Source organism: Durio zibethinus, chromosome 6 (genome assembly GCF_047325235.1).
Source record: "Durio zibethinus cultivar Kanyao isolate XHJ-2024 chromosome 6, ASM4732523v1, whole genome shotgun sequence".
NCBI classification, from domain to species: Eukaryota; Viridiplantae; Streptophyta; class Magnoliopsida; order Malvales; family Malvaceae; genus Durio; species Durio zibethinus.
The window spans coordinates 13794718-13866806 of NC_143167.1; the positions used below are offsets into that span (position 1 = coordinate 13794718).

Consider the following 72089-nt stretch of genomic DNA (forward strand, 5'->3'; position numbering starts at 1 on the left):
ATTGACAATAGAGCTTTTTCAAGTAAACAATGAGTTTTATCTTGAATACTATTGAGATGAGAAAATTTTCTTTTTGATGAAAGCTTTACGAATTTTTTTCAATATTTTAAATATTAAAATTAATAAAAAAAATATTTTTGATTAAGGCTTAAATAAGATAGCATGTAACTAACTTGGTATCAATTTTGGGCCTAATGTGGTGCTAACAACTTTCTTATACATAATCAACTCCTGAACTTAGTTTTGTTAATGTAGACTAGAACTTATTTTTTTAGGGACTCTTAATTTAAACTTAAGATCACCTTAATAAAGATATATTAATATAGGTGCTCAATCACACTTAGATAAAAAGATTGATGGCAACTTCATATTTTTGTATATAATGAGTAGGTTCTTGGACTTTAACATTATGACGCCATCAATTTTACAATTAACATGGCATCACATTATTGGCCCAAATAGTTTATTTACAAGCTGTGTGGGACCCAATCAAATTATAGCTTTGTAAATTTTTAATTGTTTTTTTTCAATACCAGATAAGAATACCAAGCACATTTTCAATATTTTCATTTTCAAAAATTATATTACTTTTTCATTTACCTAATACATTTTCAATGAAAAAAGAAATCAAAATGAAAATTTTATTTTAGAAAATGAAAATGAAATATATTTTTTAAAACCAAACACACAAACACACACATATTTCTTGGCATTCCCAACTATAAACTGACTTTGAAAAAAGGGTTATGTCAGAATGCTATTACATAATATAAATCAAATCCTTGGTTTGTGCAATTGAACTAGGCTTATTGTTATACATCTTACTAGAAATATCATTAAAGGCAGAATCATAAGTGGTAGTAACATAGGTGAGAAAGTATGTATTTTCAAAATTACTATGACAATAAAAGATCAAAGTGGCCATTTGTTCTAAAGTGGAAGTAATTTCCCATCAAGCTGTCATACGCAATGACTATTAACAAAAGTCAAGGATAAATTTTAGACTTTGTAGGACTTTACTTATTAAAGCCGATCTTCAACCATTGTTAACTTTTTGTAGCAATATCAAAAATGGTTTCTTTCAAAAATTTTAAAATTTTAATAAAGCATCAATATGAATGCAACAGAAATAAAAAAAAATGTTATTTACCATTAAATTTTTAAAATTTTTGTTATAGGTACAATTTTTTTGTTTTTAAATATAGTTATTTACTATTCTTATTATATTCTCATTATTTAAAACTATTCGTAATGAATGTACATGAATTGAAAAAAAAATTAGTTTGAAATATTTATTATTGAATTACTACTTTAAATCCACAAATCTTTTTCTTTTATCGAGGGAACTAGAAGTCTAATCCAAGTTTGAACTACTACTTTAAATCAATGAGGTATGCTAAGCTATTGTTACAAAAAAAAAAAAAAAACATATTTACTTTGAAAATACTAAAACACATAAGAAAATAATTTAGGTTTGAACAATAATGGCATTCTTATTGCTATCTAAACTCAATACCAAAAAAAAAAAAAAACATATTTACTTTGAAAATACTAAAACACATAAGAAAATAATTTAAGTTTGAACAATAATGCATTCTTATTGCTATCTAAACTCAACACCAAAAGCCACAAGGCATTCCTATTGTTATCTAAACTCAACACCAAAAGCCACAAAAGTACTGTTGAAGTCAAGATATTGAGGATATGGAAATTTATCAACCTTCAAACGAACAACAAACTCATAAGCCATGATTTCTTATCCATTGATAAAGAGAAAAATCGTAAACATTAAATTCCTTTTTTAATTTTGTAAAGTTTAAATCTTTTTAGACATATCTAATAAAATCTTTTAATAAAACATTACATTTACTATTACTACTATTATAGTATTACTATGTATAAAAAATCCATTTACATGTGCCAAATATCTTAGGAAATTGCAATTCCATCAAATAGTGGATTTGCAAAATTTTGGCTAGGTTTGCCAAGGCAGTGGAGAGGTTAAGGGGTCAAAACACTCTATATCGTTATGCAACTTTTTCTTCCACCTAATTCAAATAAGAGGTGAAATATCAAACTTACTTAAGCTTCATTTGTTTTGTGGAAATTAACTTTCAAATGACTCTATATCGTTATGCTTATATTGTGCCTAAAGTTTTTAATTTTTGTTTTATAAGTACAAAATGCTATTCAACTCCTTTTAAAACATTCCATTTGGGATCAACAGGATAAAAACTAGATCTTTATCCTTGAGAGCTTAGAAAAAGATTGACTTTCATGGATGAATTATTCTAAAAAATCCAACATGTGAAAAGTTAAAGATGAGAAGCACTATTAACATACAAATTAGAGACAAAATATTAAATTCAAGAATTAAAACATTAAAAGGATTCAAAAAAAAGAAATAAAACATTAAAAAAAAATAAAAGAAAACACAAGAATATTAAGTATTAAGTATATAATAAAATTGGTTGTTTATTGTAATAACATACAAGTCCAAAAACCTAACCACACAAAACATAGAGTTACCATCAATCTTTTTTATTTAGGTCTAATTGGCTACTTAACTAAATTTGTTCCTTTTTAAAGAAATCTTAAGCTTCATTTAGGTTTCTTAAAAGATTAATTTCTAGTCTATGAAACCAAGTAAGGTTCAAGAATACAATATGTGTAGGAAAGATTATAATACCCCTTAACTCCATCCAAAGGACAGTACCGATTGATTTCGTATTATTTATTAAGCTTTAAAATATCTTTAAAAAATCTTATCAAGTAATTTAATACTGAAAATTGTTCCTAAATTACTTCAATACTTTAGTAGCAATTTAGGAATATTTTCTCACCTTAGGATTATTCAAGAAGACTACTATTACTCTTGAAAAGGCTTTATCATCAAATTTGTTAAACATTTTTAAAAATTATTTTTTAAAATTAATACAATTCTCCAATAGTTTGATAAAATTTTATTTTCCAAATAAGTTTTTCCAATAGTTTGGTTGGATCTAATTTCAAAATTTTATTTTAAAACACATAAAATCTTCCATGAGCTTAATAAGATTTCATTGTAAAAATTTAATTTTTTTATCCATAAAAATCATTTAATAGTTTAGTAAGATTTATGAATTTAATCTTTATTTTTTAAAAAAATTATTTCTCTACCTAAATAAATATAAATAAGTAAATAAATAAACAATACCAACAATTAAGTTCTAGTTAACAACTCAAATTAGTGGCTCAACTTGAATCAACTCAACACTCTGATTCAACTAAGTTGTTAGCTCGATGTGCAGCTCGACTTGGTTTAAACTAGGGCTTGATGGCTTGGTAGCTTAAATAGGTCTCGATTGTGTCCAGTCTTAAGTTGGTCTACACATGAATCTCATCCAAATTTGCTTATTAAAGCAACACAATTTCTATTTCCTTTAAAAAACAAAGTTTTGTTTTTTATTTCTTTTCCCTCTTCTCTCTTTTCCCCTAAATTCTCTCTTTTTTTTCCTAAAAGATGAACATTGGTTGTTTTATCCAAACGAAATTCATATTAAAATTTTCTTTTTGCTTTATTTGAGTTTTCATTTTGTTTTATGTTTTTTCAAATTTTTTTCATTTTTTTGAAAATAACGTTAAAGAAGAAAAAATGAAAAATAAAGCAATAATAAAAGAGTAAAATGGGTTTGATTTGAGATTCTAAATCCAATCGAAGCCCTAAGTTTAAATGGTAGATCCACAGCTAAATGGGCTAATCTTAAAACCCAAGTTAAAACCAAAATTTTAATAAAGAACTAGAAATCTAAAAACAATTCTTAGGATTAACAAAAAGTCTCAAACAAAATAGGATATCTACAATCATGATTAAATTTTTAACAAAAACTAGCACTATAACTTTGTTTTAAACTCTTATTATTAGTATTGATATATTGATCGGATTAGAAACTAGCTAACTAAAGTCAACATCGACTTGAACTATTAATTTATATAATATTATTTTTATAAAAATTAAATTCAAAATTATTTAAACTAACAAATGATAATTTAGAAATATAATGAACATTAATATCTATTTTCATCAATTCAAAATATTTTACACATCTGTATATATATATATATCATATATTATAAATGGGAAGAAATCATGTTACATCGAAATAAAATTGATTAGTTTTACACTCTTTTATAACTTTAATGTATGATTAGTTTTTTAACAAGTTGTTCGTTAGATTTAACAATATAATTGTACTCACTATGCATGTAAAGTTTCAAATCTATTTGACATCTTTATCGTATCGATCAAAAATAATCTTTTTCATTATATATTTAATAGTTAAAATTTTTTATACAAAATAAAATAGTTAGATATTTTTAATTCATGTGAAATTTGACATTTCTTAATCTATATGAATAGAACATGTAATATTTTTAACAAATTGATCATTGCATTTAACAACATAATTGTATCCATTGTGAATTTAAAGTTTCAAATTAATTTGGTATCTCTATTTTATCTATCAAGAATACTATCTTTTTCAATATATATTTAAAGATTGAAAATTTTTATATCAAACAAATAATTAAACATTTTTAATATATGTAAAATTTAACGTGTATGATCTTCATGAATAACAGCACAAATATTTTAACAAATCGACATTTAGATTTAACACTATAATCATCCTAGGGGTGTGAAAAAATCAAAAAAATAAAAATCGAATCAAAATCGTAATAAAGAGTTTGGATCGATTTTTTCTTATTCAATTTAAATTAAATGTAGATACTAAATGCATATATCGGGTTTATATCAGATTTCTAATCGAGAAGTAAAAAAATTGAAAAAAATCAAATCAAATTGAATTATATATTTTATTAGCTTTATATACATTTTAAATTTTTATAAAACAAAATAATTATTTTATATCTAAATCTATTTAAATATATTAAAAATCATATTAAAATAATATATATATAAATTAAAATTAAAAAACAGATGAACTGAACTGGTAGAATTTGGTTCAAATTGGATCGGTTTCAAGGAAGGGTCAGTTTGGATTCATATTGAATCTTAAAAATTATTAATTTTACGTAGTATCCAAAAAAATCAAACTAAAATCGAACTGAACCATCATCACCTTTAATCGCACTAGTTGTACAAGAAAATTTCAAATTAATCAGATATCTCTATCATATCAATAAAAAATATTATCATTTTCATTATATATTTAATAATTAAAATTTTTTATATCAAATAAATACTTAGACATTTTTAATTCATTTAAAATTAGACAAGCATGATCTACATGAATAAAATATGAAATATAACAATAAAATTAAACAAATATAAATCCTATAAAAAATTATGAAACACTGTAAAACTAATTTAGTATTAAGTCATTGTATGTGGATCATTTGTCATTATCTAAAGTATATTAATTTTAAGAGTATATTACCTACAAGTATTGTAGTACAATTAACTAATTATAATTCAATATCATGTAGGGTCCATCAAAAAATTGTATAGAATTCACACTTTTAAATGATGAATACTTACATAATTTTTTATTGTGATTAGTTAATTATAGTATTATAATGAAAATAATTACATGTGAAATGCTCCCATTAATTTTAGACCTCGATTAAAATGAGAAAAATGCCCTATAACTAAGTGCGTTTTTGTGTTTAAGATTGAAAGGTTATTTTTGTTCATCTAAAATTATTAAAAAGATTGGAAAATTTTTAAAAATATAAAATTACAAAAAGTCAATAGTTGCAAATATTATGAAAAAAATTAGAAAATAAGGCAAAAGTACAAAATCAACAAAACAATGTTATAAAAAATAAAAAAATGGTAAAAATTAAATATTAGAAAAAATAAAAAATCACAATCCCAAAAAGATTTAAAACCAAAAAAAGGTTATTCATGAATCCAATAGCTAACAAAAAAAAAAAAGTCAAAATACATCAACAAAGAAAAATATGAAAACATAATAGAAAAATTTTAGAGTTTTTATAGTTTATCTTTCGGTTTTATTTATTTTAGAATTTTGATAAGTAAAGAGACAAAATAGAGAGAGAGTAAAGAAAGAGAGGGTTTTTAAAGGGTTTTTTTTATTAAAGGTAGGTCGATGGTGGTGAATGACGAAAGTGGAAATGAAACCAATAAAAGTGGATAGGGTAAGAAAAGGAATAAGAAAAGGAATAAGAAAATGAAGTGGAGGCAAAAACAAAAGGCTAGAGATTGCTAAATCAAAGTTTTCAAAAAATATAAAACAAGAAAAGAGAAGAGATTAGTGTGATTCTTGAAAAACTAAATCGCTTAAAGTGTTTAGGGAGAAAAAAATTGTATCCTTTAGGTATAGAGTTCTTGATGAATAGCGAACAAAGATACAACTTATAGAAAGTAATAATAGATACTAAATTTTAAAGAGAGAGGAAGAGAGGGTTACTAAAGCTAGAGAAAGAAGAGAAAAATGCAAAATAATGAAACAAGTTTTGATACTTTAAGTTTAAGTTGTTTTTTATTCTTAAACTAAACTATGCCAATTTGTTAAAAGAGAGAAAAAAAAAAGAAAGACAAAACAAAATGTCCTCTAGACCAAAGCTTAGATTTACTTGTTTTTTTTATGTCGATAAATTTATGTCAAAACCTAATTGATTAATAAATGAAATAATTAATTGAATAAATTAAATAATAAAAATAATTATTTAAGGAATCTCTAAAATGAAAAATTTCAAAAATTTGTTATTGGCATTTTTTTCTAGACTTTCATAAGTAAAAATAAATATTGGCATTTAGCAAAAACAATTGGGAATTTCAAAATTATTTTCACAAAGTGGACTTTTTGTAAATAATTATAAATATATAAGATAAAATTAATTTGCAAGATTGCTTCAATAAATTAAGAAAAAATTTAAATTCTTAGATAAGTGAAAAAAAATTATTTGATTAATTTAAAAAACAATAATAATTTTTGCATAGTTATAATTTGAAATAATTAAAAATATTAGTCAATATGCATACGTTATTCATTAATTATTGTTTTCCTATTGAAAGGAAGGAAATAAAAATAATAAAATAAGATTAATTCATGTATTTATTTTTAAGTGTAAACACCATGTTAACTGGTTAAAGATTAGTCAAGATGTAATGTGTTTTTACAAATTATATAAAAAAAATATATCCATCATAATATAAAAAAATTCTTTTTTTTTTGAAATTATTGAAAATATAATCAAATATTAAATCTATATAATCAATTAAATAATTAATTATTATATCATAATTAAGTTATAATTATAAAATAATTGGTAAAATTAATAAATTATAACATAATTAGATAAATTAAATCCACACATAATAGAGCTTGAACATAATATTTTAAGATTTTAAGATTTATTCCTTGCTTCTAAATAAAAAATATTTCACTTATAATATTTTTATTATAGTATTATAATTATCTAATTACAATTAAAATTTTTATAAACTCTACCGTTTATATTCGATAATCTTCATGCATGAATTTTGCATAATTCTAAGATTTATTGTTCCCAAATTTTTGAATGATTAAAATTATTTGAAGGATATCAAAAATTTGATTTCGAGTTAAATTTTTTTTTTATTTGTATTATAATTTTATTCTCATGATATAAAAAAAAAAATTATTTATTTTAGTACAGCTATCACAGGTGATATGTACCACTAAGGTAAAGCCGGATTGGCCAAAGAAAATTCTTCACGCATAATTGCATTTATCGTAGAGTAGGGCAGTTAGTTTGTCGTAGATCTTACATAGAGATAATTATCGGATGTGCCAATACTAATAGCAGGGCACCGCAGGGGTTAGGGTTTAGTTGAGTGTTCCAGCCTAAACCCCAAGACACTTGTAGAAGTAGGCAATTGAAATCAATTGATTTGGATAATCATTTTGATTGACGTTGAGAAGTTGAAAATTGAAAACTGAAAATGGGCGGTGCAGTTAAAATTGAAGAAGAGAAGGAAGGGGAGCATATGGAAACCAGGGATTTCTTCTTCGAGAGAATCGGCGAACCCGTGCCTATCAGATCTCAAGAGGATTCCCAATTCGACCTCCAAGCCCCTCCTTCTCAGGCCCTCGCCCTCTCCCAACGGTTCCAGCTACTATTTCTCGCTTATTCTTCTGGTGGTTAACCCCTCTCTCTCTCTCTCTCTCTCTCTCTCTCTCTCTCTCTCTCTCTTTATGTATTCATGTCCATGTAACACAAAATTAATTAATCAATGGATAATATAAAATTATATAAAATTTTATAGGGTTTTTGGTGGCGAGAACCAAGGATGTGATTGATTTGGCAAAGGACATTAAGGAAAATGGTACTTGTTCAAGTATTGAGGATCTGAGTGTGTTGGGTGTTCCCATTATCGGCAAGGTTCATATTCTGGCTCTTTCCACCAAAGACGATTCCACGCTTGCGGTCGCTGTTGCGGCTGATATTCATTTCTTCAGTGTCGACTCCCTTCTTAAGAAGGTACAGTTTCTCTCTCTCTCTCTCTCATTATATTTTAAGATTTTGTTTCCATATGATATCCTGTTCATGCGTGACTCTGCCTGTGCGTAGGAGATAAGTCCATATTTCTCCACTTCGCTCCCTCATTCAAGCTTTGTCAAGGATATTCGATGGAGAAAGAAGAAGGATAACTCTTTCCTTGTTCTTTCAGATGATAGGAAGCTTTATCATGGAACTCTTACTAACCCTCTTAAACATTTGATGGACGGCATTGATGCTGGTATCTCACAACATCTACCTTTCAATCAATAATTGTGATTAACCATAATTCAATTCTTTTGTACTGCATATAGCCTAAATGATGCAGCTGTTATTGGTTTTTGCCTTCTTTAATAAACTCAGAAGGTCCTTGTATACTTCTCTAATTTGGTTACAATTGCCTTCCTTTTCTTGACCTTTCTATGTTGTGAGGTAGTTGCACTTGGTTTGTTATGCCTTAGCATTGTTCAAACGCTATCTTATGAAAGATTGCTATTCCATGTACTCCCATTCTGACTTCCTCTTCCCCTCCATTGAAAAATTTTTGTGTTCTAAGATCTAATGTTTTTTTTGTCATCTTAGTTGAATGGAGTGTAAAAGGTGCTTTTGTTGCTGTGGCAAAAGATACTAGTCTTAGTATTCTGTCTTCCAAATTCAATGAGAAATTGTGCGTAGCACTGTCATTCAAGTCTTTGATCGGTGATTCTGATGATGAATGCTTTGTAAAAGGTATTTTGCATTCAAAGGGTTTCTTTTTATCTTCAAATTTACTTTAGATTTTTATGTTCTTGTATTTGCTTTTTGAACTTTCTTATATATTAGCTATGGACTACTTTATTCCTGTTTGTAATTACATACATGTTTATGATCATATTAGAGGTTACATTCTTGTCTTACTTTGTCAAAATGTAAGATTTTCATTTTCCTTTCATGAAAAGTGAACTGAAATAAATATGCCATTTATAAAATCTAGGACAAGTCTTTGTAGAGTCCATATTTGGTATCTATAACTTGCAGTGTTGTGCTTTTATTTTCCTGCTCAAAGCGGTGGCATGAATTTGCATTTGGTATGTTACCATGACTGTACAAGTGTTTTGAAATGTTTAATGGCATTTGTTAAAAAGTTGGGAGCTTAAAATGCATTTTGTCTCATTAAAAGATTGTAATTGAGGTATCACTATGATGGCAGGTTCAGTGATTACTTAGTGGTTCTAGTTCTGCCTGCTATAGCTCAATATTGGCTAGAAATTTTGTCTTACATCATAATTAAAATGTATTTGATATCTACATCCTTACATGAACACGTATACAAATATTTTGTTGTTTGAACAATCCTGGTTATTAATGAGTGCGCATAAAACCCTATTCCTAATCTGTTTACGGCTATTCCTTCATTTCTTTTGGTTTAATTTAAAATCTTCTGCATTCCTAAACTCTGAAACTGAACAGTTTTTATTTGAATAATTTTGCCAGTGGATGCTATCAGATGGGTTCGTCCTGATTGCATTGTTCTTGGATGCTTTCAGTTGACTCCAGATGCTAAAGAGGAAAATTACCTTGTCCAAGTAGTCAAAAGCAAGACTGGAAAAATCACTGATGTTAGTATTAATTCTTTAACAGTAGCCAGATGAGTTTATTGGGAATTTTTTGTGGTTAGCTTGTCAATCTTACTGCTTGTTGCAACAAATATGATTGTTACCTTTGGAAGAGGTTCATTTGGACTCCACTGTTACTTATTGTGAACAGTGACTTCTGCATTTTATTTGGCAGTCTAGTTGAATGGGTAATTATATAGGCCGCTTTGGCACCAGCTTTTGGGGTTATCACTCTGGCAGTATTCTTTTCTAGTTCTTCTTTGTCTTCTTTGAATTTGCACTGATCTATTCTTGCCCCTTCATTCACTAGGAGTGGTTTACTATTGAACCAAGATCCAAATTTCACAAAGCCATGGACTAGCATCTTCCAAATTATTATGCACCATTTTGCTTGCTGCCATCCTCTTTAACATGCCACAACCTGGATCATTTCCTCTTCATATTTAATATTTAAAACTGTTCTCCATCTTAATACAAAATTGTAAATCCCCTAATTCTAAGTCTCTCAGGCTAATTTCATGAATGTGTCCTACATTTTGTGAGTAATGCTCATATCCTAATCCTAATTCATGGGCAACATGTTAGAAAATACATATCTTAGCTGTTTTTCAATTGTTTTTGTTTAAAATGATACTGATAGGGTTAAAGTTATATGGTGTCTTATTTGGGGATGGAAAAAAATAACTTATACCTGATGGTTCTACCGATTTTTTTGTTTGAAAAGCGGTGGTCAGATCAGTTTATATTTGATAATTAAAAAAGTCTGGGTTGAATTGAGTTGAGTTGGATTTAGAGTGCTTCCTGCCCCCACCCAGTGGTATATGCTTATGTTTTATTTAGTTTGATATTTATAAATGTATGTATGTGATATCAATAAATTTATCCTTTAATACTAATTGGGGATATTAACTTAATAATATAATAATTTAAAGGTATAAAACTTATAATATAATAATTTAAAGGTATAAATATGTAATTTACATTAAAAAGTTCTCATAAAAAATAGACTAAATTATAATGTGATAAGAAAATAAAATTTGGGATGGGTTGGGTGGAGGTTATATACATATTTTTCTTGGGTGCAATCAGGTACTAAAAATTATATCCTAGTGTTATGGTGTGGTGGGTTCAGGTTAAGAAGAAATAGAATTGGCTGGTGTTTGGGAGTGGGGGTGGGAAAGTCTGCCTCACTTTGCCCCATTGTCATAGTGTTATCATTGCATCTTATTCCGCTTTTGAAGTTTTATCTTCTTATAAATAGAGGATGTGAGAATACTCTAACAGGCTCTTATATTTGTGATTATCAACATTATTAGCATTTTGCTTTTCTACTGATTTTAGAAGTTAGAGTTTGCATGAATAAGCCCAGGAAAGGTATTTCTTTAATTTCCCTCCATGAACTTGTGCATATGCATTTGCTTTATTGCACCTGATACAAAAGAAGAGGGACTTTAGTTTTCTACCCATTGAAGGAGAGGTTCTGGAGGGATTCTTACCTATATTGGTAATCATGATCTTTATGAATGCTAATTATTTTGGGCAATGCTTATTTCTTGACTTAAATTTTCAATTAATTAATAGGGGCTTATACCATTATATTCAAAAAATTTGTTTTTAGAGCCCTAGCATTTGGCTGAGTTGGTTGTTGCATGATCCCCTGGTCAAAGAGCAGAGTTCAAATCTTCCCTTCTCAAAAATAATAAAAAAATGTCTTTATGTTGTTCAGCAACCAACTTATTGCTTTCCCTGGGTTTTGATGAACTGTTGAGGTTACAAAATACCATATCAATCCATTCTTTCTTTCTAATGTAATTGTTGTTATAACTTAAACTTTTAGGAATATTTATTGCAGGCTACTTCTGACTTGGTTGTGCTATCCTTCAGTGATTTGTTTGTGGGTCTGATTGATGACATTGTGCCCTTCAAAACCGGACCTTACTTATTCCTGAGCTATTTGGAAGAATGGTAATTTTATGTAGTTTCACACTCTTGGATTTTCTTCCTCCTTGCGTGTTTGTCATTTTGAATTAACTAGTATTTGTTGTCATGTGCATTGTATGTGAATACTTGTATTTTTATTTTTTATTTTAAAATAATATATAATTATATATAAATACAAATGTATAACATGGCTACAATTAGAAATATAATGACTGAAGAATTACAAGTCAAGTAAAACATTTTCTAATGAAAGTGATTCAATGCAATTAGAGTTCTTATTCATGAATAAATAAATCTTATTGCTATTAATTTATCATTATAATTGAAAATTGTGATCAATAATTTTTTTAAAATGGCAATTTAAAAATAAAATGAACAAAAATGCACTTTTTTGTAAATTAAAAAATTAACACACATCCATGCTTATATATATAATTATAGATATAGATATAGATAAAGTTCATCTCATCTCTATAATTGCAAGAGCGAACTCTGACTTATTTAGTCACAATAATTCACTTAAGAAAAACTGTAAATTAAAAAAAAAAACTTTTCTTCTCTCTCTCTCTCTCTCTTTTAATTGTGACTGTTTTCCTTGCAATTTAAATGATTTAAACTTGTACATAAAGTTCAAAAAAGGGAGTTGTTTGAAGTTTCTAAATGCATCTCTAATCAATTAATTAAAACATGGATTAGACTATCATTCCTTTTCTTCCTTTTTTTTTCTTATAGATTCTATAGTTTGAAGATCAATTAACTCACAAATTCATGTTTCTTCATTTTAAGTATTTTTGTATTTCTATCTTTTTCCTTTTCTTTTTTGTTCAAGCTCTCCAGGAATTATTCATATGTTGATTGTGGGGTAATTTTTTCTCTGTGTATTAATTACAGTGAGCTTGCAATTGCTGCTAACAGAAAGAATACAGATCAGCATATTGTGTTGCTCAGTTGGTCACTTGGTGAGATGAGTGAAGCTTCAGTTGTTGATATTGAACGTGATAATTGGCTTCCAAGGATTGAGCTTCAAGGTTTTTTAACCTGTCTTTTAGACTTGGTAGAAATAGCTCAAGTGATTTTTTGTTTTTTGTAATCTTCTTTGCATAACGAATTCGAATATTCAATTGGTAAAGCATTTTGAGCTTGCCCTTTAGAATATGGATTGAAGGGACATCTTACGTGAAGGAGCTGTATGGACTCAGAGCCTAGTCTAGAACTTGGATAGTGCTGCTTCAAATCTTGTTAAGAAGTCTTGTCTTTATAAGTGATTTTATAGCATATTTTGTACTTTTTTTTTCCTGAAACTTACATTTGATATCAATTTATATTTATGCTGACTTGTTTAATACTTGAATTTTCAGACCTATGTTGTTGTAGGGAGAAACTTACTAGCCCATTTTCAACAATATAGTGTCACCTTATGCTTTGCGCTTACTGATGCTTTCAATTTGTTTGCCATTGCTTTTAATTGTTTCCAGCAATTTGTTGGATGCTTCAATGTAACTTTATTGCCCTAATCTAATGCAACTTTGTTAAATGGTATGTGCTTAGATAACGGGGATGATAATTTGATCATGGGTCTTTGCATTGATAAAGTTTCTCTCTTTGGGAGCATGAAAGTCCAACTTGGAGTTGAAGAAGTCAAGGAACTTTCACCATATTGTGTTCTTATATGCCTTACTTTAGAGGGCAAGCTTATTATGTTCCACATTGCAAGGTAGACTTTTTTCATTTTGCCCCCATATCTCCAAATTGTTTTTAGATAATTATATGTTTCCAAAAAATGTTGCTTTCGGTGCAACTAAGCAGCCTGTCCATTATGATGGAAATTATTATGGCATTATCATCATGATGTGTTACTCAATTAGCTATTGCATTTGGTTTTACTGCAGTGTCACAGAAAATGCTGTTCCACTTGATGCTTCCGCCCTTTCCGATAAAGAAGAGGATACTCCTGCTGTGGTACAAGAAGAGTTTGATCCCCCCAAACTTACTTATGGACAGGGTGAACAAAAGTCAGAACAGGTAGCTTTGGCTCTTCCATTACCGGATAAAAGTAAAACGGAGCTTCTTACCGGTGGAAGTAATGACATTCCTATTAAAAGTGACGTAAACCTTTCTCAAAGGAATGTGAATTCAGTTACACATGCTGCTGATCAACTACTCCATAAAGATGATATCCAAAGATCAGTTTCTTTAAAAAACTCCCTGTCTTTTGAAGCTTGTGGCCAACAAAAACCTCCAACCACAAAGCTGTACCTAGAAGCAGGCAGTCAACAAAAATTGCTTTCTGGACAGGTAGGTACAACAAATTCAGGGCAGTCGTCTTTGAAGACTTCTCAACTAGAGGGGCCTGGCAACAAGGTGAGGGATGGTAGTCAAACAGAAAGTCAAAAGAATGCAGGATTTGGATCTTTTGTGGGGAAAGTTTCAAATGATACCTTATCACAACCAAACCATGAGAGCACACCAAAAAATTTTGATCTGGTTAAGGAATCAGTAGGAGAAGCTGGATCTATTGGTTCACAGAGTGCATCATATCAGTCCTGGCCAAATCCATCATCTAAGCCATTTTCAAGTGGAAAATTCATGGTTTCAGAGGAGTCGGATGCGAGATCTCCGTTTTCATCTTCAAGTGATATTCAGTGTAATAGATCTCAGAGTACTGGAGGTGCTACAAACATTCCTAGGGGCAATGTTGGAAAACCTACACATCTGAAAGATACTGCTGGGGTAACAATTTCAATCAATAAAATTTCAAGCATACCAGCCGATAGCGGGGCTCAGAAATCTTCAATAGGGGCAGGAAATATTGACTCAGCACCTTTAATTCGTGGCTCACAATTATCATCACAGCTAAATTTTGCACTGGAAAAGTCTGTCAACCAAAAGCTTTATCCCCCCAAGGATGACTACAAGTCTGCAACCCAGTCAGGGATGCTGAAATCTGAACCACACTTATCGAAACAATTCAGCAATGTACTGTACATGTTCTTGTGGTTTTCATAAAAAATGTTCTAGCTTTTGTATGCATGTTAGTGTTGATTCTATGATTTGCATTATGCTTAACTCATTAGTCATCACTTTTTGTCTTAAAATATCATAAGCTTAAGTTTATTCATTTTCTTTTTTAAAACTCTCTTTTTTTTTTTTTATGAAAGTGCATTTCAAAAGCAGCCTGATTTTCTTTTTATGTCACTGTTCCTTTATTGTTTTCTATCTCTTGCAAATGAACTTTGGCAATAAATGTTGGTTAGGTTTTCTGTTAATGCGATCTATACGGGCAAGAGAAATCTGGTGCTTTTTTATTTTCTCAAAAATAGATAGTTGCCATCTCTATAGCCCCTACTATTTTTTTTTCTTTTAACTCGCTTTTTTTCCTCACAGATTAAAGAGATGGCCAAAGAATTGGACACACTTCTGGAATCTATAGAAGAAACTGGTGGCTTTGGGGATGCTTGCACCGTTTTCCAAAAAGGTTCAGTTGAGGTGCTGGAGCAGCGCATAGCCTTTCTTTCTGACAAATGCAGGAGTTGGAAGGTAATTTTTGTACTGATGGTGTCAATTCATTCAGTTGTGCTTTATGTGCTTCTTGGCTGTAGCTTTTGATTGGTTGATATGCTTTGATCTGTTGATTTTAGTTACTAAATTTTTCTGAAAGAGTTCTTTGGTCAAAAGGGTACATAAAAGAAACTTGATGCTATGAATATCAAAAAGATCTGTTGCCTTGTTGATACATAGGGTTAGAAATCAACATGGAATAGGAAAAAGAAAGAGAAAATGACTGTTGAGATTTTAGTCTCTGATTTTGGAACATTGTCCAATGTAATAAACAGAAGAAGAAAAAGGAGTAGAAATTCAAGTTAGAGCTATCATTTTGGCTTCTTTCTTTCCTGGCTAGCTTGTCTGTGAGGCTATGAAACTGAACTGTGTAATACTAATATATTGAAGCAGTTTTCAAGTTAGCCTCACATGTTCCCACCAACTTTGTTTCTTTCAGAGCTTTTTATGAGCTGGTTTGTTTCCTATGTTGCAAATTTCCTTTTCTTTTTCCTCTTATTTTTCTCTATGTTTGGACAGAACTAGCACTTGAGAAATTAAAATCGCTGAACATTCCTTTCTCTACCTCCCTCTCATATCCTACAAATACTGTGAAGGAATTCTTCTCCTTTTTTCTTCCCTTTTCTCCCTCCATGCCTCAACTAGGTAACAGGTGGCAGAATAGAAGTCTAATATGAAGCCAAAATTGTTTTGACATCAAAACTTACAGAAACCTGCTTGAAATTATCTTGAAATATACTTTAATTCTTGTGTCAAAAAAAGTATACATAAAACTCCCTCCACATACACATTTGAGGGAGGTAAGCATAGGAACAATGAAGCAATTGTTAATTATATGGTTAATTACATATTTGGTACTTGATAGTCAAATGTTCGATTTGTTACCTAGAGTTTCAAACTGTGTAAGTAGGTACTTGAACTTTGCTTCCATTGACCATATTGCACATCTCAACAACTCTGTTAGCTGATAGTATTATGTGTGAATAATAGATAGCCTATGAAGCACAGACACTTCTGAACCTCTTACGTACTTGTGTCGTATTTGTGTCCTACTTGCTGAAATATGTGTTGAACTTGGTTGGGTATGACAAAGAAGGAAAAAAAAAAGAAGAGAGACAATTCTCACGTGGATAATGACACCATATGTTATTTTATTCTTGTGTCTATCATCAATTTTTTTTTACAAGGGCAAATATCTTTTAAAAATCAACCCCATATCTATCATATATTTTTAATTGATGATTATAATATATAAAAAATATTTCTTATTGCTGTGTCCTACCATATTCTGTCCTCATTTTTTAGAAATTGCCATGTCCGTGCTTCATAGTAAATAACCAATAAAAATATGCCATGTCTTTATCTTTTTTTTTTTAAATTTTTTTATTAATATTTGAGGCTACCAGTGACTAAATCATGATCATTTCAACTAAGAATCCAACACTATCAACAAATCACATGATTACTGGTAATGCCATGTGTTTTAATAATACCATGTCATTTTGCTTTGTCTGTAGTGGACCCAAAACATCATCAGTGGCAATTTTCATACCTTTAACCTATGATGTGACAATGGACCACAATGATGATGTGGCATTATGTACTGCTGGTGTGCTTTTATTGGCTGTATGGGTCATGTCATACTTTGGCCTAATGAAGTTGGTTTGATGTGCAATTTGATTAATGGAAACAAAGTTCGAATTGTGAATTTTTAAATTTTAAGTACCAAATTAAACATCTAACTATAATTCAAGTACCAAATGCATAATTAACCCTTAATTATTATGTGGTGTGGTATCAAGAAATTAAGACAAGGAAAACATTGATGCGAATGCAGAATCTACAAATTCAGACATGAAAAATACTTTGAATGCTGCTCATCCAATTATTAGAAAGTCTTGTATGGGTAACTAGAATCTAGCCTTCCCAATTTGGGGTGTAGGAAAATTTCATGGAAAAAAAAATTATAGGAAAAAGTTAGACAATTCACATATAATTATATCCTGTATAAATTTTAAGATAATTTTTAGTGCTATGGTGTCAAGAAATTAATACTGGAAAACATTGATGCAAAAAGCAGAATCTGCAAATTCTGACATGAAAAATACTTGAACACTGCCCACCCAATGTAGAAAGTCTTGTACTTGTAACTAGTATCCAGCCTTCGCGATGCTTGGTGTAGGAAAATTTCATGGAAAAAGAAATAGAGAAAAAAGTTAGAAAATTCACATCTAATTAGGGATTTAAATTGTGGTCATGGACGCATTTTCAGTTGTATCGCATTTATCGTGATTGATGATATAACAGATATCATTGCGATTATCGTGGTCATAAATTTTTTTTTTTAACTTTGTACTTGTTATAAAATATAATAGTTATAATTATAATTATAAAAACACCTATTTTATAATTTTTAAAGTTATTTATGACATTTTAATTCTTTTATTTATAAGTCAAAATATTTTATTCACATTTTGTAGTTATAATTAAGAATTAATATAAGTATTAAAATGCTTTTCATTAATATACCCATGAAGTTCATTGACATAAATATTATAAATACATACCATGGAAAAAAAAAATCTTATCTGAAGTTAATATCATAATTTAATTTAATTAGAAATTGTGATGAACATTTTTTTTTAATATATGATTATTGAGGGAAGATGATTAAAACCTAACTTTTTGAGCTTGGATAAATATACTTTACCATTAGATCAAATATTCTAAGTGAAATAATTAAAATAACTAATTAAACCAAAATAATATAATAATTGGCAATTTAATATTTATCGATTCATAAAAAATACAATTAATAATAACTTCACAATTATCGAAATTATATAAAAAATGACTAATTATTTTTAAATGATTATACATGGCTACATGCATAAAAATACAAAAAAATAAATTCACTAATTATAACTCACATTCCCTCATTTCATCTAAATTATAAAAAAAATTTTAAAATATTTAATTTTTATCAATCATTTGCTTTTCCATCTCAAATTTTCACCTAAATAAGAAAAAAAAAAGTAAAATATAAGTTTTAAGTTTTAGATGCCACACGTGAGTGGTACCCAAAGCTTTCAAAATTCTCACATAAATTTTAAGGTAAAAAAAAAATAAAAAAATCTGTTATTGGTTTGGTTGAACCAAAACTGACCATATCTCTCTCATTTTTTTCTCAAAATTTATTGATTCCCTATTTTCGCAATGTCTATAAGTGCACAGATCGAATCAAGTAATAAAGTGGTAAGTATCAGAGTATCATCCCACAAGCATTATAGAATTGATTGTTGGGTGGATTCAAGTACCAAAGGTGATAGATTAAACTTTTATATCTAAACTAAGAAAACTTAGGTTGATTTGCAAAACAAAGAATGAAAGATTGAAAACAATTATATAGGCCTAGATCTTACTTAACCAATTGTCACTTGGTAAGTAATGGGATTGTGGCTGAATGAACAAGATCTAAAGAAAATAAGAATGGAAATTTGGAAACAATAAGATTAGGAAAGGCCAAAAGTTGTAGAAACATAAAACAAGATTGCATGAACCAAAACTTAAATGAAGAAAGTAGGATTGCTTGATTAAAAATTGAAAAGAATAGGATGGAAAGAATGATTCCTGAAACTATAAGGACTTGTAAACAATATTGCACAATTGAAAACAGTGTATGAAAGCTTTAAAGAAAACTAGAATTTGCATGAAAGAATACTTTGATTTAAGGAAAGAATTTAGAAAACATTTGTATTGGCAAATCTATCATCTAAGCCAATTACAAAGAAAGCTAAAAGACTAAAGACTAAAAGAGAACTAAAGAAGAAAGAAAAGAAGAATGTGAGGAATGAGATGGGATGCTTGAGATGTGAACTACCCTCCCTATTTATAGATGGAGGGTCAGCTAGAGGGGTATAGGGATTACAAGATCAATTCCTATTCAAATTCTAAAGGATAAAGCTCATCTTCATCTTCAAGGAAGCATGGCCAAATGGGACTCTTGGCCTTTAAGTGTCTTGGCCGAATACGGGTCTTTGGGATTCATCTTGCTTGTTCATCATGGAGTGCACATCTTGATCTTGCTTCATGATAGGTTTGGCTAAGGCTTGGGATCTAAGACAAGATATTTGATTTTCCTTAAATTATCTTTGTGATTTATCTTGCTAGAGTTCTTCCATCACAACTCTTTAAATGGGTTATCAAAGAGTCATGGTTAAATTCAAACACCTTTGGCCAAATGCTTCTAGTTTCCTTGTGTGCTTGAACTTCTTCAAGTGTGCTTGCAATCCTTGTGGAAGTTGATTTAGCCGAATATATGTGTCCTAATGCTAGTGATATTCTTCAAATGTACATCACATCTTCTTGGAAATGATCCAACCGAATGGATGCAGAGTCCTTGTGCATGTAAAATTCATCTCTTGGCCGAATGGAAGGCCAATAGGATTTGATTAGTCATCCTTATTGCCTGGTTGACTACTATCTTGCATGCTTGCATGCATGGATTACATATGAATCACGTTCCTTGGTCTTAAACCTTAAAAATCAAGAAAACAGCATTAACAGCACCAAATTTGACCACAATTTGAAAATTTGCACCCATTTTAACTAGTAAAATCCCTATAAATTTAGGTGCTATCATTTACACTCTGTTTTTCCTTCACTGTAACTCACTCTTTCTTTCTTTAAAATTCCATTGTGGCAGACCTCCCTCACTCATCACCCACACCTCCTATGTCTCCTCATCTCTTCTATGTTCTACTCACACTGTCTTTACCTTCTTCCTCAACCCAAGCGGCTACCGACACCATTAATGAGCCTAAGATCCTTATCCTCCCATCTTGACAGTTATGAGAATGTTTTGCTTCCTCTCAATTCTCAAGATCTGAGATAGAGTGGCAATAGATGAACCCAAAAGCTAATTTGTAGAAATTTGCAGAAATCAAGTCATTAAATTTGCAGATCTTCAACATGTTCTTTGGTATTGATTGAAGTTTATATTTTCTGATTCTTCATTGAGTTGTTGTTTTGGATTTTTTTTTCATGTGAAATTTTGTGATTGATGAAAAAAGAATGGGTTTTTGATTTACACTTTGGATTAGAGAACAGTGTGATGCGGTTGTAGTGTCTTGCTGTAGCCACTATTGTCCGCTACATCGATATTTGTGGCCGCAAGATGCTGTTATGTGCGTGAGTCCCATTCTCACCCCAATTTCGGGCATCTAGTGGAGGCGGAGGGGACCGAAACTGTGAAATAGTGGCCGCGACACTGTTATGTTGGTACTATTTGAATCCCGGCATCTATTCTATATAAATTTTAAGATAATATTTAGAAGAGAGAAAAAAAAAGGGAAGAAAGAAAGAAAAAAAATAGAAAAATGAGAGAAAATAATATTTCAAATTTCTTTTTCCTTTGTCTCTCTTTCTTTTTTTCTCTCCAAAATCCCTGTCCTTTACCTATTTATACACGTTTCTTTATCTCCTTTAAACTTTTTCCTCACTTTTTCCTCTTTTTCTCGTTTTTTTTTAATAATGTTGTTTTCATCCCCTAACATTTTTATAGCACATTTATTATACAACTTATCATATTCAAGCTTCAATTTTATTTCTATTTTTTTTCTGATATAAAATTTTTCCACTTCATTTTTTCTTTTCTCCCTTCTCTCTTTCTGGTTTGTGGTGGCTGTGGGAGGTCTGGGCATTGCCTATTTGTCATGCATGGCTGATGTGGCCCACAGCACTGGTCCATCTGCTGAAGGGGTAATAGTTGGCCTCTCTTGAGTGCTGAGCTGGTGAGACGTGAAGGGCCAGATCTTGCCCTTCAACTTCAAGTGCTGGTTTGGTGCAAGAAGGGCCAGGTTTGGCCCCTTCGCTCTCTAATCTCATGCCGAAGGGCCTCTGATCCAGGGAGTTTCTCTAACTTAAGTCTCGAAAATGATAAAACAAGGGGGAAAAATGAAAATGCAGCTGGAAAGTCCTCAAAGATGCCCAATATTTGTTAAAAATCCTGGGAGGGTTCCAAAAAATTATGGCTGTCAAGTGGCCTCCATGTGTTTCCTTCAAATGTTGGTCAATAAACCCACCAAGATAAAAATAATAATGAACTGTCTGGGTAGATTTATAGACTTGTTCAAAATTGACACCTATAGAGTTCCTGAATGGTGGAATATTTGATTCAATATACTCTAAAACTGAGTTCAAATCATTACGAGAAATATCTTGCATCATTTTAAATCTTGGACTTAGTCTATCTTTTTGCCAAGTTGAGAAAGGCTGGATGGTAATTAGCTTTTCAATGAATGTAATTTAAAGTTATCCTTTACTGTATTTTTGAGTGGTCAATGTTCCTTGTCTTGGCATTGTATAATTTTAGTAGACTTTGAAGTGGTATTATTCATTTTTCTTTAGATTCTTTCAAGTGCTATCCATCTGACTTGACGTAGATGCTTTTGTTCTTATGTTTTTCCATCGTGATTGTTTATGGGCCTCATAGGACATGATGGATGAGCAGCATGGGAAGATCCAACATCTTCTTGATAAAACGGTACAAGGTATTGTCAAGTTTTAAATGTCTCATTGAAATTGTTTGGCAATTTAAACAATTGAAAACTTGTTTTTGAATTTTGATGCATTTTAATTGCATATCTCATATACACTTACTTCAACGCTGCCCATAAAGTGAATTTTTAATTTGGAGGAACATTAATCAACGTTGAGCATCGTTAAGAGGATGTATCAATAAATGTTTCACTATATAAAATGTTAATAAAAATGATCATCAAAGAAGTTTACAGCATCATATGCCTAGAAGGTCAGAGTGACCTTTAATTACAGGTAGCAAAATTTGACTGAACCCAATACCTGCCCAAACCGGTTGGAAACTGAACTCAGTTCGATTCAAATTGACAAAAAAGTAAAAGATCTGAATCCTAGGTACCCAAATTGGAAATAATATGACCTTGAAGTGAACCGAACTTGAAATGTGGAAGTAATCAAGCATGAAAGGACTCAAAGCCTAGACTTATCCAACCTAAAACCTTTACAAACTCAAATTTTTACTATTAAAATTATAATGACTGAAAACATAAAAATAAAAAACACACAAAAGTATTGATAGAGTCTATAAATAAAGCTGTAGTATCATTTATATTTGTAAATAATACTGATAGTGAATGTATGGATAAAGCTATAGTATCATTTATATCTAAACAAATATTTATCATTGTTTTTCAATTTCAAAATTTAATTCACATTCTATCTTGTTATTATATTAATTAATGATTAGTGATATTGACTTGATACAAAAATTAAAAAAAAAAGAATATTTGTTTATTTTATTTGAATTTGCAAAAATGTCTATAGCTTATATGAATTCCAAAATGATTTGAAAGTTGCTCAAATTTGCCTGAACCTGGGGCAGACCAAACCTGAGATGGATAGAACTCTAGACAACTCAAATTCGAAGTGTTCCACACTGGAAACAGTTTGAACCCAAAATAGTTTGAATCGAAAGTGATTTGAATCCGAAATGGTCTGCATCTGAGACAATACTAACTGGAAGACAGCTTGACCCAATTGCCACTTCTACCTTTTAATGCTGCCTGTTCAATTCTTGGAATTGACAAATCTGCTTCATTCTACAGACCAATTTGACAGTAACGGTGTTAAATGCTATGTTCTGTTTAATTTGTGGTGCGTGTGAGAGAAAATATTATAAGCAGGTGCCAAAAGTTTCCTCTCTTTATCTCCCAACCCCGAAATAAGGCCTAAAGTAATAAAAGTAATCCGGCATTAGATAATGTTTAATTAGAGATATTCTAACAGCCAGCATAGGGTATTGGGTTGAGTTTACTAGTGTTTGTATTGTGTTGATAATTGACAAGAACTCTTTTGCTATAACAATTCTTTGTGTGCTGTGGTAGTTTTGTTGAATTCTTAAAATTAGTAGTTTGTTTAAATATGTTTCTGTTTTTTATTTTTTTATTTTTTGACAACCTTGTGAGCTGGACTTGTTATAATGTACCAATTATCCTTGTGTTGGTTACCAGTTTTAGCGAGGAAAATATACATAGAAGGCATTGTTAAACAAGCCTCGGATAGCCAGTATTGGGACCTGTGGAATTGCCAGAAGTTGAGTTCTGAGCTTGAGCTTAAGCAGCGAAATATATTGAAATTGGATCAGGTGAGTTATAGCTGATAGTTGTTGTGAAGTAACATGTCTGATTGGAGGTTTAATTAAGTTCTCTTTCTGTTTCCTTCTCCAGGATTTGACCAATCAGTTAATTGAATTAGAGAGGTATTTCAACACCTTTGAACTTCATAAATTTGTTGATAATGATGGAGTTCATGCAGTTCGGAGAGCTTTACATAGTAGATTTGGGCCTTCAAGGTATGTTTACTGTAGTTAGCTATTATATCTAGCATCTCTAGACAGATATCCATTGCTTGTCAAAGTCTTCAAGCCACTGCAACTATAAGTTGTTTCCAACCTAGCTGGAGGGCTTGCAGATTCATGTTGGTGAATTTGTACATTGGTAATATATTTTTTACAGATTTAACAGAAAAATTGCTGAACTCAGCACTTGTTTCATTGCAGACACATGCAGTCCCTTCATACTTTACATAGCACAATGAATTCACAACTAGCAGCTGCTGAGCAACTTTCTGAATGCCTTTCACAACAAATGGCTATGTTGAGTGTAGAGTCACCTGTGAAACAACAAAATGTGAAGAAGGAGCTGTTCCAAACGATTGGAATAGCTCATGATGCCTCTTTCACCTCTCCACATGTTACAAAACCTAGTGATACATCTTCAGTGAAGAAACTTGTTCTTTCCTCTGGGTCCACTGCTTCTAGAAATCAGTCCAGGAGAAACCAATCCAGTGCTCTGAAGAGTTTTGACCTAGAAATGGCAAGGAGGAGGAGGGATTCACTGGGTCAGGTAATGTTTTCTTGGGTTATTCCATATTTTCAACTTTTGTAGTAGATTTTCTATCCTGAATCTGCTTTTAGCTATGTACCTCTAGTTGAAGAGTGCATTTGATTGTTTGTGAAAGTAGCTTCAATTATTAGATGGAAAATACTGTTAATTTTAAAGTAATCCTGCTATGAACTTATTACAGTTATTTAACTTATTATTTTCTTCTTTTCTTTTTCATAGGATTAGTTATAAATGGAATCCTCTTCCATTATATTGTTCCATTATCCTATTCATTTAATCCTCTTTTATGTAATGTTCTTTATCAATATATTTGACACCATAACAAGTCAAAATCAAACTACTCAGCCACATGGAAGAGTTTTCATCTGTTTCTTTCCAATAGCTTATCCTCAAGTAAAAGATACAATACATATTACATATTGTTATGATAGAGTATGGTGCATGATAGGGAAAGTTCGCAAGAACCTTCTCTATTGTGCTTTTATGCAGTTCTTAATGTGCAAGCCACAGAAAAATTTGTTAATGATATTGTTTTATGGTAGTACGTCTCATCAGTGATAATTATTGCAGTTTGGTCAACTGTGTTGGAGGAAAAGCACTAATTTTTCTTTGTTGGTGCGAGCTGTAATATGAATTTTAATGCAAATAATTCGGTGCATCAGAAATCTAATTCATCAGGAAGCTTTGGTCAAAAGTTCATTTGTGAATGTTTTCTGCTTTCAGTGGAGGGGCAATTGGCCTATTATCATTTCAAACAGTTAGACATAATGGTCTAGATATCTTCGTATTTACTAGTAACCATCCACATAATTTAATTTATACTGTTTTAAAATTTCTAATTTACTTGATTGCACTTCGGATTTAGGGTTAGGGTTTAACTTGATGGAACTCTTTCTTTGTGCAAACATTAATACCTGCATCAGATATTTACTGATGGTATTTAAACTTTTCTTCCATTGTACTCTTAAGAACTTCTGCAAATTCTGATGTGTAAATTAGTTTATGACCTTGTGGCAGAGCTGGGCTAGTTTTGAGCCTCCAAAAACTACTGTAAAAAGGATGCTTTTGCTAGAATCGAATATAAAAAGATCATCCATGATAGATAAGAACTTTCACTCGTATGCCCCTGAGGAATCAACATGTTCATTGTCAAAGGAATTCACAGCAACCTCAACCACGATTTATCAATCTGGAAATGAAGGTGAGACATAAATAATTACATACTTTATTTTTTTCTATAAGGTCATTTCTTCCATTATTTCTATTTAAGTTTATTTACTAACTGTATGCTTATGGGAGTCAGCCACTAATTGTTACTTCCATGCTTGTTTAGTTAAAACAGGCATTCAGGATGCTTTTCTGAAACAGGAATCTGAATCAACCCTTTCCCGAAGGGCTAATAATTCTCTAGTACCACCACAATATGCTGGTAGGAAGTCTTCTACAGTGCAAACAAGTAACTTAACTGCTTTGTCATCAACATCAGGATCACAACCTATGGTGGTGCAGAATCATTCTGGGGAAACATGCAGTATCACTTTTGCTAAACCAAAGGGCGGAGCTCCTCAGCTTGAGAGGTCTAATATTTCATCTTTCAATGAGAATGAGATTCGATCCACTCTGCAGTTTAGACCTAATCTATGTCAAGAGTCTTCAATCTCACAGGTGGTTTCATTGCCAAAGAAATCCACTGACATCTCAAATTCAGATGGAAAAGGGACTGTGTTTGCAAATTCAGCATTAGGGGATGTGAAACATGTGCCATCAACCACAAAGAATACACTATTTGGTTCTTCTAACAATCACGACTCTCAGTTCATGCCTCCAGCTGCTGTTTCTGCATCTCCTGCCTTCTCAGTTAAAGTTTCACAATTCAATGTTGTAAAAAGCAAAATCCAGCCCAGTGAAAGGTTATCGCCGTCTTCTGCATTCTCAAAACCAGTTCCGGATTCATCATCTTCAGTATCAAGTTCATCAGCTCCTTCATTATCATCATCATTTTCAACAGTGCCAACCTCATCACTCACATCAATTACAACATCAGTTTCTGTGTCATCATCTACAACAACCGTTTCATCACCAGCCCCAAAATTTTCCTTTTCAACCTCATTTTCAACAGTGTCAACTTCATCATCTGCAACACAATTTCGCGAATGTATGACAAGTTCTATGGTTACAGCAGATGCTAATAGAAAAGCTTCATCTTCATCATCTCTGTCAGTTTCACTCTCTGCGGTTGTTTCCTCTTCCAATTTGTCCATTCAGCCTCTCCAAATTCCTGTGCCCTTACCTGCTGATTCACCTCCTGTGAGTTCAATCCCTGAGATTTTGAAAACTGAGGCTCAACCGCATATGGAAATACTTGGCTTGAAAAAGGATTTGGATTCAATGACACAGGCACCACCTCTGCAACATGAACTTTCAGCAGAAGAATTGAGTTTGAAGCCTAAATCTGCAGTATCATCTGCAAGGATAAGTGAAACTCCTACCAGAGTGTCATCTGGAAGCCAGACCAGCATTGTTGATGTTGCAAGCCCTGAATCTAATTTGGCATCAAATGCTCAGTCAGTGCAGCCTTCTATTGGAGATACTCGTTTTTCAGCACCAATGTTAACTAGTATTGGTACTGCTAATGGAACAAGTGGAAGTTTGGATGTAATAGTTACACAAGAGGATGAGATGGAGGAGGAGGCTTCTGAGACAAACCAAATTACCGAACTTTGCTTGGGAAGTTTAAGTAGCTTTGGGATTGGATCAACTCCTAACCCATTTGGTGAACCATTTCGAATTGTGGCCAAAAGTCCAGCTACCTCTTCGTTCACCACAACTGTTCCTAGTGGAGAGTTGTTTAGGCCTGCATCTTTTAGCTTCCAATCTCCACAGCCTTCCCAATTGGCTCAACCTGCAAGTTTTGGTGCATTCGCTGGTGGCTTTGCTTCTAGCACACCTGGTCAAGCTCCTGCTCAAAGTGCTGTTGGCCAACCAGCACAGCTTGGAGCTGGACAGCAGGCTCTAGGATCAGTTCTTGGTGCTTTTGGGCAGTCAAGACAGCTTGGTACTGGATTACGGGGAAGTGGTTTTGCTTCTGGGAGCAGTTTTGGTGGTGGTTTTGCAGGTCCTCAATCTGCTGCTGGGTTGTCTAATGCTGCAGTAGGAGGTGGGTTTGCTGGTATTGCCTCTACTAGTGGTGGCTTTGCTGGTTTGGCTTCAGGTGGTGGGGGATTTTCTGGTGTGGCTTCTAGTGGTGGATTTGGTGGTCTGGCTTCAGGTGGCTGGGGTTTTGGTGGTTTGGGTGGTGGAGGATTCACAGGTGCTGCCTCAGTTAGTGGTGGATTTGCTGCTGCTGCCTCAGGTGGTGGTGGTTTTGCAGGAGCTGGCTCAGGTAAAATTTGGTGTTTATTTTTGTTTGGGTCTCAATTTTGTTTAAGCTTGTGAGTCATGTAATGTAAATATCTGTACAGGGGGTGGGTTTGGCGCTTTCAGCAGCCAACAAAGAAATGGTGGTTTCTCAGCCTTCGGAGGTAGCGGGGGACAAAGTGGCAAACCTGCTGAGCTTTTCACACAGATAAGAAAATAGTTTGACAAATTCTAGATAAATGATCCGAGGGGAGTTTAATTTGTTGGTGGGAAGGTGATCATTTTTTTTTATTTTTTTTTTGGAAGGGGGTGCTAATAGACTACAAATGAAAATTGTAACATTATACTTGGTATTCTTTGGGGTGCGAGGTCTGCTTTGCTGATAATATCGACACCAGATAAAGCGAATGCTTACTTTTTGGAGTTAATTAAATATTTGGTACATGAATTTTGCCAATGCCATATATATATATATGTATATATATTAGGGAAATACTCTTGCTTCGCTGTAGGCATATAAATGATAAATAATTGTTTAAATAACAAGTAAAACATGTAGTAAATAATAAATTATTTAAAAAAAAAAAAGAATTAAGGTAGAATCATGTACAGTTCAAGTCACATGCTACGAAACTCATCAACCAACTCGAAAGAAATTGACACATGTTAAAAATAACTAAAACTGATTGATTATGAATGACCAAATAGTTATAAATTTGGTCATGAGCCCGAGAGAATGGAGCCAAACAATAATTTTCTAGTAGGTAAAATTCAATTCTTAAATCCCCTAAATTTATGAAAAATTTAGTCCATCCTATTTCTATCATTATCCCATTTTTGAATTATACAACTTTCGTCCACCAATATCCTAAATCTGACAAAAAAAAAAAAAAAACTATTAAAACTTTAAATTCTACTTTAGCTTGTTCCTTATGAAATAAGCAAATTACTACAAATATACTAACAAATGAACGAATCAGAAAATGATGTTTGTCAAATGATAGACCTAAAAAGGTTTTGTTTTGAAAAGGCGAAGCACTTCACTGATAGCATCTGGTGGTCCCACAAAGGGGCCTTGACTAGTCTGTCTTTTAAGTTAGGAGACAAATAGAAAATTTACTTTCATGAAGAAAGGTTGAAATATGCTGTAGATCCATCAGACAATCCAATGATTAGAAGAGCATCTGCATGACAGTGAAAGCAATTAATCCGTTATAATTCACATAAAGAATACAAAGCAAGAGCCACATAAAACAATGTCAAAGAGCACTTAACAAAGAGAATTGTGTGGGTAATTCATATCACAAACGTAATTCTATTGGGTTGGTGTGAACTAGCACGATTAATGTCATTTCTTTGTAACTCGTGTATGCCACAATTTGCTATTAATATGAATACATATCTTCAGAAGGATACTTTCCAAGTGTCAACTAACCCCGATTTCTTTTTATCATATTATCTTATAAAAGAATGATTCAATATACTAGTTATGCCAAATTTAATAGTAGTAGTGGTACTTATAAACAATTCAATCCCACTAATAAGATTGAAAAGTTGCAAAAAGAAAAATAACTAATATTCAGTCTTTCAGATTTAAGAAAGGAGAAGCAAGTTTTTTTAACCAATGAACATGATAATATAAAGAGTGACCAAAGTAAATAATATCTTCAAGTGATGAACTCAAAATACATAAATACAGAGTGATAAAGAACTAGAACTGATTAATATCTTCCTTTAAGCTAAGCAAGAAACTTTGAAAGCGGTTACTGGTTAAACTTTTCCGACATTCTAGAAAGGAAATGATACAAGAGAATTGACATGAAAGATCTATAATCATAAACAATTAAGAGTGATCTATCATCAAAGAGAAAACAAAATACAAATCATTTCACTTTGTCATGAGGATTAAAGTGATAGAATTACATACTTTTGTTGTAACACCTTATTGCACTTAATAGTCGACAAGCAGCTAAAATAGATTTATTCTAAAGATTAATAGTACTGAGATGACGACAAGTGCAACTTCTTTGACTACTTTGCAAAGATAAAATTCATCGAATTAAATTTGGTGGTTCAAAGACACCCATAAGATTATTTTGAATCATTCACCCTATAGAAGACTTTTCTTCAATCCATCCAAGTATTCATTTTCATAAAATTAAGACATCTAAAATTAAGCCTCAACATAACATAAGCACACGCTAAAGAACATAACAAATTTGAATAAAGAGAAATATAAACAAACAGGCTAACGTCTTAAAATTAATTTCAACTATCTTTGTACCTTTTAACTGCGAACAAAAAAATTTAACAAACAGAAACATTTGAACAAAAAACTGCAAAATACGAAATGAAATTGAAACACTGTGTTTTCGAGCCTCTTCGTTTGTCATGGAATCGAACCACACCGCCTCCACTGAATCGTTCGCCTCTTACAAAATTCAAAACAAAAGAAAATGCAGAACCTGAGAAAATCTCAAAATTTCAGCAAGAACAACAGTTGAATAAAAATAGTAAAAGAAATTTTATTTGCAAACAAAATTTTGAAGAATAAACAAGCAGTAGAGGGAGAAGGAGACCTTCGCAACTTGTGCTAAGGTGGTGATTGGCAGTGAAATACAATAAAACGAAAACAGAGATTCGAGATGATGAAGCGACCGATGGTGATGAAGAATTGACGATAATCGCCAGTAGAGAGGGTTGAAAGTACGGGTTTTGTTGGCATCTAAGAGAGGGTTTAGCTGTGTTATTCTTTGTTTTTCCCTCCTCCATCCTCTTCCCTTCAGTTTTTCTCATGCTTTCACAAGAAATCTCAAATCCAATCGGTTGTACTACTACCAATAAAATCATAAAGCTTCCCTAGAAGCTCCTGTATAGTTATTTTACTCATAATAATTATTTAAAAAAAAATCTAGTTGTAAAAATGATTTTATCCCAATCTTTTAAGGAAGTAAAAAAAAATTTAATAATATATTTAATTAACACATGATACGTGTCAGCAATTGAATTTACACATGTCATGCTCAGACTATAATCTATTCATTACATATTTATATTTGCCTCTTAAATTTTTAAATTGTCTTGTATTAATTCACAAGCCAATACGTTAGAAATGTTGTTTGTAAAATATATAACATTAATTTTAGAGTTTATATTTGATATATTATGTATAAATTTTAAACACTATAATAAATTAAATAATATTGCATCATTAACAAGTAAATATTAATTTTTAAAATAAATATATAAAAAATTAAAAATTTTAAAAAATTTATTTATTAATAACATAATATCATCTAATTCATCTTATTTTCATTAATGAGATAATATTATATATTTTACATCGTTAGTAAGATATCATTATTAAATTTATTATCAATATATAAATTTTATACTGAATAATAAATAAAATATAAACCTTTAACTATAACTATTCACATACACTTAAAGTAAATTGATTTATCACAAATATTAAATCATAACTATGTGAGATAAAAAATTTAATTTAACTTTTAAATTCTAATTTACACTTTAAGTCAAGTAAAAAATAAGTAAATTTGAATTTTTTCCTTTTATTCCTTATTGTAACTTTTTTATTTTCAATTTTTTCAATCTTTTTTGCACTTGTGTTTACCATTTAGAACGAAATTGTTAAAGAGTAGTTTGTTACTTTGTTTTTATTTTTATAAATAATCTATTTGTATTTATCTTCATTTGATATATTTTTTTGATACTTTATTACTTCTTTTAAGGTAATAATGGCTTGATAGATTTTTCTTTTAATAATGATTTGATAAGTTTTAATATAACTAGAGGTTAGGTACGATTTGATAGATTTTTTAAAAAAGTAATAATTTGATAAGATTTGCTTTTTAATAGAATAAAAATAAATTTGGATTGGGCAAATGAAAATTTTTTTTATTTGATGGATTGGATGAGTGGGAACTAAAATCATAATAATTTAATTGAAGTATTTTATGGTGAAATTAGAATTTTTTTGGTCTCATGAAATTTAAAGCTAAGAAAGATTAGCTTTTAAAAATAAAAGTTAATTGGGTTATACAAATTTGATTAAAAATATAATATTTAATAATTTATTAATTTATATATATTTTTTAATTTTAAATTGTATTAATTTAGAAAGTTCATATGTATCTAGTTCATTGAAAGATTGTGTAAATAAATTTGAAAGTTATGTTATTCTTTAAGAGTGTATTTGGATAAGTCATTTCAAATAGAGATTTCATTTGAGAGACTTTTAAAATTCTAAAATGAAATTATATTATTTGGCAAAATAAAAATAAAAATTGTTAAAATTCTTGAAATTTAAATGAGAAATTTTAGAGGGTTAAAATTCTTTTTTCAAATTTCACCTAAACTAGTGGAATTTGTGAAATTCTTTAGTTTTATAGTAAAAAAAATCAACATTTACTATTTTTTTTTTTATACAACTTTTGTTTTCTTCAATTTTAATTACAAAAACTCATTATAAAATTTATTTGTTTTAATTTTTTACATTGTTAGTAATATTTACACATTTTTTACAAATCTAATGACATTCATATTGTTTTTTTTTTAGTATTTTATTTTTTCTATCTCTAATATCATTAATATTCTATTATAATTATTTTTTAATCTCATCATATTCTAATATTTAAAATTACTTTTTAAAAAATAATTATTCAAATAATACAATTATAAACTTTTTTATTTTTGAATTGATGCATATAAAATTACTAGCATTCCAAAATTTTTCAAAAATTTAAAATTTTCCATCCAAATGCATCCTAAAAGTTTAATGTTGTTTTAATAATATTTTTGTTTTATAATTTATAAATAAGTATTATAAATTATAAATTTTATTAGAAGATTTTAAACATGTTAGAGAATTTATTATGAGAACTAACTAATAGATTTATATAATTGCAAGTCATATCATTCATGGGCAAGCAAAAAAGGCTAGACCATTATTTTTTTTAAAGATGATGATAATTTTGTCCATTCAGCCTCTCCAAATTCCTGTGCCCTTACCTGCTGATTCACCTCCTGTGAGTTCAATCCCTGAGATTTTGAAAACTGAGGCTCAACCGCATATGGAAATACTTGGCTTGAAAAAGGATTTGGATTCAATGACACAGGCACCACCTCTGCAACATGAACTTCCAGCAGAAGAATTGAGTTTGAAGCCTAAATCTGCAGTATCATCTGCAAGGATAAGTGAAACTCCTACCAGAGTGTCATCTGGAAGCCAGACCAGCATTGTTGATGTTGCAAGCCCTGAATCTAATTTGGCATCAAATGCTCAGTCAGTGCAGCCTTCTACTGGAGATACTCGTTTTTCAGCACCAATGTTAACTAGTATTGGTACTGCTAATGGAACAAGTGGAAGTTTGGATGTAATAGTTACACAAGAGGATGAGATGGAGGAGGAGGCTCCTGAGACAAACCAAATTACCGAACTTTGCTTGGGAAGTTCAGGTAGCTTTGGGATTGGATCAACTCCTAACCCATTTGGTGAACCATTTCGAATTGTGGCCAAAAGTCCAGCTACCTCTTCGTTCACCACAACTGTTCCTAGTGGAGAGTTGTTTAGGCCTGCATCTTTTAGCTTCCAATCTCCACAGCTCAACCTGCAAGTTTTGGTGCATTAGCTGGTGGCTTTGCTTCTAGCACACCTGGTCAAGCTCCTGCTCAAAGTGCTGTTGGCCAACCAGCACAGCTTGGAGCTGGGCATTAAAGTTTTACTCAATCTCAGCCTAAGTCTGTTGTTGTTTGTGAAAAAGTTTAACATTCTCTCTTTAGAACATGATATGGGTTATATCGACCAATGTGAGAAAATTCATTTAAGCAACGGAATGAAATTTGACAAGTTTATTTGAGAGCAAGTCCATATCAAATTTATCTCTCTAGTTATCCATACAGGTGGTTCATAAGTTAAGCAAAAATCCTCTTTATACATATATATATATATATATTTTTATGTTATTTGTATTAAATCTATATACCCTATATAAAAAGAATCCTTAAAGGATTCTTAAGCTACCACCTATCTTTTTTTTTCTTTTCCTTTTGGTTGTTGTATCTTTGACTTTCATTTTGTGGGAATGAATTTGTGTTTTGCATTAATTGGTTCCTTAATTTTTTTTTTTTACTTTTTTTATTGAAGCCTTCTTATCTTCAACACTTTTTTTTCTATTTATTTCCACTCAATGCAAGAAAAAAATTACAAAAAATTTTAAAAATTGAGGAAAAAAGAAAACTTAATTAGATAACAAATAGGTCTTAATATTTTGTTTTTAATTTTTTTTTTCATAAAAAGAAAAAAACTGCTTTGTTCTTTGTTAAAAAAATTCCTTTTTATCAACCTAATATAAGTTTTTTCAATCTTGTCATTTACAAAATTTCACCATATTACCCCAAAACAACAACAAATATATTAGATCCTAGCTTAATAATTATGAATATATTAAATCCTAACCTAATCATATTGCGCATCATCTTACAAAGCAAAATATTCTAATTTTTACAAACAAAAATGCTAACACTTTTAAAGTATGCATGATGAAGCATCAACTATGATAACAACAAATTTTTTCTAACAAGAACAAGATAAAATCTTAATTTCACATAATTTTTTTTATCTCAATTCATTTAAAATACAGTCATTATATTTTATGACTTAGATTACATTTTTCTATCTCCTTATACAGAGAATGATATTAATGACTATTACGACTCTTTTACTTTTCATTGCTTAATGACCAACACAAACATCAATCCTCACCCCATCTTAGTAAGTAATTAGACATATACTATAACTGCATAACATAACAAACCATACATTAATTTTCCACTAACTACTTCTTATTACATTGTTTTCATAGCAAATTCTAAATTATTTTCAAAAACATCTACCGAACAATAACTCTTCCATCACGTTATCACTTACCAAATAAAATAAATCTTGGACCGTATATTACAACAATAGAAACAAAACATTCTCACAAGGATGGAAAAATTTATTGTTGACAACAACCTAAAGATTGGTGATTATTGCTTATTTGCCATGATAGAGCAGAATACCTTTAAAGTCATTATCTATCCTAACTATGAATAAATTATCCTCCAATAATATTGAAACAAATAAATTTAGTCATCTCTCTTTTTAAATCTTCTTGACTTTATCATGATATTAAAGTTTTTAGTTTGTTTTTTCTCTTTTTACAACATTTTATACTATCTTTTATCTTCATAATTGAACTACATATGCCATTTTCTTCATGAAACTTATAGAAATCTTAATCTCTTTTATTTACAGGTCTCATAAAACATATTTCTTTACTGCAATGTAGTTAAGAAGCATTACTTCTAAGTTATCACCAAACAAGAAATGAGTGACTTATGCAATTTTATTCAACTCCTTGCTTTCTTTTTCTAAAACTATATTCTTCATTTAGAACCCTTTTTAAAATATTTCTTTGTACACATGTTCTGCTTTTTCTTCACTTAAAACACTAATTAGATTCCATGTTGTATGTTTTGGTTTTTTTTTTTTTAACTAATTCATTTTATACGAACTTTCATGTGCTTATATAACCTAAATAGACATATTTCTGTATAAATTAACTGCTCCTCCATTTAAAGCATTAACTGACTGAAAATTATATAATTTTTCTATTTAATAGTTAACATTATCTACTTAGAATTACAATTACTAAACACAACACAAAAAAGAAAAAAAAAACAATACAAAAAATTAGGCAAAGCTGGTCCCCAAATACTAATAAATTTAAATTGTTTCCCCAAATTAAAGGGTAAAATGATATTAATATTTATCTATTTATTTTACCCACCAAATTATTATTGACAAGCACTTGAAATCAATTCTTTTGTCATAAATACTAAGTCACGAACATGTGGATTTAAAAAAAAAATTATTTAACTTTTTAAATTATAATTTACACTTTTAGCCAAGTAAAAAACAAATAAGTTTAGATTTTTTTCTTTTATCCACTTATTGTAGGTTTTTTTTATATTATTTAAAAAATTTTCAATCCTCTTTTATACTTGTGCTTTCATCTTGAGTTGTCAGACCTTCAAAAGTAAAAATTGTTAAAGGTTAGTTTGTTACTTTATTTTTATTTTTTATATAATCTATTTGTGTTTGTTGTTTAGTTCCATATGAAAACTTTTTTTTCTAGATACTTTGTTAGTCTTCTATAAGTAACAATGACTTGATATATATATATTTTGGTGACAATGACTTGATAGATTGTAGTACAATAGAGGTTGGGTAACACGACTTGATAAGTTTCTTAAAAAAAAATAATGATTTGATAGGATTTAATTTTCAGTCTAATAAAAACAAATTTGGGCTGGCAAGTGAAAAAAATTTTTTTTTTACTTGATGGATTGAATAATTAGGAACTACAATTAAAATAATTTGAGGTATTCAAGGTGAAATTGGGTTTTGAGTGGTTACATGAAATTTTAAGCGAAGCTAGACTAGCTTTTAAAAATAAGGATCAATTGGGTTACCCCATATTTGATAAAAAATATAATATTTAATAATTGATTTTTTTATATAATTTTTTTATTTTAAATTGAATTAATCAAGAAAGTTCACTCATATATAGTTCATTGAAAGATTGCAAAAATAAAATTGAACGTCATTTTATTCTTCAAAATTTTAATGTTGTTGTAGTAATATTTTTGTTTTATAATTTTTAAATAAGTATGATAAATTATAAATTCTATTAGAAGAATATAAATGCATTAGAGAATTTATTATGAAAATTAAACTTATATAATTACAGGTATTATCATTTATGGGCAAGTAAAAAAGTTTAAACTTATTTTTTTTAAAAGATAAGGATAATTTAGAAAGTAATATACCATGCAAACCTTTAAGGCTTGAGCACCAAAGTCCTAGTGTATTTCCTCCTATGTCTATTGTTATTGGTGAAAAAGTTAATATTCTTTTTATAGATTATGTTCACCAATGTGAGAACATCCAATTAATCAATGGAATGAAATTTGATGAGCTAACTTGTGAGGACATCCATATCAAATTCATCTCTCTAGTTATCCACATACATTAGAAAAGCATCCTAAACATTTTCAATATTATTAGTTTGCTCGATGCTCGATTTTCTTTTGGGCAAGAGAAAGATGTTGCATATTGTTTACTATGTTACTTATTTTAATATGAAACTCAACAGGAGACCTAGTTGGGAAGTATTCATTGTTAAAGGATTTAGATGTAGGAAAACAATTAATGTTGGAAAGAATTGTGCTTTTCTTAATTATATTAGAGATAATTTCTATTTAGCGCATAATAATGTAATAAAATCTTGTGTGGATTTGATGAAACAATTTGGACACATTGATAAATTATTGTATGCACAAAGTTCACAATAAAATTTGGATAATAAACTATGAGTCAAGATTACTATAGATGCTATAGCTTGCATTTCAAGCTTGTGCTTTTAAAAGTCATGATGAAATAGCTAATTCAAAAAATCAAATTTTTTTTTTGAACTTTTGGCTTCTTATAATGTTAAGAAAGTTGTATTGGAAAATGCTCCTAAATCGGCCAAGTACATTTCTCATTCAATTTGGAAAGAGATTTTGCATGTTTTTTCTAATAAAGTGCGAAATAAGATTTGTGAAAATATTGAAAATTTGAAACTTTGATTTATTGTTGACGAGACTTGTAATGAATCCAAAAAAAAAAATGGCTCTTGTTTTGAGATTTGTTAACAAAGATGGTTTTATTAGAGAGTGTTTTTTGATCTTGCTCATGTTAAAGATACATCTCCATTAACTCTTAAGAATGAAATATGTGTTATTCTCACTCATCGTTGTCTTGATGTTCAAAATATTCATCGTCAAGGATATGATAGGGCTAGTAATATGCATGAGGAATGGAAAAGATTGCAAGCATTATTCTTAATGGTTATCTTTTTACTTATTATGTGAATTTTTTAGTTTATCAAATACAATTGGCTCTTTTACTGCATCTAGAGAGGTACATTCTGTTCATGAGTTTTTTAATAATTTGACTTTCATTATCAATACTGCTAGTGCCTCATGCAAATGCCATGAAGAATTACAAGTTGCTCAATTAGTTGAAATTATATGCATGATAACTATTGGTGAGCTTAAGACCAAAAAAGATGCCAATCAGATTAACATATTAAAACGAGTTGGTGATACTCATTAGGATTCTCACTTTTACTATATATGTAGTCTTATAACAATGTTTAATGCAACATGTTTAATTCTTGAAAATATTAAAAAGAAAAGGATCCACTCATTCTCAACGAAGGGATGCCAGTGTTGCGTCGAAGTTGATTCAATCATTTAAATTCATTTTTATTTTTCACTTGATAAAAGAGATCATGGGCATTACTAATGTACTATGCCAAGCCTTGAAGCAAAAATCTCAAGGTATTTTGGATGCTATGCATTTGGTTTCAAGTACAAAGATGTTGATTTAAAAATTGTGAGAAGATGATTGGAATAGTTTGCTTGAAAATGTGATACTATTTTGTGAAAAGTGTGATTTGAGTGTTCTTGATTTGAATGCTCAATATTTTAAAGGTTGATGTTGACACCAACAAAATCAAATTACTATGGAGCACTACTGTCATTTTAACGTAATTTAATGAAGTCATTGATTTTCAATTAAAGGAGCTAAACAATAGGTTTAATGCTAGACAAGGATCTTTTGACACTTATCTCTACTTTGGAAACAAGAGGAGAGCATTAGTCTTTCAATATTGACGATATTTGCACTCTTGCAAAAAAGTATTATCCTTTTGATTTTATTGAGTAAGAGAGATTGAATTTGAAATTTTAGTTGAAACATTTTAAGTATGATATAGATAATGATGTGAAACTACAAAATTTGTCTTCTTTATCACAATTATCATATTCTAATAGAGATAGGAAAATCAAAAGTATATTATTTCATTAATAGATTGATTAGATTTATTTTTAACTTTTTTAGTGTCTATAATAACTAGTGAGCATGCATATTTAGTTATAAAAATTGTCAAAATAAGAGTACAAACAAGATGAAAGATGAGTTTCTTGCAAATAATCTGGTTGCCAACATAAAAAGAGAGATTGTTAAGACATTTTGTTCAGATTTAATATTTGAAAATTTTGTTTCTTTAAAAAAACATCACTTACAATTTTAGATAAGATTACTTATTTGATGTATTTTGTTTCCTTATACTTTTGCTTATAACTTGATAAAAATTTATGATTTTATAAGCGTGTGATTTTTTATTAGTATATTATTTGCATATATGTATGACGTTAGCAAAATATAGTGACATAACTCAAATGAAATAAATAATATGTATATATATAATATTAGACTTTTAATTGATCCAAAAAAATCAAATGTTGCATATACTCACTATTTAACATTATCCAGTGAAAACCATACTCATTCTATTTTTTTTTTAATTTATGGTAAAAGTAAAACTTACAAAGTTTTTTCGAAAAGTTAAATAGTTCAATGCCACATGGATATGTATATGCGGTGTGCATACTAATTTGAACTTACCATTTGATTAGGGTATTTGATTTATTCTACGACATCATCATTTTGTTTTGATGGAGGAATTAGAAAAAATGTACTGTCTATTATAAATTTTTATTGATTACTACCATGAAAAAAACTATCATCTAGAAAGAAATAATATATGCCAAAATTTATAAAGAAGAAATTAAAATTATTAATTTGACACTCATAAAATTATTGTGATGGAAGATTGAAGTTGAAACTTGAAATAAGAAAGGAAGGTCATGCCATCTTAAAAAAAAAAAAACCAAAAGAAAAGTGAAGCCCTAAAACTAGCCATGGAAGAAACGAAAGATAGTGGCCATAGTGATAGAGCCAATTAAATTTCCATAACATCTATTTTTCTCTTCATCTTTATCAAAAATTTGTTTGATCGATTTGGGGAAAAAAGTTTAAGAAATGAGCAGTCAAGCGATGTTTGCTCCCCCTATATTCGATTAGAATTCACACCATCTCGAAAAGAACCATTGTGTCCTCACTTACAACAACACCAAGCCTTGTGGCAAGCTTATTATGATCAAATTGCTTTGTTGTAAATTATGCCAACCTAGAATTTTTGCGTTGGTGTTGCTGATAACCACAAGTGTATGGGTCGTACAGGTAATATAGATAGAAAGTATTGAGTATCATTTTCACAAGAATTGAATTTATGATTAACCTAGAGTTAAGTACTGAAATCAGACATCTAGATTATATTCGCCTTTAACAAAAAAGGATTTTAATAGAAAAGTAAGATTTACTAATTTAAACCTTAAGAATTACCAAGTGATTAAAACCTAATTACTACCACATATGAATTTAACAAACTTAACTACTAACTTGTAAAAAAGGAAAAGTTACTATAGAAGAAAAATTTTAACAAATGCAAGGAAAGGCTTTAAATCTAAATTGAAAGCTAATCTAATAACATGAATCTAAAACATAACCAATTATAATGCATGAAATCTAAGCTAATGATCCATGAAACTAACAATACATAAATAACCTATATCACATAAAATTTAAATGATATAAAATGAAATTGTATGAATATAATAAATGTAAAAATGTATGAAATAAAGTTAACATGGGATTAAACAAGTACTAACTGCAATGAAAATGCATGAGAAAAATTTAACATGAATGAAATGCATTAACATAATTAATGATTAATAATGAAAGGATATGAACAAATGATTGGCAAGGAGCTTAATTAACATGAAACATGAAGAATATGAAATTAGACTAGATGAAAACTGAATGTGGTAAGCCCAAACTAAAGTTTAAGTGCAAATTAATAACAATATTAAATAACATTCTATAAAAGGTAAATAAACTTAGAATTAAAATGAAAAAAATAAAATACTAGAAAATAGAATGCATATGTGTAAATGACATTAAAGTTTAATACATAAAACTTAAAGGGAAGCAAACTAAACTTAAAGGCAAAAAATCAACAACCATGTAAGCTTAACAATAAGAAATTAAAAGAATGAAAATTAAAGAAATCGAAAGAACAATAAGGTAACTATTGGTGCCAAACTCTGACCTTAAGGGCAAAATCCTGAAATCATAGGAAAAAGAAGAAAGTGGTTAAAGGCTATTCTTTTGCATTTGCACTCCAATGCGCAAATCAAAGATTGATACAAAAAAGGTCAAAATGAAAGAAAAATAAGAAAGTATTAGTAGAATGGGAATGGAATGACAATACCTATGTGTCTTTATTTATAGATAGAAGGTAAAGGGTTTGTAAGGTATAATAATGTCATGGCCAAGCTAATATGGCACTAAGCATGTTAGGTTACCAAAAACTCAAAAATGTCTTTAGCTGTTAGCTGGCAATCTCTAAGGAGAGAAATGATTAGAATGCCTTTTAGACCTAAAAATGGCCCTAACATTCTATCTTTCTATTGAACAGTTTAAGTATCAGACTGGTATATGCTTGATTGACTCATTTTGGTGTGTGTATTTGTTGATTCGACCTCAATTTTTATAAATATGAGCTTTTAAAAGTTGCTTGAAATTTGACCTCGTTTTGCTAAGGTTGAATGTTTATAAGGCTGATATGAAAGACAAGTGAGAAATGCCTATGCTTGTTTAGTTTAACCTTGGCTATCCTGAAATGTGTCGACATGACGTGCCGACTTGATCTCCACGTGTTTTAGGTTATATGTGTAACTGATTTGTTCTAGAGTTATTGAAATGGGTTTCACATTAAGAGGGCTTTAGGTACAGATGAAAGGGTTTGAACAAATTAGCAAGGTTCACTTGTCCGATGTGAGACTTCATAATTTTTTCTTAAAATTTGATCCCTGGACCTAGCTTAAGGTTGTTCTGGGAGTTGGCCCATTTAAATAGTTTGACCTGGGTCTAGTAACCAGTCTGGCCAGTTTAAACAGGTAAGATGATCGATCTACCCCTAAGATATTTAAAAGTAGCATTTAATGCGAAGAAAGATTTTTCGATGATAAAATCAAGAGTTGGGAAGGAGAAAAATGCTTTCCAGTGGTAGTTTGACATATGGCATGATTTGGGTCATTCATTTGACTTTAGGCTTAGCTATATAAAGGTTAGGGCTTTCATTTTTCACCTTCCTATTTTTATACTTTCAATTTTACCTAATTTTATTTACCTAAAAAGCTTTCAAGTTCTCTTTGACCATAAAGTTTTTCTTTTTTTTAGAGGTTTTTCCTTCTTTTACTTTGGTATATATTCTATCTCAATGTCTGCTAGCATAAATTTTAGAGGTGAAGGGAGTTACAAGGTATAACCTAAGGGAGGTCGGCTTAACCATGATGATGACAAAAAGGTCCCATCGATTATTACTAGTAGGGATTATAATAGAATGACCTACTAGCTGAATCTAATGTCAAAGAAAGAGTAGCAGAGGGTAGAAGACAATGCTCGAGCTTAAGGATAACGAGTCTTGGATGTGGATGAGTTGTGTGCTCAGATTGATTTTGACTTGAAAAATCCTCCCATTCATTTTCCTATCTTTTAAGTCAGTTCGACTTCTTTAGTTGACCTTTTTTCTTTGGCTATTCCCCCTTCTAAGGTTTAGCCTTCTTAACCTCTTATTTTTTCCTCTACTTTTCAACCCTTTATTATCAATGCTTCTTTTATCTTTTTTTCTTCTACTTTTTTTCAATCAGCTTTTGTTGACATCATTTCTCACTCTTTTTTTTTAATGAGTCTTTTTATCCCTTATCTTTTTTTGATATTGTGATACTCTCTACCACTACTCCAGCTCAGAATCCTATTCATGCTAAGGAGTTTTATTCTTCTGACAATAAAAGCTTTGATGATGAGAAAGATTCTAAAGACAAGTAGGTAGGGGAGGATGATCAAGTTGAGGAAGGTGAATGTGAGGGGAGTCTTTCATAGACTTAAAGGGCTTGATTGAAATCTTTTTTTATACTTCATATTCCTTGGGTATAATTTCCAAAGACGTGATGAAGAACTTAAAAGGCAAGGCTAAACCTGAAGATTGCCCTAACATGTGTTTTGCTCATTACATCTATTTTTTAAGGGCTAACTTTCATTATCTCAAGAAGGGATACTGTATACTGATTTCGAGCATTGAAGATTAGGTCATGATAACCTAGAAGCCCACTAGCTCTAAGTGTATTAGGATTCAATAGTGGCCATTCTGAAGTTCCCTTTGCATGTTTTGTTTACTAAAAATTTTCTTATAATTTAACTCTCACCCAACTTACCCTCAATTCATTTTGGTACATAGTAACATTCATTATTTTTTGCAAACATTTAGGTATTTTTCTTTTCCTCACTTTATTCAAGGAGTTTTTCTTAATCGAAAGACATCTACATGACAAGATATGGTTTTATATCACAACTTGTCCATTTAAAAAATTATTCATGGATTGTCCGAGTTCAATAAAGAATTGAAAGCTATTCTATCTTTGCATCCAGAAAGAGATAAAGAATAAGGACAGTAAGTTTGAAGTGTAAAAGATTTTGAATGAGCCTAAGATTTTTAATGATGTGCATTTCACTCTTTTTGTATGTAACCTTATAGATCAGGATAAAATAATGGACTTCATCAAAAGAGGGAAGTTGGTCATAGACGTAAATGAGTAACCTTAATTGAAGTAGTAAACAAGTCAATGTACTAAGATAGGTGTAAGGTAACCTCGTAGGATCTTTAATTTTGTCAAATTTTTTTTAAATTTTAGCTTATTTTTGCAAATATGTCTTCCCAACGTTACAAAGAATTTGATTTTCACTTGTACACACATAAGTCGAAGCGCAATAAGGGAAAAAAAAGTAAGCCATTTAGCTCGAGGCTTTTTCTTGAGAGGGAACCAAGCTAATAAACCCCTACTTAAATAAGCAGTTGAGCTCTTCAGCTATGGTCCCTACCACTATAATAGGTAAGAGAAGGTGATAGCCTATAGGGAGATCTCAGTAGCTCTTTCTTTTTTTAAAAAGTAAAAGATGGAGGCCCTTTCTTTTTTGAAGAACCTTGAGGCTCAAGTTTTAAGGCTAGCTTAAAGAAATTCTTCATGGGCTTGGAGTATAGTCCTAGTGAGAACTCACTGAAGAATGTCAACGTGGCTCAAAGATTTGCTAAGGTTATGGTTCCTTCGAACAGTAAGTCACGTTTTAGCTTAGTTTTCTTACTGCTCTTGTTAGTTTTATTATTTTCCAAGTTTGAGCTCTATTTTCTTTTACAGTCTATGAGAAATTTCCATATTAGCCCATTATCTATGTTAGTTAAGCTCTGCATAATGCCTATATGGCTATGGCTTACATCTTAAAGTTTGAAAAAAACCTAATGGTTAGGGGCTAGAAGAACCATAAAAATACTGAGTCCATAGCCAATCTACGATCCAGCTTTACCATTTCACATAAGAAGTAGCTAGAGTAGAAGAAGAGAGTAGATAAATTGGTAGTTAAGCTTGAAGGGATGCAAGTAGAGAAGGCCTTCACTTAGTCGATGAGGGAACAAACTGAGCTTAAACTTAATGAAGCTCATGTTAAGATTGCTAAGTTAAGGTCTTAGTTAGAGACCTAGTTGAAAGAGAATAAGGAGGTCAAGCAAAAGGCTAAAGAGGAGTGCAAGGAACATATTGTCTAAGAGTTCGTGGCCTTCAAGAGATATAGCGACCTTCGAGTCGAGTTTTCGAGGAAGAACATCCTTGGTGTGTTTGAGCTTTGCATAGATGAAATGAATTATAAGTACATTGATTTTAAGCTTGACCTTTTTGACATTAGTTTGAACAACCTATGGATAAGGTCCCTAATTTAGTGCAAGCGAAAAGACTAAGATGATAATGAGTATGTGGCTATAGACATTGAGCTAGAAGCTTACCCTTGCACTTGAGGCCAATGAGGGGCATACTATTGTTGCTGTTGAATAAGAAGATGCTCAAAGAGCTTTTCTTTTTGTTTTTTTTTTATTTTTTTTTTGTTTCTTTTTGTAAATTTTTGCTATCATGAGGTCAAATTTTTTATAGTGACCTCAATTAAATACACTTTACAATCTTATGTCAATGATTATTCACTCAACAATGATTCTGTCAATGCAATGAAATAGAAAATTTTTTTGTTCAAGTCTCAGTTTAGTTTTTTCCCTTTGGTTCTCTTTCATCTTTATTTACGCTTTGATAAATTAATGAAATGATCATAAGTTTGAGCTTGGCTAAGTCAACCAATTCACTAAATTAATGAAATTAATGAAGTAATCACAAGTTCAAGCTCAGACAAATCAAGCTTGGGTTATATGCTCAATTAAGCTTACATAATTTGAATCAATTGACCAAAGTAATCTTAGCTCAGGTTTAAATAATTTAAAAATTTGTTAAATTAACTTAAGAATTGAGATTGATTCAAGTCTTAGCTCAGGTTTACTAAAAGTTGCAAGATTAGATTGGTCGGCACTCGAGTTTTGGATTTTTAAGATAAATGTGATCAAAAAACAGATTTTATTTAATAACTTGTAAATTACAAGTGTGAGCTCAGTCTTGTTTGAGGCACTGGTAGTAGACTCTAAGATTGTTCGCATTCCATGTCCTTGGTATGGGGTTATGATTCAAATCTTACAATCTATTAGTCGTATCATGGATGAACTCTTTGACCACAGAGGGTCTCTCCCAATTTAGGGCCAATTTGCCATCTCGATCATCCACTATTGAAGCTTTAACATTTCTAAGTACTAGATCACCTTTTTTAATATTTTTAAGTTTGACCATCTTGTTATAATAGTTAGATACTTTCTGCTGGTAAGCTACTATTTTAGTTAGCGTCATATCTTTTTGTTCTTCTACCAAATCCTGGTCGGCTTCAATGGCATTCTCATTTCCTTCTTCTGATCCAAGCTTAACTTTCAGGTTCGATAAGTTAATCCCCACAAGTACCATGGCATTTGTCCTAAGTGCTAAGTGAAAAAGAGTTTCTCTTATGGAAACCTTCGTGGTCATCTTTAGGGCTCATAAGACTCCTAGGAGCTCATTGGCCCATTTGTTCTTGGCTTTATCTAGTCTTTTTTTTTATGGCTTCCAATATCGTCTTGTTGGTCACCTTGGCTTGGCCATTGGATTGAAGATGGGCTATTGACATAAACCTCAAGTTGATGTGGAGGTTAGAGCACCACTTTTTAAATCTTAAATTTTTGAATTGTTTACCATTGTTCATTATGATAGATTGAGGTAGGCAAAATCTGTAGACTATGCTTTTTCAGATGAACTTTTCAACTTGTGCTTTTGTTGTTATAGCCAATGTTTTGGCCTTAAGCCATTTTGTAAAATAGTTAATTGCTACCAGCACAAATCTCTTTTATCTTATGGCTAGGGTGAATGGGCCAAGGATATCCATTCCCAATTGATGGGAAATGTTGTACATAGGTGAATCTCTGACATTTATTACACCTTCTTACCAAGTTGATCACATTTTTCTTAATAATTGGCCAATAATAACCTTATCTGAATACCTTATAAGCAAGTGGTCAAGGTCTGAGGTGATTTTCACATATCCCTTTATGTATTTCTTTGAGGATGTAGTTTGCCTCTTCATCATTTGCACATTTTAAATAAGGTAGATTGAAAGAACTTTTATAGAGTTTCTCATTGATCATAGTGTACCGAATAGCTTTCCTTATTAAAGCTTTAGCTTGGACCTTATGTTTTGATAGTTCTCCCATAGTCATGTATGCTGCGATAAGGGTCACCATGATTTTTTTTCTTTAATATGTTTGACCAATTTCTTTTCAATGCTCTTTTGTGTCAATTCTTTTACCAAAACTTGGCATGAGCTTTTTGTTATCATTCTTGAGGCTAGCTTGGACAAAGAATCTACCAGTATATTTTTTGACCTCGATATTTTCCTGACCTTAGCCTTAGAAAAAGTGAAAAGATGTTTCAACGCTTTCTCTAAGTATTTCTTTATCCCCTCTTCTCAGGCTCTGAATTCATCTTTAATTTGGCTTACCACTAGTTGTGAGTCATCGTGTATAACGATGTCTTTACATTTAGCTTGATTGCTAACCTTAAGCTAGCTATTAATGCTTCATATTTCACTTAAGTTTTTGAGGCTTTCAATCTAAATTTAAAGGCATATTGAAATTACAGGCCTTCTAAATTGATCAGAATGAGGCTGGCACCACTACTGTAGTTGGTGGTTAACTCATTGGTGAAAAGTTCCCACATTTCTTCTTTTCTGACTTTCTTGCCTTTTTCAAGCTGCTCGACAGCTTAAGTCGAGGTGCATTCCATACTAAAGTCTACTAGGACTTGAGATTTTAGGGCCGACCTAGGAAATATGTATGGTTATATTCACTGAGTTTTATTACCCATTTGATTAGCTTTCTTAACAATTTTGGTTTTTGTAAGCTGCCTGAGTAGCTAGTCAGTCATTACATAAATTGTGTGAGCTAGAAAGTATGGTATGAGTTTTCTAGCAGATGTGATTATTGCATAAGCTAGTATTTCTACGCTGGCGTAGTTCACTTCTAATCCTGTTAGTACTTTACTTACAAAATATATTGGCCTTTATTTTCTTTCTTCTTTGTAGACACCTATTTATGTCCAGGACCAATCAAGATCAATTTTATTTGTTATTATTATTTTTATAGTATAATATGTTATAATATAATATGTTATAATATAATATGTTATAATATAATATTATAATATAGTACTTTACTTACAAAATATATTGGCCTTTATTTTCTTTCTTCTTTGTAGACACCTATTTATGTCCAGGACCAATCAAGATCAATTTTATTTGTTATTAGTATTTTTATAGTATAATATGTTATAATATAATATTATAGTATAGTATTATTATTAGTATTATTATAGTAATTATGTAGTACATTATTATATTAATATTATTCATATTATTATCATTATACTACATTTATTATACTATAATATATCAATACTATTATTATTATTATTATTATTATTATTATTAATTTTGTCTTTATTCTATTTTTTTTCTCATTCAATCTGCGATAAGAATTTTCAAAAACTGAAATTTTGAATTAGCAGATCAGAATCCCATGGTCAAGTGTTTTTAATGCAAAATCAAATCAGTAAAACTGCTGAAATCAATTGGGACCTAAGATCACATTTGGACAAAACCCAATCCCAGAATTCAAGCTTGGGATGATTCTATCTATTTCTTAAAATTTGCCTTAAGGATGCTTACAAATTGAATGCAAAATGATGGAACAAAACACACAGTGGATTTTGGAGACAGTTGATTTTTGGGAAAAATGGTTGAGTTTTGGGAGAGTTGGTGTTTTGAAAAATTTTGGTAGTACAGAATTTCCAAGATTTTGATTTTGGAATTTTGGGTTTGATTTGACGTTTTTGGGTTAGATTTAGGTTTCTGGAGTTTGGATTAGAATTCTGGAGAGTTTTTGAGGAAATTTGGGTAAATCTAGGCAAATCTAGAAAATCTGAAATTTTCTTGGTGTCTGGGTTTTTGGGAAGAAAATGAATTTTTCGATGAATTATCCGATGAAAGGTTGAATTTTTTAACCACATTCTAGCCAATTTTCTAGAAACTTGTGGGTTTTTTTAATTTTTAGTTAAATTTTTCGATGACTTTTTCAGAAACGAGTGGGTTTCCCAGTTTTTGATTGAAGTTCTTGGTGGGTGTTATTGGCTATCCTAGAGAGAAGGTAGAGAAAACAAAGTTTACAGAGAAAGAAAGGGTAAAGGCTTCTGAAGCAAAAACGTCAAGGAGTGCCTTTTTATAATAGCCTAAAAAGGTGTCGTTTAGGATAGCTAGGATCGTGCGTTGACTCGCACGCCAACCAACGGTCCGACCTGCGCTCTGACCCGACTTGAATCGTAGGTTTTCCTTTTTCTATTTTCATTTTATTTTTTATTTATTTTAAGTTTTTATTTTATTTTTAATTTTTATTTAATTTTACTAGTTTTATTCATTTAATTGTATTAAGTAATTCAATATTTAAAAAAAATAAATAAATAATCTTTTCCTTTTAGAAAACAAGAGAAGCAAAGAATAAGAAAAAAATAAAGGAAAAAAGTAAAAAAATCTTTTCAAGTAAATTTATGAAATCCACCAAACTATTGAAAAATTTCATAAATCAGTTTTCAAAAAAATAAAAAATAAAAGAAAAATTTCTATGAATCCTAGAAATTATTGAAGAATTTTTATGGATTTAAATTTTGCGGAATCCACCAAACTATTAGAAAATTCTATAAATAAATTTCAAAAAGCAAAAGCAAAAATAAAAATAAAAATAATTTTTATCCTTTAAACTATTGAAAGATTGCTTTTGAAATTAAATCTTGTCAAACTAGTAGAAAAGTTAATGAACTTTCTCAAAAAAATAAATAATAAAAATAGATTTTTACAAACCTTTTCCAAACAAAATCTCACCAAATTGTTGGGAGATTTGCCTCAAAGTAAGTCTTACAAAATTATTAAGAGACTTACTAATTTTTCTTGAATGAAATCCTTTAATAAATTTGATGATAGAGCCTGTCAGAGTGTGATCTTAGTCTCCATAAATACTTATAAGGTGAGAGAATTATCTTAAATTGCTACCAAACTATTGAGACAATTTTAAGACTAATTTTCAATATTAAATATTTTGGTAAAATATAAATATGTTCAAGGCTTGGATAACTTGAGATCAAACTGGATTCATCTTTTGGATGGATGCTATAAACTTTCTCACATGTAGCTGTACTCCTAAACCAAACTCTAGTTTCGTAGATCAGAATCTACTATTTAAAAATACCTAAGTCAATTTTGAGACTTCTCTTTAAATAAGACAGATTCAATTATGTGGCCAATCACACCTAAACAAAAAAGATTAGTGGCAACTCCTCTAATCCATGTCTAGCGATAGGTCCAAGGATCTATATGTTATGACATTCTTCTTGAACCAAGATCAAGCTAATGGCCTGGCTAGTAATGACTAAATACAAATATAATATTTCGTCGGGTGTTGGTTTAGAGAGAACGGGTAAAGAGGAAAGAAACTCTTTAAGCTTTTCAAATGCTTTCTAACACTAAGGGTCAATATGAAGTCATAAATGTTCTTAAAGATCTTGAACAATGGCAAGTAATGCTCTATCGACCTAGACATGAACTTACTTAGAGCAACTATTCTCCGTGTTAACCGCTGCACCTCTTTTATTAAGGTCAACACTTTTATGTCTATGATGGTTAAACCTTCTCTAGATTTACTTTTATGCCCCTTTTATTGATCATATAGTTAAAGAACTTGTCCGACATGACTCTAAAGGTACATTTCTCAAATTAAGTCTCATGTTATTTTTTTTTTCAATGTGCTAAAGGTCTTCTTTATGTCTTTTAAGTGTTCGGCTAGGCTCTTGCTCTTTACTATAATGTCGCTCATATATAACTTCACGTTTCAGCCAATCTAATTTTTGAAGACCTTAGTGACCAATCTCTGATAGGTAGCATTTGTATTTTTCAAGTTAAAGGGCATAACTTTGTAGCAATATAGGCTTTTACAGTATGGAATGTTATTTTCTTTCCTCATCTTCTTTCAGCATTTGGATTTAATTATAGCCAGAGTAGGTATCCATAAAGCTAAAAAAGTCATGCTCGACATTATCATCAACTAACCAATCTATGCTGGCGAGAGAAAAACTATCTTTTGGTAGGCTTTATTAAAGTCGATAAAATCAATGCACATCTTCCACTTTTCACTATGTTTTTTTACTATGACCACATTAGCTATCTACATAAGGTAATAGACCTCATTAATAAAGTTTGTTTATAATAGCTTGCTAACCTCTTTCTCAATAGTCTTTTGTTTCTCTGGGGGTAAAGGTTTTTTTTTTTTTTTTGTCAAACTAATTTCATGTTCAAGTTGGTATGTAATTTATGGACCATTACCTCAAGGTCAATACCTCTCTTATTGGATGGTGTCCAGGTGAAAAGTTGGGATTGTTTCTTAAGAGTTAAATTAATCATTCTTTATGATAGAGTTTAACCCTAATTTATGTATATTTTTATGGGTTATTCTATTAGAATGGTACGGTCACAAGGTCTTCTACTAGTTTAAGTCAATTTTTATCTATTTTAGTTCTTTGATCGATTATATCTTTTTATTTAGTTAGGTCAGGACTATTTCTTACTATGATAGATCTTAATGTGGTAGTTTATTGCTAGTGAGATGATAAGTAGTAGAAATGTAGAGCTGAAAAAATGCATTTTCATTTCATTTCTCATTTGGTCGACTTGTTAGCTCGGTCTTATTGACATGTGTGTGCTGGTTTAAGAACTTAGCCTTTGTAAATTCTATTAAAAAATCATAAAAAAATGTAGTTTGTACAAGTATGGAGCTTAAAAACTTAGAGCAACTTAAGAGTGCACTTTTTTTTAGTTCGGTTTCCAATTGTTACTATCGTTTACCCTTGCTTTATTGTTTCTCTTCAATCTTTGTTGCTTTTTTCTCGTCTTTTGCTTCTTCAACCCTGGTCGAACTGTCAATTTACTTTCTAGCCCATCCCCTAATCATAGTAACATAGCATTGTCGTGCTATGAACTGGTTTCCCCTAACTTTTTCAACCCCATAAGGTGTCAGGAACTTTACTTTTAGGTAGGGAGTTGAGCTTATGAGTCACATAACAAACTGACTAGGTTGGCCTAATATCATGTTGCAAGCTAATGAAACGTCCACGACCATAAATTCTATGACTGAAGTGACTATCTTTAGCTCAATTCCTAGGGAGATTAGGATTTTGATAGTCTCCTTAACCAACACCTGTTCATTCCTAAATCCAATCAAAGTGGTGGTGGTCAATTATAGTTGGTCTTCCTTGACACTCATTTTCTTTATGGTGGAATAGTTTATGACGTTGGTCAAACTCCCATTATTGAACAAGATCCTTTTAACCACATAGTTGTACACCATAGCTGTAATTGCTCTAGTGTCATCGTGAATGTGTTGGATTCCTTTTAAATCTTTTGAGCTAAAGGAGATTGGCTCATCCTTTTAGTCTTTTTCCTTTTTTATTGAGGAACCAATGGCCATGGCCATGGCCAGGCCTTGATCAAACTTTCTCTTGGCTGAGGTAGAGCTTTTCTAGGTGATTATATTGATTACCTCGATGATTGGTAGGTTATCAATAGCTCGACTTTCGTTCTCCCATTATTCATCCTTTAAAACTTTTCCTCTCTTGTTTTCATCCAATCTATCCTCCCTATTCCTTGTAGGTTCTTTGCGATCTTTCTTCTATAATACAACCTGACTGACCTTGTCTTCATCGATCCACTAATCTTTTTAGTTGACTTCTTCTTATTAGATTTTCAATTTCATTCTTCAAATTAACACAGTCCTCAATATTATGGCCTATGTCTCGGTGAAAGAAGCATCTTTTGGTTGGATTCCTTCTTGTATTTTATCTTATTGGTTTCGGCTATCTGAGCTTTGTGTTTCTTTCAATTTGCATCAAAATCCTCTCTGAGATGGTATTCAGTGCAGTATGATTCTTTTTTCTATTGGTGCTCTTGGCCTTATATCGTCTCCCTTTTGGGGAAAGATTGTATAAATCTTTTCCTTTTTTTTGGTCAAAGAGGGAGGATGAACCTCTCTCACCTTGGTTATTTCTCATTGTAGTTTTAACATTTATATATTTCTTAGCCATAAGTAGGACGTCAGCCAAGGTCTTTGGTGGCTCTAAAGACAAAGTTAGTTTGAAATGGTATTCTCTGCTACTGAGTCTACTTGTCAAGGCAACTACAATATCTATTTGCTCTAAAATCCTTCACTTGTAAAGCTTCCACGTTAAAACACATGATGTAGTCTTTTAGATACTCATTTCTGTCTTGATGAATTGATATCGGGCTTAGTGTAGTTTTCTTGGTTCTTTTGCTAGTTACAAAACGAGAGAAGAAAGAATGATTGAGCTTTTTAAATGTTGTAATTAACCTTAGCTTGAGGTTGAAATATCAGGATCGAGCTACCCCTTTGAGAGTGTGGCTAGTCCTTTACATATAAAAGCCTCATTTGCACCCTGCATCATCTTATTAGTTCTGTAAAGTTTCAAATAATTAAAAGCATAGATGTACCATCGTAAGTTTTCAAGGTCGATATCTTAAATCCTTTTTGGGAGCATAGCCCTGCCAATCTCTTCAATGAAAAGTAAGGTCTCCAAGAACTTTAGCTCATCCTTAAAAGCAACAGCTTTCCTCTTCAGTTCATTTTCCATAGCCTACATTCAGGCCTCTAAGTCTCTGCTCAATTGAGGTTCCAAGTTGATTTGTTTTGATTTATGGGTTGTGGCTTGGGTTGAATTGTGATTAGGGTAATGATGGATAGTTGGAATAGCATGTTCTTCTTCCCTAGAGGTCGATGAACCTTTCTTGTAGCTTGTTTGTTTCTTTACAGCTTGTAGGCCAAGGATGACCAGATTAAGCACTTTTGAAGTTTAAGGTGGAGTTATGGTTTGCAATATTTGTTTGAGAGCTTGTATATGCTTAGTCAAACTTGGAATTGTTCAATGGTTGGACCGGCCTATTATGGGGTAGGTCAGTTTGTATGTTGGCTATTGTGTGTTTTTGTTCTAGCCGAAACGACTGTCTCTCTTTCCTCTTTAGCTTTCTTTTTGGATGGCATGATTTCTAGCTCAGCACATGAATAAATCTCCTTACTTGACTTCCCAAAATATTGGTATTGAGCTTTAACCTTAAAGGTAAAATCTTGAAATCATAGGAAAAAGAAGGGAGCGGTTAAAGGCAAAGGTAGAGCGTGTTTCTTATATTTACACTACGATGCGGAAGTCAAAGATCGATACAAAAGAAATTAGAAGGAAAGAAAAGTAAGAAAGTGTTAGTAGAATGAGAATTGAATAATAATAATTGGGTGTCTCTATTTATAGATGAAAGGTGAAGGGTTTGTGGGGTATAATAGTGACATGGCTGAGTTGATGTGACATTAAGCATGTTATGTTAATCTGATATGTCAGGTCGATCTAAAAGTTTAAAATATCTTTAATTGTCTGCTAATAGTCTCTGATAAAAAAAAAGACCACAATGCCCTATAGACCTAAAAATACCTTTAACAGTAACATTAAAAATAAGAAGCATGGACATAATATAAAATATGAACAAGTAATAAACTGAATAAAACAGCACAACAAACAACCATATACAGCTCAAACAGAAATTAAAGTTGCAACAAAGTAATATGAACTTAAAATGAAATAAAAACAAAAAATTGGTGATTCAAGTTGCTTGAAGCCCCATAGGTGATTTCTCAACCTAATAGCATTCAAGAACCAACCTTATCAACCCCAACCAGCCTTGGAAAACAAAAGAAAGAGTGGAAAAACATAAGTTGAATCAGTGCTGGAAACTGAGTAAAAAAACCGAATGGAAAAGATCAATTTTGCATGAGGAAATCAAAGTTTTTTAAGCTTGCAAAAATTAAAGGCACATTTAGCTACAAAGCAAGGGAGCTAAGGAATAAAAAGGTTAGTAAAAACTTGAAGGAAAGTACGTAAGAAAACTAGAAAACAGAAAATCTAAACTGCACTGGAAATCAATTAGAAACCGAGTAAAAAGGAAAGAAATTTTCATTGAAATTCAAAGTATTTAAGCTTGCAAAATTAAATGGACAGGTTGCTACATTATAGAGGACTAAATGCTGAAATAACTACGAAAAAAAGCTAAAGAAAAATACCAGAAAAAATTAAGCTTAAAAACCTCAAACTGGTCAGCCCTGGGATTGCCAGTCTGGGCGTGAAACATAGAAAACAAATCCCTAAGATGAAGGCGGCTAGGGCTCCCCTGCTTTTGCAAAAAATTCCTATTTAAGGTCCCCTCCTAGGTTTTCAAGTGGCCAATGAGGGTGCACCCAAATGCCAAGTAAGCAGCCTAGAATTTTCCTCTCCTTGTGCGTCATTTTCAGGTTCTATTCACCAAGGCAGCAGCTACCTACTTCTTAGTAGCTGTCTTTGCTTGTTCTTTTGTGAGTCATGTGAAGCTCCATTTTGGACCAATATGCTTCTCCCTTGTGTCTACTAGGCAGCCACCGCAGCAACAAATTAAGGCAGGTCATTGCAGCATCAATTTGTGCAATCCGTGACAGCAGAAACGAGTGGCATTCCCTGCGGACAGTAGCTGCTCTTCTTCTGCTGTCATACAGCTGGTCCTTCTTTGTCCACTTTTGCACCATTCTTTCTTTATGCAGGATGGCCAAGTGTCCATTAATCCAGCTTTATAAGTGGCCAAGTCAGCAGTCTAAGTGGCAGCAACAACAGCAGTAAATCGGCGTTAATTTGGAGATGTGCGGTTTAACTGCTGTTTTGTCTTCTTCCTCATGCATGGATGGCCAGCTGTTCTTTCCTTCTTTTATGCTAAATGTAGCAGCTGCTGGGGTGTCTTTTAGAGGCCAATGGCCTTGCAAGATAGAGCCATGTCAGCTGCCAAAGTGGCAGCAACCAGCAGCGTCATTTTCGGGTGCAACCAGTGGAAGGTAAATCAGCGGCAGCAGGTGTTCTCATGCAGAAAAATGTAACAGTTGTTTAGCTCTCTAGATCAATCCAATGATAGTCCATGATATAGCCACCTAAGCACCAAGTCAGCATCACATTCTTGTGCGCCAAAATGAAGATTTCTGGCCTGCAACCCGTGTAGGCGGCAGCTGCCAGCTGCTTTTCTTATCTTCTTGTGCTGTGGTCCCAATTTGTCTTTAAGCAGCTCATTTCTTCCTTTGTTCTCAAGTGCTTTGGCTTAGCTCATATAACTCTCTTCATGGCTTGGTGGCTAATGTTTTTTGCACTTCTCATTCAGCTTACAACTTTGGCAACAATATACTTTGGCAGCAGCTCACGTCCAAAGCTCAAGCAGCTCCACACAATATACAAATTAATTCCAATCAATGGCTAAGTACATGTAGCAAGGAAGAGCAGCTAGACCGAAGAAGTTTGCTTGACTTCCTCCCTGGCACCTTATCTTTTTAATTTTCTAACTTCCTACACATGAGACAATTAAATACAATTAGATGAATAATTAAATTAATTTACTAAAAATTAAGCTAAATTAACGAAGTAAATGTCACAATTAATCAAATACGTCATGATAATTCTATAAAAAAATAAAATTAGCTTGAACCGGAAAATTGAAGATGATGGCAAGTAATTCAACTTTTCTTCCATTCTTTTAAACTCTCTTTAACCTTCCCTAGTTTTCGAATTCTTTTTGTTAATTAAGTATCTCTTCCCACAAATTTCTCAAAAGCTGGAAGGTTTGTGGTAACAGTAGCACCAATACTTTCTCCGCCTGTACTCTGGAGGGTGCATAATTCCCGCAGTAATCAATTGGTAAAGGGATTCTATTCATGGAACTGAGATTGAAGCCTTGTTCAATAGGCTAGGAAATAAGGTAAAATCATTGGTGTAGCAATTTGTGATGACTGCTGAGTGTTAGCATGATAAATGCTCATAATTTGCTCTTTGGGAATGAAAACTAGCTGGTTGTTTATAGTATTGCTTGGGCTAGGCAACGAAATTAGCTGATTGTGCCCTTTGACGATTATTGCAAAAGTGCAATCTGAAGTAATTATTTTCCATGCAGCTCATTCATGGAATTATTTGATGTAGATCAGTTTATTAATGTATTGAAGGATGAAATGTCAATTGTCAAAACTGCCAGATGAATTCTCTTGGAGCAGGAGGGAGTATTATGCCACTGCTATTCGAGCTACCATAATTAAAAAGCACGTGTTCATGCATCTGCTAACTGGTATCTTGAGAATGCCTTGCTTGTACTACAGAGGTTGGTAGCAACTTGAACCTTTTGATTCAAGTGTATAATTTAGTTGCTTTTAAAAGTTTTGGGGCCTGAAGGACTTTTTGTACCATATATATCAAGTAGTATCATTTTCTCTGTTCCTGTCATGGGGCATCAGACAAACATGCACCATGTGACATGATCTCTTCATAACCCTTGGTAGATATTGCACTTTTATGCATAATGAGACACTTGAAAATTTTGATGCTTTTCTAGATGGGTTAAATCATAATTAATGAGCTAGCATATAATGTTGATTGGGTTAGTTCATAATTAATGACTTATACATGCACCATCCATGGGAAGAGTGAGATGGCCATGCTGTTGTGAAATTGATATGATTATGTGGTTATAACATCCTTTTTCCACTAGTCCTTTCGACAAGTTTTAATGATCGGACGAACTAGTTAACATGTGATTGAACCATTTCATTTTAATAGTTCGTATTGTGATCTGTAATTTTTTCTCCATTGGCCTACTCACTACCTTGTATATGTGCAGGATATGGCTGCCTGCCCATTTAGCTTATGATTTTGGTGGGGGTAAAGTTGAAAAATTGTCTCTGGCCAAGTATCGACAAACAATTTGGCAATTAAGGGCTCTCAATTCTCAGTTTACTGATGAATTATTGAGAAGTCAGCGGTTGACGATTTTCAAGTTCTTACTTTTATGTATTCGAGTCTACTGTGTATATATGAACACAATCATTACTTTGTGTATTACTTTAAACTTACTAATCTAATGCCTCCTCTTTTGTTGCATAATGGTACGCAGGTATTTTTTAAAAATGATTGTAATGTGTTGAAAGACTAGAATGTTATGATTTTGGGGACGTATACCAAGTAAATATATTAATCATTTTTAGGATTTGTCTACTTGACTGCTAAAAGAAAAAATGGAGTAGCAGTCCACTTCACCATGAAGGCTATTCATGTTACAAGAAAATGATAAGATTGCATGTTACTTTAAGTATATGTACATTAATTATTCAAAGGAAATGTACATTAGTGATATGTACAAAGTACGTTAATGATATTTACTGATGTATATATTACTTCAAGGATATACATATATAAGTATAACTATATATAGATCTCATTAGAATTTCAAAATCCTTATTTGTTTAGCAAGAAAAAGAGGAAAAAGTAATTATAAGCAAAGGTCCTATATTATACAAATATATTAAATTCAGTGCAAATAATTAAAGTTTGTACACCATGAGTTAGAAGATTCTGCACAAGTGACACCAAATAGCAATACAAAAAGTAATATAAGGTAAGCTTTATTCTTTCCATTAACGATAAGCTTGATTCAATATCCCTTCATAAGAGGTTCAATGACATAGCAGTAACAGTTTTTCCATTAACTCAAATTCTAACATTGGATCATTCCTTTTTTCTCTTATAATAATGTACATATAATATAAACTCAACATGCGTACATTTATAAAGATTTTGATATTTTGCTGAGATGTATATATAGTTATACCTAGATGTATATAACTTATAAGTACTATGCATATATTCTATAAGTAATATGTACATATCCCATAAGTATTATGTATATCTTATAAAAAGACAAACTTTACTAATAAGGATTTTGCCATTTTGATGAGATATACATATAGTTATACTTAGATGTACATATCTTATAAGTACCATGTACATATCTTATAAGAAGACAAACTTAATTTATCAATTAGAATTTTGATATTCTAATGAAATGTACATATAATTATGTCCAAAGGTACATATTCTATAAGAAGACAACTTGATCAATTAGGATTTTTGATATTTTTATGAGATGTACATATAGTTATACATAGATGTATATATAATTATACCTAAATATACATATCTTATAAGTACTATGTACATATCTTATAAAAAAATAAACTTGATCAATTATGATTGACAAACTACCAAACCTATTTAGAGCTGAAAAGCCCCAACCATTCCTTAACATTAGTGGTTTTAAACACATTATCCTTTAAATTTTTATCACAACATCCTATGCACAATAAGCAATTTCCATATTTAGAAACCATAGCATTATCTTTAATTAGAAGTGAACTATAGAGATCATAATTCATTATTTAATTACAAAAGTATATATGTAACAAGCAAGTTTTCAGTAGGCCCTGAAAACAAGACTTTGCTTCTAATTTCATGTTAAATGTAAAGATCAAAATTCTAGTAAAACATAATCATCAAATAAGCGCATTGTGCATATGACAAAGGAAGAAAGAGTATGTACAAGTAAAGAATGAGAAGTTTGAGAATGAAAAGTGAATAGATTAAAGTCATCCAAATGAACAAAATATATTGAAGAGTATCAAGGAGTTCTTAATAAAAGCTTACTTGACAAAAGACAAATGAATTGCAGATAAATGTGTTCAATATCATATCAGAATCAGGGTCGTCTAGATTAAACATTGCTTTTCCTTTTGCTCGAAGATAGTGTATTATCATAAATTGATAGAAAGATTGCCCTAAGATATTCTTCCACATGACATTATTGATAAAATTTCCTTTCTTTTCAACCATTGAATGCTTCATTAGTTCATCATTTTGAGGCCAGATGCAAGTGCAAGTGCTCTTAGAGTATCCATACCCTATAATAGCTTAGTAGCTGTGAAAGCAGCATTCTCTGCAGCATCATTTGGTGCAAAAGGCATAAGCAAATATGAGAAAAATTATTTTCATTAAGAAGGAAGCTAGAACATAATTTTAAAATAAAAGTAGACAAACATAATCCATTCTTAGCTACTTAACTCTTAACTGTCTGATTAATTCCTTAGGTATATAACATGCTAAGAAGTAAATCTTATTTTTCTATATTAAATATGAATAACCTGTGATACAAAGTAGGAAATCTTATTTTTCTATATTAAATATGAATAACCTGTGATACAAAGTAGGAAACTAAAGCGATGAAGAAAAAGGTGGATTTCTTTTCTTTTTCAGCCAACCATGTTGGAAATGTTTAAATATTACTATTTTCATGCACCAAACTTCATCTCCCATCAAATATAACTTAAAAAAATTTTACATATCAACTTAACACAAATGTAGTTTTACATCTTTATGATGAAAGTGTTAGGAGTATTTTTAGGTTTAAAGGGTATTTTGGTTATTTCCCTTATTAGAGACTGTTAGTAGACAATTTGAAGCATTTTGAACTTTTGGGTCGACTTGACATATTTAGTGCCACATTAGCTCAGTCATGTCACTATTATGCCCCACAAACCCCTCACATTCTGGTTATAAATAGAGACATCCATATACTATCATTCCATTCTATTCTACTCATACTTTCTTACTTTTCTCTCATTTCAACCTCTCTTGTATCGATCTTGAACTTGAATATCATAGCGCAAATGTAGGGAACACCTCTTAACTTTACCCTTAATTGCTCTCTCTTTTCCATGTGACTTTTAGATTTTTCCTTTTAGCTCAAAACTCAGCACCAACATTTGGCACTCCAGATAGAGGACAATTTATTCCTTAGTTGATCTAAAAACCATTGGAACAGTTTCAAGTGACCAAGCAAATACAAGCCCTAAAACAAATGTTACAAATCATAACACCACCCAAAGTTTCAAAGGTATTTGACGTAGTCACCCTCGACTGACAACTTGTAGAAAAACAACCAAGCTTTGAAGAAGTTGAGGCATCTTTAGCCTTCGAGGAAGAAGAACACGCCATCCGGGCCACCCACTACTATCCTACCCACAACTCAACCTATGCCACTACACAAAAATCAAAACAAACCAACTTGGAATCCCAACCGAATAGAAACTTGGAGGTCAAAATGCAAGCCATGGAACATTAATTGAATAGAAAGGTTATTGCTTTTGAAGATGAGCTAAAATTCCTACAGAGCTTTTCACCGAGAAGATTGATAGTACCATGCCCCTAAAGGGATTCAATATGCCAACCTTGGAAACATACGATGGTACATCTAATCCTTTTGATCTTTTGAAACTTTATAAAACTAATATGATGATGCAAGGTGCAGATGAAGTGTTGATGTGTAAAGGCCTAACCACAACTCTCAAAGGGACAACTTAGTCCTTGTACTACAACATCAAGCCAAGGTCAATCACAATGTTCAAAGAGCTTAGTCACTCATTCCTTTCTTGTTTTGTCAGCAGCAAAAGAACCTAGAAAACCATTCCAAGCCTGATGTCAATTCATTAAGGTAGAAAACTAGTTTTTGAAAGCATTTTAATGCGAAAGCTCTATAAGTGAAGGATTTAGAGCAAATGACTGTTGTAGCCACCCTAACAAGTGGACTCAATGGCAAAGAGTACCACCTTAAGCTCACTTTATCTTTAGAGCCACCAAAAACTCTAGCTGATGTCCTACTAGCAGTTTAAAAGTATATAAATACTAAAGCTACCATGAAAAAAATTGAGGTAAGAGCGGTTTATCCACCCTCCTTGACAGTAGAGGTATGAAAGATTCATCCCCTCTCCTTGGTCGAAAAAAAAGTAAAAAATTTTGTGATCTTCCTTCAAAAAGGATATAATATAAGGCTAGGAACCTAAGCTGAGAAAGGAACAACAATTTACTGAATACCTCTCGAGAGAGGATTTTAATGCAAATTGAAAGAAATCTAGAGCTTAGATGGCCAAAGCCACTAAGGTAGAACATAAAGAAAGACCTGACTATAAAATGCACCTTTCATAGAGACATCGATTATAATACAAAAAACTACATCGACTTAAAAAATGAGATAGAAAGTTTGATCATGAGAGGTTGGTTGGGCAAATCTGTGTATTGAGCAAGATAAGGTCGAGGTAAAATAGATTACATGAGGAGAAACTAGAAAGAAAAGACAACAAAGAACCTAGTTATTGAGAAGAGGGAAATAAGGGTGGCCAAAATCAGAGGAATGAGCAAAAGGAAAATAAGGATCAAGTTATAGATAACTGACCTATTATGGGCATCATCAATGTAATCATTAGGGGAAGCTTTACCTTGGCCAAGAGAAAATATGATTAGGCGGTTGAAGATTGAAAAGATGAACTGATCTTTTTTAGTGTGTAAGGTTAGAGGAAATCCAACATCCTCATGATGATGCCATAGTAATTACCATTGTGGTTTACAACTATGTGGTTAGAAGGATCTTGTTTGATGATGAAAACTCAACTGATGTCCTGTACTAAACCACCATGAAGAAGGTAGGAACCAAGAAAGACCAACTATAACCAATCACCATTACTTTGATCAAATTCAAAAATGAGTAGATATTGGTAAAAGGCACCATTAACTTTTTTATCTCCCTAGGAATAGAACCAAATATGGTTACCTCGATTATAGAGTTCATGGTTGTTGATGTCTGCTCAGCATACAATATGATACTAGGTCGACCTAGTCAGTTTATTATGCAACTTATAGGTGCAGCTCCTAACTAAAAATAAAATTCTCAACATCTTATGAGGTTAGAGAAGTAAGGAGAGACCAGTCCATAGCATAGCAATGCTGTGTATGTTGATGAAGGAAAAAACTAAAAAGCAAATTGATAGCTCAACTAGGCCTGAGAAAATGGAAAAGGAAGCTACAGGGGTGGAGGTCAAAAAAGAAAAAAAAAAGTAAAGGTAAACAGTAATAGTAACAAAAATTTATCTGAAAGAAGCATGCTTATAAAACACTTTAAGCTTTTAAGCTCTACACTTGTGCAAATCATATATTTTGCAATTCTTGAATAAATTTTACAAAGACCAAGCTCTTAAGCTGGCACACATGAATGAAATGAAAACATATATTTTTATTCAACTTTATGTTTTTACCACTTATTATCTCATTAACAATGAACTAACTATCATGTTAGAATCTATTCTCGTAGGAAATAGTCCTAACCTAATCAGTAAAAAAAATAATTGATCAAAGACCTGAGATAGACAAAAATTGAACTCAATTAGCAGAAGATCTTGTGTTTATACCTTTCTAGAAAAATAACCTAGAAAAATGTATGCAAATTGGGGTTAAGTTCGACCATAAGAATAATTAATTCAACTCTTAAAAAAATAATGCTGACTTGTTTGCTTGGACACTATCTAACATGCCAAGGATTGACCCTAAGGTGATGGTCCATAGATTACATACAAACTTGAATACGAAACCAATTTGGCAAAAAAAAAAGATTTTTACCCCAAAGAGGTTAAAAGCTATCAAGGAAGAGGTTGACAAACTATTATGAGTAGGCTTCATCAAAGAGGTATTCTATCCTAAGTGGATAACTAATGTGGTCATGGTAAAAAAGCACAGTGAAAAATGAAGAATGTGCATTGATTTTACCAACCTTAACAAAGCCTACCTAAAGGATAGTTTCCCTTTCCCTAGCATAGGTTGGTTTATTGATGATAGTGTCAAGCATGACCTTTTTATGTTCATGAACAAATACTTTGGCTGTAATCAGATCAAAATGTTTAAAGAATATAAGGAAAAAAATAACCTTTATTATTGAGAAAGGCTTGTATTGCTACAAGGTTATGCCTTTTGGCCTAAAAAATGTAGGAGGGACTTACCAAAAGCTGGTTAATAAGGCCTTTAAAAATAAAATCAATTGAAACATGAAGGTATATGTGGATGACATGATAATGAAGAGCAAAAGCCCGACTAAGCACCTAAAAGACTTGGAAGAGACCTTTAGCTCTTTGAAAAAATACAACATGAGACTTTATTTGAGCAATATGCTTTTGGAGTCGCATCGAGCAAGTTCTTTAGCTATATGATCAATAGAAGGGGCATAGAGGTAAATTTAAAAAAAAAATCCAAGCCATCTTAGATATGAAAGCAACAACTTTAGCAAAAAATGTACAGAAGTTAACAAGAAAAATAATTGCTCTAAATAGATTCATGTCAAGATCAATGAGCATTGCTTGCTGTTTTTTAAGATCTTTAAGAACATTTATTTCTTCAAATAGACACCCAAGTGTCTGAAAGCATTTAAAGAGCTCAAAGAGTTTCTCTCCTTTCCTCTCACTCTATTTAAGCCAAGACCCAATGAAATATTATATTTGTATTTGGCCACTTCTGATCTAACAATCAGCTTGATATTAATCCAAAAGAAAGAAAAAAAAGTAAAGATCGTTGTATTTGTGAGTGAAGTGCTGACAAGGTTAGAAATAAACTATGCCAAAATAGAGAAATTGGCTCACACAGTAGTCATATTGGCTAGAAAGCTTAGACTATATTTTCAATCTCATATAATGCATGTGATGGTCAACCAGCCACTTAGGTAGGTTTTGCAAAAACCAAAACTATCAGGAAGATTAATCAAATGAGCAGTAGAACTCAGTGAATATAACCTATACATGCTTTTAAGGTCAGCGCTAAAATCCAAAGTCCTAACAGTCTTTGCTGTGAAATGCATTTCGGCTTAGGTCAATGAGCTACTTAAAGAAGGTGAAGAGGTTAGAGAAGAATAAATATGAAAATTCTTCATTGATTGGTCAACTACTAACCATAGAAATGGGGCCAACCTAATTTTGATCAACCCAAAAGACCTACAATTCTAATACACCTTTAAATTTAGATTCAAAGCTTTAAACAATGATGCCGAATTTGAGATATTAATAGTCAGCCTAAGAGTGGTGACTGAGTTGAATGTAGAGAACATTATCATATATAGTGATTTAAGTTAGTGGTCTACCAAATAAATAGTAGTTTAGAGCCAAAGAAAAAGGAATAAAAAAATACTTAAAGCAAGCATTGATGTACCTTTTCACCTTTTTTAAGGCAAATGTCAGGAAAATATCAATGTCAAAAAATATGCTAGTGGATTATTTGTCTAAGCTAGCTTAAGGAATGATAATAGAAAGCTCAAGCTAGGTGTTGGTAGAAAAACTAAAACAAAAGAGTATTGAGGAGAAATTGGTCGAACAGATTGAAGAAAAAAAATCATGGATGACCCTGATTAGGGCATACTTGACTATGGGAGAACTACCCATAGATGAGGTCTTAGCTAAAGCTTTAATGATGCAAGCTCTTCGGTACATTATGATCAAGAAAAATCTATATAGAAGATTTTTTAATGTACCTTACTTGGGATGTGTAGATGATGATAAAGCAAACTACGTCCTTAAGAAAATGCATGAAGGGTTATGTGGAAATCACTTTGAACCTAGGTCACTTGCCTACAAGGTACTCAGATAGGGCTACTACTGGCCAACTATTAAGAAAATGTAACTAACCTGGTGATGAAATGTGTTAAATGCTAGAGATTCACCCATGTACAACATCTCCCATCAATTAAACAAGTTCCCATCATCAATCCTTGGCCTTTCATGCAACGAGGAATGAATGATTCAGATGTTTCAGATTTTTCACCCCAGTCATAGTAGTGATCGATTATTTCATGAAATGGCTTGAGGCTAAAGCCTTGGCTATAACAATAGAAGCCCAGGTTGAAAAGTTCTTATGAAAAAATATAGTGTGTAGATTTAGCCTACCTCAGTCTATTATAATAGATAATGGCAAACAGTTTGAAAATATGAGGAATGGTGCTTTAATTTTCACATCGACCTAAGGTTCATGTCAATTGCCCACCCTCAATCTAATGGTTAGGTCAAGGCAACCAATAAAACAATTCCAAAAGCCTTGAAAAAAAGACTAGATGAAGCCAAGGGCAAGTGAGGCGACAAGCTCCCTAGAGTTTTGTGAGCTCTAAGGATGACTACTAAAGTCTCCATAAAAGAAACCTCTTTTCACTTAACATTTAGGATAGAGGCCATGGTGCTTGTGGAGATTAGCCATTTGAGCTTAAGAGTTAAGGTTAGATCAAAAGAAGGAAATGATAATGCCCTCAGAGTTGACTTGGACTTAGTAAAAGAATAAAAAATTATAGCTTTTGACTAGAATAGTAGCTTGCCAGTAGAAAGTATCCAACTATTACAATAGAGGGGTCTGACGTAAGAATATAAAGAAAGATGACCTGGTGCCTAGACGAGTTGAAGCCTCAAGGGTAGATGACTGAGGTGGCAAGTTAGCATCAAATTGAGAGGGCCCTTACGTGGTCAAAGAGGTCATCCATGATATGACCTACAGGTTACATGATATGAATGGTAATCCTATCCTGAAGACATGGGATACAAAAAATCTCAAAGTCTATTACCAATAGTTCAAACAAGGCCAAGCTCACACTTGTAATTCAAAAGTGAATGAATAAAATTTACATTTTGATTACATTTATTATGAAAGCCCCAAGCTCAAGCGTTGGCTGATCTAATTTTGTAAAATTTAATAAGTTTGAGCTAAGACTTGTATCAATGTAGATTTTCAAGTTAATTTAAGGAATTCTAAATAATTGATTACATCTTAACAAGCTTGCCTGACCCGAGCTATGGTTGCTTTATTTAATTGATTAACCAAATTTGAGTAATTTTGGCTTGACTAAGCATATTACCTAAGATAATACTTAGTGGTTATTTGATTTACCAATTAATTGATTAATTTGTTAAAAATCAACCAAGCTAAAACTAAGTCCATGTTCTTGATTTATTGAAGCATAAAGAGAAGATAAAGAAAATAGAGTTGAAAGTCTAAGTTAGAACTTGGCAAACAAATTTTTCTATGTATTCCATTGATAGAATCCTTGTTGAGTGATGCAAAAAATTACTTGATAGAAGTTTGTAGAGTGATTTGATCGAGGTCATTACAAAAAATCTAACCTCAATATTTACAAAAAATATACAAAAAGAAACAAAATAACAAACATTAAAAAGGAAAAGCTTTTCAGTCATCTTACTATTCTTTAGTAGCAACAATAACAAGCTCTTCTTTGGTCTCAAGTGCTAGGGTAGCTTCTAGCTCGACGTTGATGGCCAAGTCCTCATCATCCACCTTTTCCTCTTTTTCCTTGAACTGAAATGGAGATGTTGTCCTCAGATTGTTTAAACTGATGTTTAAAAGGTTAAGATTCAGTTTGACGTACTTAAAAGGCACTTCATCCTTGCAAAGCTTGAATGTGCCAAGGACATTTTTCCATGAGAACTCAACTAGAAGGTCGAAATAGCTCTTAGAGGCCATGAACTCTTAGAAAATTTGCTCATTGCATTCATTCTCAGCTTTTTACTTAATTTTCTTGTTCTCCTTTATTTTAGCCTCTAATTGAGACCTTAGCTTCACAATCTCAGCCTAAGCCTTATCAAGCTTCAACTCAGCTTGTTCTTTTATTGATTTAGCCAAGGCCTACTTCACATGTGCCTTTTTTAGCTTGACTGCCATCTTATCAACCTTTTTTTTTGCTCTAGCTTTTTTTTTTTTATATGAAATGGCAATGTTGGATCGTATATTGACAATTATGTCATTGTGCTTGTAATTTTCTTGGCCCTAGACCTTCAGGTCCTTCTTGGCTTTTAGGATGTAAGCCATGGCCAGATAGGCATGGTGCGGGGCCTTGTTGGTATAGACATTGGGGTGAGGTGGGAGTTTCTCATAAATTGTGAAAGAAAGCAGAGTGTAGACTTAGAAAATAATGGAACAAATAAAACTGAATTGAAAGATAACTTATTATTTAGAGGGACCATGAACTTTGCAAACTTACTAGCCATGTCAACACTCTCTAAGGGTTCGTACCAAGAGTGTACTCTAGGCTAGTGGAGAACTTCTCTGTGCTAGGCCTTAAGATCTAGACTTTAGGGTCCACTAGAGATGGGGAAGCCTCTGACCTCTATTTCTTAGTAGGGGAGGAGCTAAGACATCTCGACCTACTATTACCTTTTGCTTACCTTTGGTAGCGGTAGGGACTTGAGCTAAAGAACTTAGTTTTTAAGTTGGAGGGAGTATTTATTGGCTTAGTTCCCCCTTAAAAAAGGGCCATGAGCTGTATGGCTTGCTTCTTTTGGCCTTTTGTGGGCTTCGGCTTGTCAACATACAAGTGGAAGTCAAAGTTTTTTGAGGGTTAGGAAATCTACAAAGACAAGTTAAAAGTTAGAAAAAAAATCAACAAAACTAAATACCTATGAGGTTACCTTACACCTACCCAAGTACATTGACTCATTCACTACTTTAGGCAAAGTCAGCTTATGACTAACTCTTCCCTTTAGTGAAGTATATTTTTTTTTTCAATCTATGAGGTAGATGTAAAGAAAGCAATGGGCACATCATGAAAAATCATGGGCTTGTTAAAAATCTCCCACACCTCGAATTCACCCTCCTTTTTCTTTTTCTCCTTTTAGATGCAGAGGAAGAACAGTTTCTTGTTATTTATTGAGCTCGAATAGTTCACGAACAATTTTTTAGATAGACGAGCTATCACGTAGAACCATTTTTTATCTTATGGATGTTTTTTGATCGAGAAGAACTTCTTATATAATGGGAGAGAAGGAAAAAAATCTAAATGTCTAGAAAAAAAATAATGAATGCTACTATATATTAACATAAATTAGGATTGAGCTATCTAGTAGTTAAATTATAAGAAAAAAAAATTTCCACAAATAAAACATGTAAGAGGAACTTTAGATCGACCATTATTAAATTTAGTACACCTAAAGTTGATGGCTCTCTAGATTATTAGTGATCCAATCATCGGTGGTCGACATTAATATGCTATACCCCTCCTCTAAAAATCAAAAGTTAAATTTCAGAAAGTGAATGTGATGAGTAGAACACATATTAGAGCAGTCTTAAGGGTTAGCCCTACCTTTCAAGTTCTTCATCACGTCTTTGGAGACTATACCTAAGGAGGAAAAAGTGAAGAAAAGAACTTAAGCTAGGTCTTCTAAATCTACGGGGGACTCATTTTTATCCTCTCTTTCTTTAGCTTAATTATTCTCCTTCTTCTGTGCCTCCTCAAAACCCTTTTCGATGTTGAAGCCATAATCATCCAAAGCTTCAAACTCTTAAAAAAGAGTATAATTCTAAGCATAAGTAGTGATAGAGAGTACCATAATGTTAGAGGAAGAAGAGGGATAATGAGGCATTGTCTTCTACCCTTTTCTACTTTTCCTCTAACATCTGGTTTACCTAATAGCTGCTTGACTATGTCTCTACCTGGATGATTGGGGGGACCTTATCGTCATCATCCCCATAGTTGAGCTGACCTTATTTGAGAACTACCTTAAAACTTTTAAAACCCCCAAAGCTTGCATTAGTAGACATTGAGAGAGAAAGAAATGTATCATAGTGAAGGGTTGAAAACCAGATGAAAGAAGAACTTTTAGATCGAAAAGATGGTGAAAGCTTTTAGGTCCATAAAAGTAGGTCAGATTGATAGCAAAAAAGCAAAATGGTGAAAAATGAAGGGCCCAATGGGCCATTATATAGCCAAACTTTAGATGACATGAATGACCCAGTTTATGGCATGTATCAAATTGCCATTAGAGAGCATATTTTCACCTTCCTAACTTTGGATTTTACCACCCAAAAATCTCTTTCCTCATTAAATGCTATTTTCAAATATTCAAAAAGTAAATTGATCATCTCATTCATTTAAACTGGCTAGACTTGTTGCTAAACCCAGGTCGAACCAATTGAATGGACTAACTACCAAGTTAACTTTAAGTTTCACATGGACACACGAGCCTTGTCAACACACTTAAACCTACTCGGTCTGACCTTGGGCCTCTATGACATAAGGATAATCCACCTCTGTAACCCTAAAATAGACAGACTACGTATATAACTTGAAACGCATGCTCAAGATCAAGCTTGACATTTACGCTAACAAGCCACAATAAATTTTTGGTTAGTCAAGGTTTAACTAAAAAACTGTTACAAACCTCTCTGACATTGGCCTTGGCAATATTCATCCTCGACAATATGAGGTTAGATTCCAAATAACTTTTAAAAGCTTGCATTCACAAGATTAAGGTCAGATCAGTAAACATACGTACTAGAAAGGTCCAATCAAGCACCTATAAGCTTGATACTTAGACTACTCGATGAGATGATAGAATGTTAGGGGTATTTTTGGGTCAAAAAGGCATTTTAATTATTCCCCTCATTTGAAACTGTCAGTAGATAGCCAAGGCATTTTAGACTTTTAGGTTGGCTTGAGTCATGTTCAATGCCATGTCAACTTGGCCATGCCACTATTGTGCCCCACAGATCGTTCACCTTCTACCTAGAAATAGAAGCATCTAGGTACTATCATTTCATTCCATTCTACTTTTCTCTCCTCTTGAGCTCCCTTGTATCGATTTCTAATTTGAGCATTGGAGTGCAAATGCAGGGAACAATCCATGCTTTGGCCATTAACAATTCTCTTTTTTCCCCTATGATTTCAAGATTTTGCCATTTAGCTCGAAGCTTAATACCAATAGAAACCTAAATTCTTGTTAAGATAATCTAAAGTTTTTGAAATCTTTAAAGTAATCTTCCGTACAAAGTAGAATAAAAAATTTTCCTTTTACACAATGAGAATTAAATTATTTCATTTCTTTGCCATTCAAACTCAAGATCTCAAACTTCTTTGAATAAAGAAAGAAATATCACTAGATAGGATTGTGTAAGAATAAAATAAAAGAATCACTTCATTTTAAATATTTTTAATTGTAATGTGGGTGATTGGTGAAAGCCTTAAACATAATCCAAATGATATTAAAATTTTGGATTGATTTTTCCTTTTTGACATTGAATTATAGCTTTTCTCACAAAAAGAGGCAGGCCTTTTGGCAATGGGGTTCATTTGATAATTATTTTTAATTGTCATCTTTATAACCAAAACAAAAAACATTCTAAGTTTATTGTGAGAAACATGCATCAACTCCCATAAATGGAAATTATAATTAGTATTAGGATCATACTCCACCATGCACTCCAAGTGGAGCAAAAGTTGAAGGCTTACCAACTGCTATAACTAGAAGAGTTATTAGTGTTGGTGCACGAGTTCCATTTGGAGGCCAACAACTGTGATTTTTTTTTTTGGGTTTCTTTGAAGCCTTATTCTTTTGCCTTTGTATAACTTAAAAAATAGTAAAATCCATTTTCTTCTTATTAATTTTAAAAAGTATTATTTTCTTTAAACTAATAACTTTTTTTATTGTACCATTTAATAAAATTTTCTAACAAAACCCCTTTTTATAATTCTCCCTTATTTGTTTTAAATGATTGAGTAAATATAATATTTTCATAGTGATATTAAATTATTTTTAATTAAGTAATCAACATAAAAATTTTGAGAAACTTAAATGGTTAAATGAACAATTTACCTTAATTTAAATGTTCCTTATCCCTAGTTCTTTATCTTCTCAAAAAAAAAAAAAAAAGACATAAAAGTTGCCTAATCTCACTCTTGACAACCTTCCTTCTTCCCCTTTTATCTCCCCTTTCTCTATCGTCATGATCTTTCTTTCTCTTTTCCATACAAAAATCATTCAAAAAAAGTGAAACTCACAAACAAAGGCCAACAACTGAAGACACCCAATGTATGAAAAAAAGAGAGAGATAGAGCTCTCATAAGCCAAATGGCAAATTAAAAAAAAAAGTGTACCGCATAATGAATTATTTTATTTCATTTTTATATGAGTATATTATGGTATTATTTGTATTATTGTTATTACTAAATACTAGATTTCAAGTCTGTGCTTCACCATGAAAGTAAAGTAAAATTACATACTTATAATCTAGTTGTAAAAGTAAAATAAAATTATGAATTTAAATATTGAACAATGTATAAGAGAAAAAGAGTTGTATAGCTATTTATATTTTGAATATTTACATTAGTTGAAGTTAATGATGATGAGATATTAAACTTATTCATTGAAGAAATGATTTTTTGTCATCATCATTGGATCACAAAAGAATAAGTAACTTTATTTGCAACTCAACATTCAACATAGAGAAATATACCTAACCAAAAAGTTCAACAATCATCAAGGAGTGATGGATAGAGAAACTACTATGTTTTTATATTCTAGTAAATGGAACATTAAAAACCAAATTTGAATCATTGTTTGCATTCTGCTATACAGAAATGGATATAGGCAGCAAAATTAGAAATGTCAATTAGTAGAACAACAGAAGGTAGACATGTGGATAAATAGGAGAAAAGAGACGATATGACTGCCTAAATTGATTCTTTAAAGTTTCCTTTCCATGTGCTTCTTGTTGTTTTAATGAAAATGTTATTAAGTTCTAAAATTGATTGTTAAGAACTGTACAAGTAAGGAAGAAGATATTAGCTATCAATTACCACCAAGATTTTGCTACATCGATTAGATATTCTAGGGCTATTTGGCTCATAAGACATCATAACCTTCAATTATGGCTTATCTTTCTATAAAATTCTATCATTTAATTGAATATAAGGCAACTAACTTCATATTTTCTAAGGAAAAATAAGCTTTCCATGCAGAAGCTCAACAAAGATGCAACCAATAAACCACAT

At 31.5% G+C, this 72089-nt stretch overlaps 1 protein-coding gene and 1 long non-coding RNA gene across 6 annotated transcripts; one reads left to right on the top strand and one right to left on the bottom strand.

Moving 5' to 3' along the window:
• The first annotated feature begins 7758 nt into the window (after positions 1–7758).
• On the top strand, positions 7759–28343 carry LNO1 (Nuclear pore complex protein). 4 transcript variants are annotated; one of them, XM_022874374.2, is made up of 17 exons: positions 7759–8147; positions 8276–8490; positions 8581–8749; positions 9091–9237; positions 9982–10106; positions 11941–12068; positions 12936–13072; positions 13593–13758; positions 13934–15020; positions 15429–15581; positions 22096–22153; positions 23651–23784; positions 23867–23991; positions 24199–24544; positions 25562–25745; positions 25878–27926; positions 28006–28343. In XM_022874374.2, the coding sequence occupies exons 1-17, from the start codon at positions 7952–7954 to the stop codon at positions 28119–28121; spliced, it is 5535 nt and encodes a 1844-aa protein (XP_022730109.2). In that variant the 5' UTR covers positions 7759–7951; the 3' UTR covers positions 28122–28343. The 4 variants fall into 4 exon arrangements, with proteins under 4 accessions (XP_022730109.2, XP_022730110.2, XP_089618340.1 ...); XM_022874375.2 differs by having other exon boundaries at positions 11956–12068; XM_089762214.1 differs by lacking the exon at positions 9091–9237.
• A 116-nt stretch (positions 28344–28459) lies between these two features.
• LOC149518437 (uncharacterized) lies at positions 28460–30813 on the bottom strand. 2 transcript variants are annotated; one of them, XR_016342858.1, is made up of 3 exons: positions 30481–30796; positions 30186–30366; positions 28460–29085 (listed from the first exon to the last, which is right to left on the bottom strand). It is a non-coding gene; the product is annotated as an uncharacterized LOC149518437 (long non-coding RNA). The 2 variants fall into 2 exon arrangements; XR_016342857.1 differs by lacking the exon at positions 28460–29085 and having other exon boundaries at positions 30138–30366; positions 30481–30813.
• Between the last annotated feature and the right edge of the window lie 41276 nt (positions 30814–72089).

Coding starts and splice junctions, on each gene's coding strand:
- LNO1 (XM_022874374.2), top strand. CDS start 7,952: ATGGGCGGTGCAGTTAAAATTGAAGAAGAGAAGGAAGGGGAGCATATG. Junction 8,750..9,090: donor GATGGACGGCATTGATGCTG/GTATCTCACAAC, acceptor TTGTCATCTTAG/TTGAATGGAGTGTAAAAGGT. Junction 27,927..28,005: donor TTTTGCAGGAGCTGGCTCAG/GTAAAATTTGGT, acceptor ATATCTGTACAG/GGGGTGGGTTTGGCGCTTTC.